At 35.9% G+C, this 72,089-nt stretch overlaps 1 protein-coding gene across 1 annotated transcript; it reads left to right on the top strand.

Moving 5' to 3' along the window:
* Positions 1–35,971: 35,971 nt before the first annotated feature.
* LOC121316096 (protein jagged-1b-like) lies at positions 35,972–61,653 on the top strand. Its single transcript, XM_041250867.1, has 26 exons — positions 35,972–36,291; positions 36,786–37,091; positions 43,039–43,093; positions 45,191–45,448; positions 45,879–45,939; positions 48,275–48,405; positions 48,547–48,666; positions 49,528–49,641; positions 49,768–49,881; positions 50,565–50,678; positions 51,109–51,155; positions 51,443–51,616; positions 53,071–53,221; positions 54,503–54,667; positions 55,197–55,310; positions 55,549–55,662; positions 55,756–55,869; positions 55,967–56,083; positions 56,621–56,648; positions 56,852–56,937; positions 57,549–57,662; positions 58,075–58,184; positions 58,294–58,533; positions 58,720–58,851; positions 59,106–59,256; positions 59,684–61,653. The coding sequence occupies exons 1-26, from the start codon at positions 36,220–36,222 to the stop codon at positions 60,133–60,135; spliced, it is 3,654 nt and encodes a 1,217-aa protein (XP_041106801.1). The 5' UTR covers positions 35,972–36,219; the 3' UTR covers positions 60,136–61,653.
* Positions 61,654–72,089: the final 10,436 nt, after the last annotated feature.

The following is a 72,089-nucleotide window of genomic DNA, read 5'->3' as shown; positions in this document are numbered from 1 at the left end:
CAGCAGTTAAGAAGCTTCCTTTCTGTCGACATAGCCAAAGTTTTCTCACACTGTTCTTGACACATGATGCACACCTTCTAAATCAACATCTATTTCTTGACATAGCTTAACTTTTTTTTTTTTTAGATTCAGGTAACTGGATATTGTGAAGGACAGCATTTGTATTTTGACAACAGATTCAATGTGGCTGTTTTAGAAACTATTGTTAAAGCAGGCAGTTATTGTATAATAGAACTATAAATAAACAATTCATGTTACATTTGTGTTCGAGGATCAAGGCTGACAACATCTGTGCTGTATTACCAAACAATGTTAAAGAGTATTCGATTAGCTGTACTGATTTCAGGGGGTTGTATGAACTCACAAAAAGACTATAAAAATGTGCTATAAATCTTAATCAGATTATGAGATACAACATTGTGACCACAGCAATGAGGCTATACCAAACATGGGACTTGGGGTTGGGAGGGGGGTGTTGTTGTGTTCCTTGAAATGGCTCAGCAAAGGAACCACCTGAAAGTCCCAGATGACCAATATATGTATGGACACATTAGCACAATAATAGATACATTTTTAATGAGATGTTAAATTCATGGGCCGCACTTGAAGCAGCTAGCATAAGGATATCATGGTTGTCGCTTGAAATTTATACAAAAAAATAACCTTTGGGTAATTCTATACAGCTATTCATTGGATAAGGACATTAAGAGCATGTGGCCAGCTGCAAACACTCACTCACTCACACACGCAACATTTACTAAGACTTTTTCCTGTTTTATTTCCAAATACACTGATGCAGGATGATCTTAGTTTCAAGCCGAGAAGCTTTGAGTTCTTAAGGGGTACACATGAAAGAGCTACTGCTTGTAAAAAGTGCCCAAGGATATACACAGCTCTCAATGTGAGGACAATTTAGCTCTGATGGGAAAACCTGGATCAAAGGACTGTATTCAGTAATGTACATTCCCCAGCAAACGCTTAACTATTTAATGAACGAGCCAGACAGTTGGTCTGAGATAACGTAAGAGTAACTGGTCTTTCTGACATTTCAGTTATATCTAAAAGGTACATGTAAAAAATAAAAAGACTACATTGATAGCCCTTGCTTTTGCACTATTGATTTTAAGCAGTACAATTTACTTTATTACTATGCATGAACTTTTATGTATGGATATAGTGCTTATAATAATGAAGCACACCATAACAGTATATTGTAAATTGCAATCTCTCTCTCTCTCTCTCTCTCTCTCTCTCTCTCTCTCTCTCTCTCTCTCTCTCTCTCCATTATTGTCTCTGCTCCACAGCAAATCATGTGGAAAATAATCTTTAAAATAAACAAAAATAATGATTTGAATGGGTCAGGGATGTCACCATAGAGATCTTACCTTACTCAATTGTTGCTGTGATTTACCTGAACTGAATAATACAAGGTCTTGATGTTAACAAATAAAAAATAAGAAAGAAAAACATGTAAATATGAAGTAGCTATAAATATGACCTATGCAATAACTTCCAAGCTAAAAACTACAATCTGAATCCAGGATTCATGTAAAAAAAGAATTGTATATTCTTTTTTAACACAGCGATACAAGGTCACCTTCTACTAATCTGGGTGCTCATTTTTGTCTGGTTCTGATGAATTTAGTTTATGTTTTTCCTAGAGCTTACTGAAAGCAATTTACACGGTTTTATGTTGCGTCTAGACTTTAATAAGTGGTTATGCTTTCCTGAGCAAAACCCCCTGCCAGTCCAAAACTAACTGTAAGTAATCAAATAAATCCACTGACTGGGCTGAGTCTAACTACTTAAAATTCACTTTTACATAATGAGCAAAAGTGAGGAATACGGGGGTGAAAACGACTGTCAAAAAAACACGAGAGAGAGCATGACAAAGATCATGTGAACTCAATGAATATGAGGGTGTTATCTGTGTCTGCTAATTCCTAACTAGTATGCTCTTATATATACGATGTACAAGGGTTCAGCTTTTTTCTTTTTGAGGATCCGATTAACATTAAATCACAATGTGTTTAACCAAACAATGAGCCACGTTTATGATGAAACAAACATTAATACATTCATTCATTCATATATGTATGAAGATTGTAAAAATCCAGTTTATGCTGTAGTTCAGGCCCCTTATACATAATTAACCACAAGTCTTTCGACATGTTCAATAGGCTGTGGTGCTATATACCTTAACATGGACTGGCAATGTTTAAATATGGTAAATGATGGCCAGCTCAATATAGTCAATACAAAAATAGCTTTAAATAGTATTTTCTTAAACTTCTTCATGGGATCTTGGCATTTCAAGGAGCACTTCAAAACTTCAGTTGAAAGGTTATCAGATTAAATGTTCTCCTTGGCAAGCATTCCAACCTTGACACAAAGAGGCCCACTCCTCAAATACGGATGATTTCCATTGGTTTTCTTGCTGGGTTTAAAACTGTATTACTCTATTAAACTAATTAACAGCTCTAGGAACACTCATTAATTCAAGGGCCAAACCATGATTTGGACAAAGAGAAACATTATTTAGTAGAGAAACAAAGGTTTACAGAACAAACATTTTTTCTTCACCACTTTGAAGAGATGTGAAATACACAAACCAACCTGAACTAAACAAGATGTATTACATTTACAACAGCTTCTGTTGGTATACAGTCTAATGTTTGTTTGTTTTTTGTTTTGTTTTCTGCAGTAAACCAAATCTCACAATCTTGGTCATTTTTCAAATTATGTTATCTTTTATTGGGAAAGGCTAGTGTACTACAAAAATGATTAGATCAGTATAATGAAAGGTATTTTACAGTTTGCCATTATTTCATAAAATGAATGTGAGGATTAACAACTTACTTTTAGAGATGCTGGGCTTATACAAAGCATCCAGTCAAAATGTGTGTGTGGGGTTATGAACAAAACTGATCCTGAAACTCACCATGAGGTGAAAATCTATTTTCTTCTGCTTCAATAGACCAATTGTAAACGGGCCAAAAATTTGTTGCCAAGGAAGTATTTGCAACCAGTTGGTCTAAATAAACATGGACTGAGATTATGGTCATGAAACAGTTTTACACTTTCAACACTGTTTCAGCTTTGCTTAAAATAGTGTATTCTGATTTTCTGTTTATAAAAATAAAGAAACACAAAACAAGGACAATGCACTTTGGGCTCCACCACAGTATCTACAGCTATGGCCAAAAGTTTTTCATCCCTTAGAATTTTAGGATTGAGACATCATTTAAAATAAAAAATACTATATGAACATAACTTAGATATTTTCTTTAATATTGTGTAATCAGAGAAACTACTAAATGAAATTGCAAAAGTCTACCGGAAACCATAATAGTAGTACAGTATGGTGTTGAGAGTGCAAAACAAATTCAGAGAGTGAAGGAACGAAATTAAAAGACAAGACCAAAACTGTGTTATTTTCTGGGATACTGCCGACACCTTGCAAAGGACCATACGGACAGCTGGAAATAAATAATCAAAATGCATGCCCCACATGTTGACCTGTTCCTAACCAGATTTAAATAACTAGCATAACAGAGGCAGAAATGTTAAAGGGACTAGTAACTCTTAACATAAACAAATCCCCTGGGCCAGATGAGATCCTCCCAATAGTACTCAAAGAAATGAAATAAGTTATTTACAAACTGCTAACCAAGATCTATGCAACAGTCTCTTGACACAGGGGTTCTACCGACAGACTGGAGAATTGCAGACGTAATACCGATCCACAAAAAGGGAGACAAAACCAAACCAGGTAACTACAGACCAATAAGCCTGACTTCTAGTATATGTAAACTTATGGAAACTATAATAAGATCCAAAATGGAAAATGACCTATATAGTAACAGTACCCTGGGAGACAGTCAGCATGGTTTTATGAAAGTAAGATTGTGTCTAACCTGCTTGATTTCTTTGAGGATGTAACATCGACAATGGATAATTGCAAAGCATATGATATGGTTTATTTAGATTTACAGAAAGCTTTTGAACCGCATAACAGATAAATTCTCAAACTGAACTCTGTAGAGATTCAAGGAAATGGAGATACTGAAATTGAAAAGGGAGTTTATGTTGACTCCAAAATACAAAAACAAAGCTATAAAAAAGGCCAACAAGATGCTCGGATATATAGTGAAAAGTGTTGAATTTAAATCAAGGGAAGTAATTTAAAAACTTTGCAATGCAATAGTAAGACCTCATCTAGAATATTGTGTTCTGGTCACCTCGCTACAAAAAAGATATTGCTGCTCTAGAAGAGTGCAAAGAAGAGCAACCAGAATTATTCCTGGTTTAAAGGGCATGTCATATGCAGGCAGGCTAAAAACTATTCAGTTGAACAAAGAAGACTACACGGTGATCTGATTCAAGCATTCAAAATTCTAACAATTCTGACAATGTCAACATAAGGGACTTTTTCAACCCGAAAAAAGAAACAAGGACCAGGGCTTACAAATCAAGATTAGATAAAGGGGCATTCAGAACAAAAAATAGGAGGCACCTTTTTACACAGAGAATTTTTGGAGTCTGGAACCAGCTCCCTAATAATGGATCCCACAAGAAGCTGCTTGATGAGATTCTGGGTAAAATAAGCTACTAACAACCAAACAAGCAAGATGGGCCGAATGGCCTCCTTTTGTTTGTAAACTTTCTTATGTTAGATTTCGAAACATTTTTCAATTTGTGTCAGTTTTTCGTCAAGTGTATGGAAAGTTACAATGCGGTATGTAATTCAATACATTAACATTACAGTATTCATCAGGTCTCATTAGACTTAATGAAGCAAAAATAGTTAATTATATAGGGTGGGCCAAAACTTTTGTCCAGAGCTGTAGATGGAATTCTCCATTAATGAATGATTACCCAACAATGTCAACGAATTTATTAACACTTATTCAGATCAAACTGTCAAGAAACTAATGTAGTGACTTAAAAGGGTAATTTGGTTTGAGAGTGTTAATCATCACAATTTCAGATCAACTAGCCTAGCCTGAAAATGTAACAAACAAACCTCCACAAAGTGAAATGTGCACTTCCAAAATACAGCTAGAGTTTCAGGGTTACCCTTTCAACTTGTTTACCCTTTCAACGCAAAGACTGTTTGCTAATGCCCCTGAAAACCATCCTTTCTGTTTGTAAACAGCTTTTTTAAAGACAGCTATCAGCTCATGTTCATTTCAAACCGCCAGTAAGCACACGTTTGGATGATTCTGTGCAGAAAAGTGTCAAATCTGTTTAAGATTGTTAGTTCATTTCAGATTAGACAGGAAAACAGGAAACAAGAGATTAACACAACTAATTTTTTGAAATAGACAGCCATGCTTGTTGACAAAACTCTTTTTTAAATCAGACTGATGAACAATGATAACACTATGTAACACAATTTTCCTCAAAAGTATAGAAAATGGCTATTATTCCCCACAAACTTATTAGTAAATTTACAGTATAATTGTAAATCTCGAAAAACTACTCACTTCTAAATCTTTTGTAGTCATTTTTGTATTACTTTAGTATAAAAGCATGTTAATTTGGATTCATATGTTGTTGTTTTTTTTACTTTATGTGAACAAAAAGACACACATTTGCCCGTTCTCCCATTGGAAATAGTGATATTTTGAAATATCACTGTCCTGGTCACAAAAGCAAAGTCTGTGGGGAATAATAGCCATTTTCTATACTTTTGAGGCATAAGCAATTAGGAAATAACACTTACTACCCAGGAACAAAAAAAAAAAAAAAAATTTGTTACACGGTGTAATCTTGCACTAAAAGATGTATCTCCTTTTTTTTTTTTTCCTTTTCGCCCCACCTCTGTTGCAAGATTTTTAAATTTATTTTAAATATACCTATCTTTTTTTTTTTTTTGCTGGTACATTCATTTTAAATATTTAGATGTGTATGCAATCATGTATCTTTTACAAAGAAAAAAGAACAAAGGATTTATTTGAACTCTTGTTAGAGTTTGTAATATTAGATTGAAGAGTTTATATACTGTACTTAATATATAGTTGTGTGGTTGAGCGTCAGCAATGTCATCAGTGCCGATTAAGAAACTAATATAACATCTGAAAATTCTAATTATAAACAGAACAGAGATTTCCATAAATGGAGAGATTTAGGTGATTTTTAACTAAATTTCAGAATAAAAACTTTATTAACCTGGATACAACTGTTAAAAAAATAAATAAAAATCTTCAATGAAAAAACTAGCTTACTATACCTGGGTAAATGATCATGCATGCTATACTGGAGGAAAAAATATAAAAACAAAAACAGGTGTAATTGAAACACAAAAGGCTACAGCTATGGCCAAAAGTTTTGCATCACCATATAGAATTAATTCATTTTGCTTCATAGTCTAATGAAACGTGCTGAAGAATGTCATGTTAACATATTGAATTACATACCGCTTTGTAGTTTTCAATATACTTACCGAAAAACTGACAGAAATTGAAAAATGTGACATTTTGAAATCTAACATGAAATGCGTTACTACTATTATGGCTTCTGGTAAACAATTGTTTTGTAGTTTCTTTTATTACATGATATTAAATAAAAGATCTAAATTATGTTCATGTAGTTGTTTTTGTTTTTTATAATGATGTCTCAATACCAAAATTCTAGGTGCTGCACAATTTTTGGCGATAGCTGTATTTAGCCACAAATCATTACAGAATAATTAAAACTAAGTTGGTCTGTAGCAATTATGTGAGTTATCATGTTGATGCATTATTCTTTAATAGGTCCTTATTTGTCCTTATAAGCTACAGTACAATGGTGTTTGTGTGAAAATGCAGTTTTCATACACATGTCATTTTCATCCAGTTATTTAAATTTTCATTTATTAGAGTTTCAATTTATATGCAGAACTTACCCAAAGCAGTCACCTAAGCCCATTATTTCCAAAGAAAGGACTGGGGAAGGCAGCTGTTTCTAGAAACGAGTGGCACACTTAAAAAAAAAAAAAAATTCTGTCTTTTATAAATCCTTCAAGCTACCTTGTGACAGGCCTGTGCCAGCCCTACTGCTAGAGCAAACAGTCTGTCTCAGCCTCTATTCAGCCCGCTGCCAGGGGAGTAGGGACAGCACTGAGGAAACTGTGGTCACTGGCCTGCACCCCTGTAATTCAATTAGAAAAGCAAGCATGAAGTAAATCTACAAATGGGGCAGGCGGCAGCTTCCACATTCTAATGAAATTATCATAATCATGTTCACAATGGCTCAATGATATGTTTTTGAAGAGGTACAACAATGTGTGCACCGCTGGCAAACACACACACACACGATGTTCAAGGGGGTCCAGGCAATGGGATTTGGCCTTAGCTCCTCGCCATATGCACTCTGCACAGACGGTTGGCTGTGAGACTGAGGGAATCTCATGATACGGTCTTGTGTCTCAGTCCACCCCAAATCGCTTTGGAATTCTTTTTTTCTTTTTTTGGAAGACAATTGGTTATTGTATATCTTCACTGCTTAAGATGGGCAGATGTTTCACAGAAATCAAGTACTGGAAAAAAAAAAACACCAGATTCTTGTCTGTAATTATTCTTCAAACAATTTAAGCACTTTGTTCACAAATCTGCACAATTTTCTTTTTTTATATGCTCTTGCAGGGGGAAGTGACACCAAGCAGCGGTGATTTAGCTATACAGACTACACATAGAAACAAAAAACGAACCCTAGAAAAGTTACTGAATACATATAACTTTAATGTTAATGAGTATATATTCAACTAAAATAAAAATATTGATAATAATGAAGCATTATGTCAAGCAACCGGAGTGATGATTGGTGACCGTCATCAGTCTGGATAGCTAATTTTCTGGATAATTGAATTATTAAACCTGGGTATGAACTTTCATTTTGGTAATTATTTTTAAATTACAGTAATCTGTCACATATCCACCCTAACCATTTATTTGCCATGGGGTCAATCTCTTCAATAATGTTAGTTTATTATTGAAAACAAAGATTAGTTCAGAGAGTGTAGATCCTACAAAAGTATTCGTACACTGTGTTGTATGTGCTCTGTGCTGGTAGTGTCATGTGAGCTGTTCAGTGTGTTGATATGTAAATAAATCCTGTTTGCCTGCAGGGCATATCAACTTCAATCTCCGTCTCGATCTCCTGCCTCACTCAACAGTGAATGCATGCACCCACACGACAGAAGGCTATTCTGTCACAAGCATTAATCTTGCTAAACAAGGGATTTAGGGGAGCTCCCTAATAAAATCTCAAAACAATAATTGTGTGAATATAGTAATTGTTACAGCTGTGTATAATGACATTTAAAACAGGATTCATTTATTCACCCTTTTTACATATCAGCCCTTACTCTGGTCCCACCACAGTCGCATACGCGATAGATTACTGTAGATGTATAACAAAGGTTCGTCAGGAAGAAGTGTATACTGCATGCTCAACCCCACCCTTCAGTGACGTCTTCCACAAGCAATATCCACATTAGAAAATGAATCATATCAATGTTTTAAGTTGAAGTTTTTAAAAAAATGTAAAAGCATTTATGTGTTGAAAATACTAAAGCAGTATTTGAAGTAACAGTTGAGCAATACTAATGAAGCTCAGTATGACAATCTCCAGGTCAGGCACAAGTCAGACAGTGACAACGTATGATACGGTATCTCCTCTTTCTCAACTCCACTCTCCAGGCATCCTTTAATGTATCAGCTCTAAAACACCCTCTGTGTTCTTTGCCTTTGCAATTTCCAAATTAACTTTCAGTGCCTGCTGTGGTGAACATTTAGTTGTAGACCTCATCCATCGAAAAGATTATCGAAACCCAGACAGATAATCTGACAGCCTACACTAGTGTTGGTGGTGCAAAGTCAATAAACCTATAAACCTTTGCTGTGGTATGAAGTTTCTCAATCATTTTACATTGAATATGCTATATGGGAAGGGTGAATGCCTACACAACCTGTTTTTTATACCTCTGGGAGGTTGTATCCCCTAGGACAAGACATGCCTCTCTCCCAATTAACCTGTAAATTACACCGTGTAACAATTTATTTATTTATTTTTTTTGTTCCTGGGTAGTAAGTGTTATTTCCTAATTACTTATGCCTCAAAAGTATAGAAAATGGCTATTATTCCCCACAAACTTTGCTTTTGTGACCAGGACAGTGATATTTCAAAATATCACTATTTTCAATGGGAAAACGGGCAACTGTGTGTCTTTTCGTTCACATAAAGTCAGAAAAAAACAACATATGAATCCAAATTAACATGCTTTTATACTAAAGTAATACAAAAATGACTACAAAAGATTTAGAAGTGAGTAGTTTTTCGAGATTTACAATTAAACTGTAAATTTACTTAAATAATAATTTGGATTCATATGTTTTTTTTTTTTTCTGACTTTATGTGACCGAAAAGACACAAAAGCACCCGTTTTCTCATTGGAAATAGTGATATTTTGAAATTTACCTGTCCTGGTCACAAAAGCAAAGTTTGTGGGGAATAATAGCCATTTTCTATACTTTTGAGGCATAAGCAATTAGGAAATAACACTTACTACCCAGGAACAAAAATTGTGTTACATAGTGTCATAAACTAAGTTTCCCGCCTCTCCCTTCTTTATGTTAATTTGCAACAAACAGCCATAGCCTTCTGCTACCCCAAATTCTCCAATGGACAACCAATGACCTCTCAGCCAAGCTGGTTTGAGGCCAAGTTTAAATGTAACAGTCTCTCAAGTCTCTCAAGCTTTGGGTATTGTTCTGAACTACTGAAAACCAAGTACTGTATCAGGTTTCACAGTCAGAAATTATAAAAAATATGACAGCTATACCAGTTGTTAAAACAAGTGAAGAAGTATTTTTTTTTGTAAGGTCAAAATCATCAAAAGGCAGCAAAGATCTGGCAATGCCAAGATGTTTTCCCAAAGAAAGGTTTACAATTTCTTTCTCCAGGGTCCAGGGTCTTCTTAGAAGACCCCACAGAAAACTATGTGAAAACTTTTTTTTATCTCTCTGGAAAATTTTTAAATCTTACTGTCAAACACTGCTCATCAAAAAAGTGTAATTCTATACTGAACTTTAGCCTGTTGTTTGAGGTTTTTACATATTGTAATTAAACTGTCCAATAGATCAATGTGCAGGAGCGAGATTTGTCAAAGAATTAACACCAGTCTGACAAACAGGTCACACAACTGGAGGAAACAGGGTGTTAAGTGTTAAAATCTTTACAGTCCAAATGTTACAATCAAGAGCTCCCAATTTTCAACACTGATATCTCAAATTGGTACATTATTTGAACCCACAGTAATAGAAACTCAGAGATTTCAATGTTATTTACAATAATTATGTATTTTCATGTATTGGTTGTTATTTTTCATCAAATTCACCTGTGACCTAAAATTTTAAATGTAAATTATACAGTCATTTTCAGAAATAACAAGTGTAACAATGTATTGATGCACACCACACAACCCCCTCTGTCAACCATAAAAATGTGAGTATGCATTATACTCCAAAAAAGATCCCCTCTGAAGAAAACTGTCATTAAACTGTTTTTTTTTTCAAAGAACATGAAGAATGTATTGATTATTTTTGTACATTTCTAAAGGTGTCTGTGGTACTACATTCATAAAAATATATTTCAACATTGTAACTACCAGAGACTGCTTGATTAGGGTTTTAAAAAGCAAGCTGATTGAATGGCAAACTGGTTACAAGAATAGACTACTATACATAGTATTTAATAAAGGCAGAATGTGTATTTTGTTTGTAAGACCTAAAAACTTGACCTAAAAACTAGGCCTAAAAACTTGAAATAAAGTAGATAAACCCACTAGACCAACTAGTCCTGTTTTTTTCTTAAGTGACTTACATACATGTTATAAATCACGAGTAAAAATAAATAAATAAACATTTGCACATTCAGTTGATCCAAAACAACTGAATCATGATGTCATCTCAGCATAGCTCAATGTTCATTTTATTGCCAAATATTAGTTGTACACAATGATCCATGAAATGGAAAAAAAAAAGGAAAATCAGATTGCAACTTGTTTTAAGTTTGAAGTAATGATAAAGCTGATATAAGAATTACATCATATCAAAACAGACTTTTGGTTAGCAAACTTATTCATGGCTTGAAACAAAACATGAGGGTGAGACTTACAATACAGTTTTTTGTTTTTTTTTTATAGTAGATAACTGTAGGGATAGATTGGCTATTTTTTTGTTGGTTTGTTTTATCTTGTTTTTTGTTTTGTTTTTGTTTTTTGCTGTACAGCGTGTATTATGCATTTAAAGTCTTACAGATTTTTTTGTTGTTCTTTTGATTGATTGATCTTGCGCTTTTCAACCAATTTAAGAAACATTTGGTTTTATTTAATTGTTTCCCCCACATGGAAACCAGAAAGGGTTTTCTTGATGTTACTAATATTTGACACATTATTTTGTGATTTGAAAGTCTTTTTTGTTAGGCCAGTTGGTTTGCCTGTCAGTAATTTATTAAATTATTCGACAGTCAGATTTCTGTTTCTGTTTCCAACATTGCACTGATGTAGATGTTTTCCCAAACACAAAATAAATGGCATTGGAAATGTGATTTAAAAAAGATGTGTGTGTGTGTGTGTGTGTGTGTGTGTGTGTGTATCTATATATATATATATATATATATATATATATAGGTTCAAGTTAAGGATTGCTTTGCAAGCATCTTGACAAAAAAGTCTTTAGAAAATACTCCAAGCACTTGCGATAGTCGCAGTTGTTGTGTGGTACTGTATGGTTCTGAGGGGTTTTGTAGGGCACAGCCACTGGTCTGTTTGCCCATCTTGGGGTTGCTCATTCTGGAAGTGTATACAAATTTGCTTTGGCTCAGCACTTGCATTTTTGCCTTAATAAAATAAATCTCAAACTAAGCCAAAACAATAGCGCTATCTCTAAAAACAAATAATATCAGTATTACTGTTCACTAAACAGGACTCAGCTGTACAAATAGCTCTCTACCTCAAAAGGCACTTTAAAAGGAAAATAATCAGTAAAGCCTTGCAAACAAACTCATGCATTCCACATTTCATCTCGCCCCTGTATCTTTTTGATAGGCCGTCAAATGGCTTTTAAAATCACCCACTTAGCCCCTTCCTTGGCTATCATTCAGTTCTCAGCATTACAATCCTTTTTCTGCTGTGTCTTTGGCGATTCCCTGTTCAGCATCATAATAAGCTTCCCAGTCTGTAAGGCCACCAAGGTCAAAGCACTATCAAGACTAGGATTTCTTAAGTGCAATGTGTGAGAAGCCATCTGACAAGATATGGGTTACAGATATAGTTAGCCCCTTAATAACCACAGAGTGGAAGTAAAAAGCATGGCTTACTGAAATGCTATGCATTACTGTCTTAGGTGCTGCTTGAAATGTGCAAGGCATTTGAGATTTAAAAGCAAAGTTTACAAACATTTTAGAAAAAATTGCTTTGTACACTGTTGATGAAGATATTTGCTGTTTGATCATCTGCATATATTCAAAGCCTAGTTCAGTGAATTTTGTTAACATCCATGAAGTAGCACATACATGAAAGAATATCTGTATACCAACAGTATATGGTACTGTAATAATTACAAAACTATGCATGGATATATACACTGAGATATAATAAAGCTTTTGGCAAGAGTATTTCCCATTCTTGCAGGTTTTACAGACATTAGACATTTTTTTATGTTCTGTTTCATGGAAGACTACATATTTCAGAAGAAAATATAAATTTGGGGCAATCTCATTTTTCTATACTGGGTAAGATCACTTTGATTGTTTTGTACAACTATAGTTTCTGCGGGTAGAAAAGAACATGTCTGATCCTTCTTCATTTGGTGGAAAAAACTGTAAATCTACCCATGTCACATCCAGCTTCAGTGCATGCAAGAACAGTCCATCGAGTGCATTGGCTTCCAAGAATACAATAGAGACAGTCCCACACCATCTGTGTAATGCAGGACTCTATCCACAAGTTGGACTCAGCCTTTTTCAGACACAGGTGGCAGAGCTTGTATGGACATAAATACATCTGGACTCATCAGCAATGGCAATCTGTGTTGTTTTTTAATGAGTACATTCCATCTGAGCCACACAAACTGCTGTCTTGAAGAGCACCATGCTGGCCATTGTGTCCTACAGGCTTATTGATGGGGAGGAGGTTCTACTGGCTGATTCTATTATCCTGTTCTATGATGACATTCCATTAATTTAATGTCCATCTGCACACATATCAGAATGCCATGGGCATTGTCCAGAAACATGGAGCCTTCCTTGGTCATCACTAATCAGCAGACCTCAACGAAAACACCTCTGGGATCAGTTTGGAAGTCATGCCATGATGGGTAACTAGGCTGGCAAGTTGAGGCAGCCTTTAATGAGAGTAGCTCAACGTCTCTCATCAGATTGTTATACAACCAGAGCACTCAATGATAAGACAATGGCTTTCTTGCATCCTGTCTAAAGGTCTAACATATCTTTATCCCATCCCCAAGCTACATCTACTGTATTTAAATAACAGCCACAGGATACATTTGGTAATAAAAATATGATTATCCTATCAGTATAATGTTTTTGCCTCAAAAAGCCCTATAGTTATACACAGCATACCACACAGTTACTGCAATCCACCAGCAAGCTTTATTTTTTTTAGATTTAGTTCTTGCTATTGTCAGGTTAACATAATTTAACAAAACACAGTAATTTGACAGGTGAAAATGCAGCCACTAATAATATTAGCTGGTGTCTATTTACCGTTAGTTGTTTTTACTATTGGCAGCCTGCTGTTAGCCGATGAAAGCTTTAATGGTTGAGTTGGTCCTGCACTCTGAATAGTCCACAGGAAAGAAATGCACCGCCTGTTTGAACCAGTGACCCATTAAGATACTGCTTTTGGTATTTATTCTCCTCTTAGTTTCAGCACCAACACCAAAGTTTGTTGAATTCTCTGGGTCTCATTTCACTCATCAAAGCTATAGAATGTATAGTCCTCATTCTCACACCGTACTGCCTCCAACAATTACCTGGAAACACAATCTGTCTTTGCTTCAGCCGCTGCATGGTTAAATAAATACCCACTTCTTGGTAGCCCTCAACCTTGCTATTGAAGATAATTTAAAATGCCTCCATTACACAAAAGAATCTTTCAGGTAGTCACTATCATTAGCTTTAGATTATTAGACCAGAATGATTGGTGTTGAATATGTACTGATTTAGAATTAATTGAACCAGTCACATATAGTGAACATAACTATTTAGCAACACCCCCCCACCCCCAAATGAAAATCTTTTCAAACCAAGATTTCTAAGACCATTGCAATTTTTACATCTGCCACAAGTGTTTTTTTTTCAGTCCTGTCTATAACCTAGCATGTCGTTTTATAATTCTTTACACTGTGCCATGCCTCATATAGTAACGATACTGTTTTACAGCAATCAGAATTTTTTATCAATCCTTTCTTATATAACTTATTTTTCCAGATAATACTTTCTTTTCCCAACCCAGTAAGCTGAATGCCATTAATTAAATTGTAGCCAGTATTTATTTACTAACTGAAATCTACCAGGAAACCTCATAAGTTGTACTATCATGTTTACGAGAGAGTCCGTGTGAAACAGTCTGAAAACTGTCCAAAACACCCTGAAATATAATTTTTTCCCATTTTACATGCAATGCTTTTTTGGCTACCCAACTTCTTCATGTTTCATATATCATCCAGTTAATTTATTGGCATATTATCAAAAAACAGGATAGATCAAAAATAACCGTATAATAGTTTTTTGTCCTATGATCTATATATATATATATATATAGATATATAGATATTATATATAGATATCACCATATATATAGATATATTATTACTATAATACGTGGTAATCGAGGGTATTAGCTCCCAAAATAACAAACTCAAAATATAACCTAGATCGCTATCTGGACCAAAAAACACCTTCAAAGTTACCTGAGAATTTACCTAATGATTGTATCAGTTCCGAGAGTCATTTCAGGGTGGTACCTAAACCCACACAATTACTCACAAGAAACTCAGGATTGTGTTCTCAGTAGGACTGTCCATTACTTTAATATTCTTTAGCAACGGTGCTATGGATACATAGAGACCACAAACCTTCACGAAATCCCGCCTGCAAATGAAGATCTCATTTAATTGCAGGACCAAAGCTATTTCTAATTTCCATTCAGCAAGCCCCCCGCCCCGCCACAGAAATTATGGATCATGCCATTACAACTGTGCTGTGTAGCTTACCCCAGGTAAAATTCCCCACACATTTTATTTTATTTTGTATTGTGCATAATTTCACAGCGTACTATTAATGATGTGCAAATAACATACAGTACATCAGTCAACAACATCTTACAACCTTAAAGCAGATTACCATAATATTTTGCCATATGATAGATACAATACCTTATATCCGAATTTAAAAAAATTAACTACCAAATATTTTGATTGTGTTGCGCAATAAACATCTTATTACCCGATACTAAGGCACATATTAGAAAAAAAAAAAAAAAAACAGCATTGGTTCAACAAGTCAAGGCTAATGAACATTACCTGTGAAGGTATAGTAAATATTTGCTAAACTGCAACTACTGTACATGACATACAAAAGACAGCCCCATTCGTATACAAACACTACATTTAGAATTTAAAATGATTATAGCAGGCCAACGTCAAAATTAACATTTTGTTCAGAAGACAGCAACAAGATACAAGAAGCCTTTCTTTACCATTCCTGATGAAACAGATCGATTCCCAAGCATCACTGTTAATGCTGAAGAGAGCATCTGGTTGCAGCAAACATGTTCAAAGGGACAACAATCAACCTTTTTCTAACCATGCAAATATCTTTTTTTTATGTTTTTCAAATTCCTTCCAAATCTACAACACTTCCCAGTGTATCCACTTTAAGCAATTATGTAAACTGGTGTAAAAAAAATGCATTTTACTTTTATCAGAGGGGTAAATGTTCAAAAGACTTATTTCGTTTGCTTTTGCTGCCAAAGCTGTTTTCACTGGTGAGGGCAATTTCATGTGTGCAAAGTAACGATTATCTCTTCAGAATATAACCCATTTAGAGGTGTTCAGTAGTAAAACATATAGTTTATGAATAATCTTGTTGTTAGCATGCAACTAACAATCTCTATCACACATTCGCTAGAAGAGTAATACACAAACAGATTTAACAAAAGTATTATTTCATCTTTGTCCTACTACCCATTGCTAAAGTATTCAGGATGATTTAAACATTATTATTATTATTATTATTATTATTATTATTATTATTATTATTATTATTATTATTATTATTTTTATTTTATTTGGCAGATGCCTTTATCCAAGGTGACATTACAGGGCAGTACACGGTTACAGTGCAAGTTTGATATTAAATACAGTATAGTTTAAAGTAAGTGCAAAAGGATGCAACCATTCAGGATTATAACAAGTTATATCTGCAATGATACAGTTATGCAATAATACATTAGCTGAGGAACAGTAACATAGTGCTTAGGTCAGGCAAGTCCAGTGCATAGTGTAGACTTGAGGAGACAGCGGAAGGCAGTGAGAGAATGAGCAGTCCTGAAGGCCTCCGGTAAGTAGTTCCACCACAGAGGGGCTAGGGAAGAGAAGAAGTGGGCATGGGAGGATGGAGAGTGATATACCTCAGTTTTTGGGTCAAAAAGAAAACAGCAGCACATATTTAGTTCCATTGTCAACCTTTGGCCTTGAATACATAAATAGCCTATTTTGAATATGCTTTGTGTTGGTCTTCACGTCACTCTGAACCTGTTTACACTAGTTTTGAACTTACACTCCTTATTGAATGTCTCATGTGACTAGATGTAAATGGGTGTTTTATGGTCTTACAGACCTGGTGTTGGAAATGCTAGGTGCTTGAAGGCATGGTGTGAGCTGAAGCAGAAAAACATGCTCATTTGTTGATCATTAAGAACTAGTTTATTTGTTACATCTGAGTGGATTCAGTTCCTGTTGAAACGTTTAACTTTAATGTAATGCTACAAAGATAACATCTTTGCACATAATTAACCCTTCAGGTCCTGTGAACAAGACCCAATTAGAAGTCCATAACAGAGAATCTTCTGTCACATGTGCTGTTTTTGTGTTGCTGTTCTTCTTCTTAAATCTGTTACAACAATAATAAGCAATAACGAATTAAAAAAGATTTTCCAACTGGTCCTTAATTAAGGGTATATTTAATTTTCAGTGGTGTTTCAATAGGAAAGATGTTGATACAATTTCTTGCAGTGATTTACAATTTAAGTTAAAAAATTCAGTGGCTTAAACATAACACTTGACTATTGTTTCTGATTAAATACATAAACAGATTGTCAGAATTACTAATCCTCTCCCAGATCAAATCTTCAGTTGGTAACTTCCAACTCTAATAAAAAAAAGACATGTAGTTAACCTTGAAAAAGAATCTAATAGATATATATATATATATATACTCTATATATAATATATATATATATATATATATCTATTTATATATATATCATATATGCTATAATTATCACACACACACACACACTGATTTTCAGTAATCTGCATTAAAGAAACGAGAAGATCCATGAATATCTATTGTGGTTCAGGTGGGGGAAGGGAGTCAGACTGGAATGGAGAGAACAAAGCACACACAGAAGATGTACTGTAAAGGTATTTTTAGGAAACAACAATTGGATTTTTTTTTCATTTGCTCTGCTCCGCCAATAGTATGATGTCAAACCTACAAACAGCAACAATTCACAGTTTAATCAATGTCTTTTTTGGAACAGCTGTAAAGTTGAGAACCATGAAAATATGGATAAAACGGTGTATTAAAAATAAATGTACTGTGCATGTTTGAATAAAGCTACCCAATTGCTGGACCTTCAGATTTTTCATACTGACTAAACATTTGGAAACCACCAGCAAAATGTCATGGAAAAACAGTTATGTCAGAAGATTTATCTACAGCCAGTATCAATATTTTCATTTAAAACTTGCAATATCTTTTACATGACAACATATTTAAGTCCTTTAGTAATCTACATAAACATTCCTTTGGTGCTGATTAAAATGAACGCACAAAAGTTTTTGCTTAAAGGAAACCCATTCATTTGACATTTCACAAAACAGTTCTCACGTTTTTTTTTTAGTTTTTTTTTTAGATGCATTATGAAGGATGTAGTGACAACATAAATAGCACCTGCCCCGGGGTGAAAAAGTCTTAAATATTTCCCTTGGCAACGATTTTTAATACAAAGCTTTCTAATCATCAGATCTTAATATACTTGCTATTTATTCCTTAAGTCTTTACCACTTCACAATTAAAATCCAATTTACTGCAGCTTCTTTGCAACTAAGCCTCCATTTTCACTCTTTCCCTAGCACAAACTTGAGAGAAATTACAGATTCCGCCAAGACAAGCATTACAGAAATGTGATCACTCTCTGCTGGACTGATTTTCATGCTAGTAGTAATAAGTGAAAAATTATGGGGGTCCCTATCTTACTTGAGGGAACTATTGAAGCAGAGAACAGTACATTTCTCAGCTAATAAATCAAAGTTTTCTGATGATGTGATGGCATCTCTCGCTGTGTCCTGCTGAGATGCACTGCCCTCATTCAAAGGCATCAGGACTCCACCCTGCAGGATATTCTTTGTACAAATCCCTGACTAAAATCTGAAAGATCAAGAGATATTACTGCCTATGAAGGAACTGCAAACACTCTAGGCAAGCCTGCTTCCAGCTGGGAGGAGGACACGTTTCCACTTCACTGACATCTGCCACACATAACAAACAAAAAGTAGTGAAATCAGAAAGAGTTACAGAGTTCCCATCAGCAAGGCCGATGAGGTCTTTATTGTTTTATGAGGAGTTCCAGCACTGGCATGTTAAAATCCAGCAAAAAAATTGAAGTCATACAGATACATAGTACAGAATTTGTGAGTTAACATAAAACATTTGAGTTATAGCATTTTATGTTTTTTATTATTCTTTATTAGTTTACAAAGCCATGTCCTTTCTATCCTGATGAAGTGAACACATTCATCAGTGTGGATGCTTATTAATGGGGAAACTGTATGCCAATTGATTTGTTATTGAGATAATATTTTTTCAGTCACCACTGTCAGGGTCTTTTGCCAACTAACCATGGGAAAGTAGCACTGTGACTGCAGAACCTTAAAAACCTAGTTGTATGTGTCTAAGCAAGTACTGACACAACCACTGCAACAACATGAAATTTGCTTGACACCCACTTTGTTTTGTTTTTTTTTACATTCTATAGGTACCGTTACAACTTATAGGTTGAGTGAACATCCTGAATAAGCAGTTACTAGATTCATTTTCAACTAGTCTTCATTTGCAGTTATGAATGATTTTGTTATGCATTGATATGTATTTTTGTTATGCTATGTATTTTTGTTGAAATGTTCCATGTTTATACCTGCCTATAATATATATGAAAAATATTTATAAAATGTCTATGCAAAGCAGATACCCCCGTCATAGGTGAGCAAGCAGAACATACATAAAATGGTGGATTTTCTACATATTGACTATTTAATTTATTAATGGCCTGCAGTTATGAGTAGAGTTAACTGTCCTAGACAGGCTTTTAGTGTTGAAAAAGATAACTTAAAAGGGCCTGTTGCCCATTTGTCTGTATCCTCTGTCCAGAACAACATGATGTACTAAAATAAAATGAGTACTTGTTCTCTTGCTTTCAGTAAACTTTACATTTTTAACTTTAGCAGCAGCAGCAAATAAATAGTGGAATGATTCAAGGGAACAGAGGCACTTTCTACCTGGAGGGATTGACAACTTAATAAGCACTTGAAACACATAACAGCATTTAGCAAAACACCAAGCCAAGTCTTTTCAAATCCTATGAACAGAAGATATCTAATCTTCTGACAGCTTTAACACAGATGGGATTAAGAGGTGTACAAGGACAGAGATGCGACCAGTAAAGGATACCTGGGAGAATGGAAAAGGAACTTGAGCAAAAGAGGGCTAGTCTCTTCCGTTTCCACACTTTTAATATTAAAACCATTGATCGGATTTATGGCTTGAAGCTGCAAGCCCTATGTCCTGACATAGATGTGTTCCGAGTACTAACTGCAGCAGACAGAGGTTATCATAAACTACATTTACAATGAAAGTAGAGGTTAAACTAGAGGTTTTATTTACAATGAAAATAGAGCAGTAACCTGCACCCAATGGACTTTTATGGTAATTAATGAGGGGCTATGCTAATATTTCATGAGAACGTACCAATAATTAAACGTGCATTGCATTAAAACGGTGTTTACAATGATTGTAAGATTACAGAAGCGTTCCAATTGTCCTTACCTAAATCGCAGCCATCCGGGTTTTCAGCAGATGCAACTGGACTGTTCTACTGATCATCTCTGTTTTGTTGTATCTCCAAAAATAGTTAAATGCAATTATTTGCTAAATGTCTCTCCTAGCACAAAAGGAATTCCTTAATGTGTTGTGCGAAAGTATACATTTTATAACTACGTAAGTATATGTGCTTTGTTTTTTAGGTTATTCAGAATTGCAACAATCATAAATCGCAACACTGGCCCAAAGGGAGTGCAATAAACAAATAGACAACACACACACCAACCTAATGTAAAGTATTTTTTTTTATGATTAGTTACCAAATCAGCTGCAAATTACCGGTTGCATTTACTTGCATAAATACATAAATAAACAAATTACCTGTAAGGGAACTATCACAAAAAAATTCACACTGCAATATGAGTTCGCCCTCGAAATGTGCAGACTAGAAGATGTCACATACTGTGAGAAAAGGTGAACCTACAAAGGGAGTTGATAATGGGGGGGGTAATACTGGTACTACCAGTATTGTTAATGGTGATGCAGAGCAGTCACCAAAATGACATCAAGATACTGTGTGAGGGATTCCCAAAGCAGCTTTTTGGTCCTGTGCAGCACTGCTGAGCCCAGCAGCTGCTCTCACTACACGTGTGCCGTAGCACGCATTGCAGACAAGTCTGTGAAGAATTGATGCTGTTTTGAAGGCAAAGGGTGGTCACACCTAATATGGACTTGATTTAGCACTTGATTTGCACAATACAGGCAAAGAAAATCACAATAAAATACATTTGCATAAAAGATCCCAAGGCGTATCGCACACAAAGCTACCTAACATTAAATAAAAAAAATCTAATAAAGAATATTTTGAAAACAGCCCTTAAGAGATTAAAATTGTTAAAAACAAATACATTTTAAAAAATGGTAGCTATAAAAAAAGTTAAATTTTTTAAAATAAAATTCGAATTTAAAAAAGGACAAGAAAAACGCAGTTTTGATAGAAAATCTATTTTATAAAAATAAGTTTTCAATCTTGACTTAAAAACAGTATGCAAGAGTCCCAGCTTCCCTGACAGAAGGCAGCAGAGCATCCCATAATTTAGGAGCTTTACAAGAAAAGGCCATTCCTCCTGTGTTATTTTTACTCACCCTAGGAATAACCAGCAGCCCTGCAGCATGTGATCTAAGAGTGGGGTTAGGAGTATACAGGGTCAGTAATTCCTGTATGTAACTGGGTGCTAATCCATTCGGGGTCTTATAAGTTAAAAATAAATGTATTCTAAACTGTACAGGAAGCCAATTGTTCTGGTTTTAGTCAAAATTCTAGAGGCAGTGTTCTGAATGAGCTGTAAGCAAGACACCCACATTTTGGATGCCAGAGAAAAGTGCATTACAATAAGAAAAGGGCTTTGCAATAAAGAAACGTGCATTACAATAAGGAGGCCTAGGAGAAGGAGGGAACACATTTTCAGACCACAGCAAACTCTCCTCGGCCACACTGAGGAGGTGGTGGGAAGGTATTGATTGAGCAGAGATCATATTGCATTGTATGATCAGCGTCAAGCTGATCTCAAGGCAATAACAGGCAGAAGTAATGCTGTGCCTGGTCTAGTGAAGCTGCTGTGTTCATTCTATTATTTAGCCTCTGGCTCTTTTCAATCTACAGTGGGTGCCGTTACTGTGCTTTTTTTCAAACCCACCTTTTCAAGGTGATTCCAGCAGGCACTGCTAACTCTTACAGGGCATTATATTAAATTTCCCACACAGAGTACAGTACAAGAAGTGAAAGTGGGCTTGTACCAGGTGGCTGGCTTCCCCAGTGCGATGGGTGCTATTGATAGTACTCACATGACTGTCACCACAAGTGAAGGGGAGAATAATGTTTATTGGAATAGAAAGCATTTTTCTTCCCCAAATGTACAACTGGAGTGTGACCCTCAAATGAGAATCCTCAGTGTGGTTGCTGAGTATCCTGGTAGTGCCCATGACAATTACATATTGACAGTGGTCTGTTTGAGATTGGAAAATATGGGGAAGGGTGGCTGTTGTGTAGGTGTTGTTACATTCCAGTAACTTTGCAAGAACAATCTTGTTTACTTGCTTATTAAGTGATGTAGACTATGGGCTAAGGCCATGGCTTTTAACCTCTGTGGCTGATCCAAGCAGTGCAGCAGAGCTCGCGCTATGGCATGTATAGCACACACACACAGATTAGTGCCATTTCTGTTAGTAAATCAGGCAGTAAATTCAGATTTTGCGTGCACGTTAGGCGAACTAATAAATGAGGCCCTTAATTTCTGATATCAACAAGTGTATTACTAATACCAGTAATGTTTTATTGATATCAGGAATAACATTTTTTGATATTAAAAATTCCAAATCTTATTTTCAATTTTCAGAAACAGATTGTTTTTATATCAAAAACATAATGTCATTTTCAGCCATTTTGCAAAAGTATTATGTGGTACATAGTACAAGAGAGAAAACATTTTTTACATCACAAATTAAATTTTGTTTCTGTTTTTGATAACTCTATTTTTGATATGAAAAAACGTGACAAAAATAGAATTCTTGATAACAAACTGATACCATTTATGGATGATTTAATGTTAAAAATGGTTTTCAACAGTGCTGCACCAGTGGGTTTCATTGTATGGGAATTAAAGTGGGGCTATGCTATGCTAATATTAAAAGATATCAAGAAGGAAATGCATATTGCATTAAAAAAGGGTGTTTGCAAAGACTTTGTAGGATTTTACAATGATATTACAGACGCTTTCCCATTTTACTTCCCTAATTGTGGCCCTGGCTGACAGCAAATGTAACTGGAGCATTCTACTGGTCATCTCTGTTTTTTTGTATCGCCAAGGATGGTTAAATGTAATTATTTGTTAAATGTTTCTATTAAGATTCCTTCATAATACACAAGGGATTCCTTAATGTGCTATGCTAACGTTATACCAGCATGCCAACATTACTACTAATGAATTTGTTTATGTATGTATGTATTTATTTATTTATTTAACAATGCAAGACTATAACAAGACTATAACTCCTTTAAGAGAAGTATTTTGTATTAAAATATTTTTCAGCAACTGGTATTTGATGTTATGATCTTAGGATCATAAGATTAGGATTTATTGCATGATCTAAACCAAAAGCTCAGCTTGTTGATGAGATTTCAGCGATTTATCAGCCAGTCTGGAGGTGTGTATACTAATTTGTATATTGCATTTGTAATTTATATGTATAAAGATGTACAGTATAAACAGAATAACCTGTTTTGACATTATTCAGAAATGTATGTCTTAAAATTCTTGAGAATGTACTTCTGGCAATCATGGGGAAGCAGTGATGTGGCTTTGTTCCCTGTCCCTGGTTTAATTTTTTTTATTTTATTTTTTGTTATGCCGTGTGTTATTGGCCCTTGGGTTACGTTTTGATGTAGTGCAATAAGCATTTCTTAACACCCATTTGCAAAATCTAGAAAAATATAGTACAATGACGGTATGATGACATCATGAATCTAGAGAAAAAAAAAAGTTCCACATAGCCACTTAATCTCATCAATGAGCTAAGCTCGGTTTAGATCAATTAATAAACCCTGAGTTTACAATTCTTAAGGTCATAGTATCAAATCCCACTGTTGAAAATATTTTAATACAAAATACTTCTCTTATAGTAACCTTTCTTTGAAAATTAATTCATTTGAAGTTCAGAATTGTACAACTTTTACCAGAAACATTTTTTATGAAGTTCTTGTATTCATTGTATTCATTTTGGCTTGTAGTTCGGAAGTAACAGTTGCTAATAAAAAAAAAAACAATAAAAAATAAAAAATAAAAAACAAAAAAACAGAAACAAGTGTAGCTTTCAGTATAGTGTGGCACTTTGATTAGTGTGGCACAATAATTTGTGCTGTGTGGGCTTTTCAGTGTCACACAGTAATAGTATGTATGTATTTATTTATTTATTTGTGGTCATAGTGAAGTGTAACACGTAATAGTGGTGAATGAGAGTTATTTTTACGGGGGGGGGTGAGTTGCCCACTGGTTTTCAATATTGTGCCCCCCCCCCCCCCCCCCCCCCCCCCCCCCCCACTACAGTCTGCCACCGGGCCTGTTTCATTTGTATATTCCCTTCTCTCATATTTGCTGCGTTATTATTTCCTGAAGATATTTTTAACTTGAAATTCCCCTTTTAAATTTGGCTTTTTATACTGTAGCCAACATTTCCTGGATCCTGTGTTTTTACATCCTTCGGTACAGCTGCCTCTGTATTCGATGTCATTGATGTACCAACTTATACTTTCTAGCGTTCAGTAACAATAATGCAGGCCAGCAGAGACATCAAATTGGAACAATGAACAATATGTTAAGATCACTTCATCTCTATAATAGAATAACTTTAATTAAAGTAATCCTTAATTTGCCTTTTTGCCAAAAATAAAAGCTATTTTTAAGTTATGATTTCTCACAAGTCTACCATATATAAAGGAAATATCATTTTATGGTAATACATGGGTAAATGGGGCTTTTAATAATATATTTGAATTTTTACAATTTTTTTTGTGTTACACTGTAATTAAGAATATAAATGTTTAATCAAATAGCCACTTGGTATTGATGCATTTTTCAAATTCCAAAAAGATCTAAGCATGCATCTTCTTTAATAATAAGGTTTTGCAGATCATTCAGATTTGACTTGCTATTTTCTGCTATCAATAAGAACAAAGTTAGAATCAAATGTATGAAAAAATTGCTTACAAAAGGAAGTGAATCCCCATTTTTATATACAGTACAAGACCTGAAAGATAATGTTTGTAGTTTGTTTTAGTTTGGTTTTCTTGTAATTTCCCCACAATCCCAACTAGGAAGTGTGCCATAAACCACCTCTTACAACTCATGTGATAAGAGGATAGGCCTGGAGAAGGTGATGTAGGCCATCCCCCTGGTTCCTCAGGATGTCCCAAAGCTAAGCTTCAGCTGTACCAAAGTAAAAAGCAAGTTAATGGGGGAGGGGTGGGGACAATAGACCCAGACTATCATCAAGGTAAACAGCTGTCTGCAAATTGTAATGAGAATCCTGAAATCAATTGCATCACTACGGTGAGTTTGTATCCTAACTCGCATGTAAGCACCCTGTTCCTTATTTTACTGAGCCCAGGAATACAAATCTAAAAAACAGATATAACAGGAGAGAACAGTATTATGAAAAGGAAGGATATTTTTCTGGTTTGTGCTATCAGTCTCTTTGCTTGTTTTGTTGAGTCGTCGTTGTTTCTGTATCCTACAGCCAGGAGATGTATCACAAGGAAAAGCTGGTCAGCAAAGCTAAAACCGCCTTTGTTTCTCCATTAACTACAAAAATGTAACGCCTTTTGTTGCTGCCTATCATCCTTTTATAATTAAGTGACACATGCCAAATTACCAATAAACAGTGCACATAAATGCCTGATGGTTCTCTCATTAGGTCACTTAAGTAAAAGAATAGATATGCCAAATGTGTGCAGGCCATTCATCCATTGCAATACTCTGGGACAACAAGCCTTGAACTTCATTAAAAGTTCAAAAGCAATATCAGACATACGCCTCACAGTGTGAATGCCAATAAACCACTTCCTGTCTCAATTCTTCAACAGCATCCACAGGGTTCTCATCAGATTTCAAACAGTAGATACTCTTGCCAAAAAATATTTCTTATAACCCGCAAAAAGAGTCCTCATGTGGTTGTGTGCATTCTACGCTTCTTTCTTTGATCAGCCTTTGCAACAATGGCTCATGCCCCTTGGATAGGTATGACTTCTATTTGGCGATATGTTTTTTTCTGTTGTTGTTTGTTTTTTAAAGTTCCAACCTTTGTGGGAATATTCTCATTAAAGCCCTAATCTGTTCCACTGCAATCTTGTGAAAGAGAATGATCCAGCAGTAGAACATGCCTCAGTAGTGAACGGTAATGAGACTGATAGAAACAGCTTAAGCAATTAGATTGGTATATGGTATTGAATGTCTGACAACAAAAGATATCAATCTCTATTCCACCATTGAATCTTTGTTCCAAGCATGAATTTATTTAGTCATGCATATGAAGGTCTGTGGTCCCTGCTGGAGAAATGACAGACTGGGGACACAAAAGCAGGGCCATTTGATGAGCACAGAGAAAGCGACTGTGCCATTCAAAGAAGTTAATTACAGTCAACAAAAGCAGCAGACTATGACTTGTTGATCATTACCATAATCACATTACAGAACCGTTCTCCCATTCCCACAAGCGGAGGGACTCTGCGCCTTTCTAATCCATGCTCGGGTAGCATATCCTGCCACCTCGGTCTTCCTAAAAATAAACATGAAACACAAGCTCTTATGCGTCCGGACATTATAATCCTAAATGATCGGGTTTATCAGGAAACCATTCAGACATCTGGATACAGGAAAGTTAGCACTTTTAACCATCAGTGCTTACTTACAGGCACTAGCATGAACTTATTTTATCAAAGGTATTGTTTTAGCTTTTTTTTGTAGTGACATTACAATAGACATCATCACTGCAGCAGCTAAACAAGACAAGAAAGGAAATCGGGAATAATTGGCTTCCTTTAATTTGTAGCTAATTACCAAACAATAGAAAATGGGTCTTCGGTTTTCATTTAAATTCAACAGGTGTCACCTGTTAATGAGCACTGAAAAAGTGATGACAGCACCAACAATCTAACCTCCGAAGTGGAATATCTGTAAGCACAGTATTTCTCTTTCAATTTACTGTAATTTGTATTTACTTGTATTTTTATCTTTTTGCGATCCAAATCTACTCAATCCTGATCTTGAAAGATCAACTCCCCAACATTATGGACACTAAAAGCACTTGGATTTGCTTTGAAAATGAGATAATACACATGTTCTAATTTAGCTCCTGATCCATGTGAAGACGAGGTTAAAAAATACTGTGTATGCTGTTGTTCTTCATACCATATATGTAGTTTACAAGAAGGATTTAAACATTTTGCAAGATGCTGAACACTACCAGGTACAATTAGAATAATGATGTTCTGACTGAAGGCAGAGACAGACACCAAAATAAAAACAAACACATATCTGTTAAGGGTTTTATAATGCTTTCCAAATGAAAAATTTGTCCATAAATGAGTCTAAAATTATATAATGGGAGTTGTGATAGACAGAATCTGGAGAACAGAGCAGTTGATTTCTGATAAGTTGAGTACAGTACTTCATATCTAATACGCTAATTAAAATGTTTAATGGTTTCTTTACATTTCGGTTATTTTTGTATAAATCTTAGTTGCGTCTCTTTTCTGTATTTTCTGGCTACCTCTTTAACCATCTATTTCTCTCTTTTTTATTTTACTGCAGTGATGCCTCAGAACAGAAGATTGTTTTGTCTGCTGGGGGTGTTTCTGTTCCTTTTTCCCTCAAACTCAATTTATTTCAAATGAACCATTCTTAAACAAGGCCATCAGTCAGGCCAGTGTTAGAGGAACTGTATTTAAAGTAGGCGAGTACTGAGCATCCCTACAATGCATTTCTGAGATTAGTCGACTGGAAGATGCGGTTACCCAAGGAAACAATCAAAACCCACTGCAGTGTCATCTCTAATAAGCAATTGTAGTGTCGAGCAGTTTCAGCCCTTGCAGTCAAACTTGTGTGCCACAATCCGAGTGGTAATATATCAATCCAAACTATGTTCTTCCAGTTACTGAACCAGCTAGACAAATGCCAATTAATAACTTAAGTCGTTAACTGTATAATTACAGAAATATTCAATGGCATCTGCAGAATACCTATACTACAAACATTTAGCTGTAAGTGACTGTCACTATTAACTAATTTTGTATGATCTTTTAACATAAATTTGTTTTAAATTATACTCTAACAGTGGGGTGTTATGTTCTTCTTGTTCTTTTTAGGCAGGTGATGTGTTTTTGCATGTTATTATTTATATATTTGGCAGATGCCTGTATCCACAGCAACTTACAGGTGTAACAGGGCAATACAGGGTAGAGGGTTTAGTTGACAGAAAAAAAGGAAGAGAGAAAACGATTAATGCAGCTGTGAAAATGTATAATACATTATATGAATATATATATATTATATATATATATAATATATATATATATATATATATATATATATATATACACACACACACACACACACACACACACACACACACACACACACACACACACACAGAGTAATCCGTCGCGTATCTGCCCTAACCGTTTACCCACCATGAGCAACCTCTTCAGCACAGTTAGTTGATTTTTGAACAGAGAAAATTAGTTCAGAGCTTTAGATCCCACCAAAGTCTTCATGCACTGTATTGTATGTGCTCCATGGACTGCCATTTCTGGTAGTGTCACGTGAGCTGTTCAGTGTGTTGATATGTAAATAAATCCTGTTCGCCTGCGGGAAATATCAACTTCACCCTCATTCTCGATCTTCTGGTGAGGCGGTAAGTAAGTGCAAGGTATTTGTGCCATTTCTAGTGAACACGAACATCTGATTTTTGTATCCGACTACGTTCGATTATTTGTCCCGGCACTACATATATTATATGCAACCATTTAAAATGCTCTGTTGTACTGTACTGTGTAAATAGATTCAAACTGCATTGTTTTAACAAGTTTAAATTATCATAATAAAACTATTTTGCTATATTAACCAACCTAGAATTTCTCTTTGTTAAATATGATATCAAGTTTCAGAGTTTAACACAGTTTACCTGCCATGAATTCAATACACTTGAAACCATACCTTTCAGGTAAACATGCCCAAACCTTTTCGCTTTTAAATAAGGTCTGTTTGGTATGTTTCAACAATATTTGATTGACAAGCATTCCAAATATCCCTCTGTGTGAACTATTCGATTGCACTGTTAAACTTGTTTTGCTTTTAGCTGCATGCCAATGCTTGAGAAATACTTCAGAGCAGCAGAAAATAGTCTTCTAGCACTGAAGATGTCAGTGCTCAAAGCTAAGACATTAGAAATGTATCTGATGAATCTGAAAGATGAAACAGATAACCTACCTTCTTAAAATACTTTTTTTTTTTTTTTAAAAAAAAGATTTTAACTTAAGATTTTAAGCAGATTAAAACACTCTAATTTCACCTGACATTCTTGGTGTATTAAGATTAACGAATACTTCACAATATAATTTATTGCCAAAGCCATTCCTATTAACCTAATGGGCAATATATCTCATCCAATGCACACTACCAGTACAAATACACTAGTGTAAGAGGTCACCTAACCCACTGCTACGTATCCTAAATTACTTTGTGAACAGGGCTGGAAGACTTTTACATCTCTGGCAATAACTAAAACGCACCTCCAGCCTCACCGAAAAACAACCCTCAAGATACTTAGCCAATCTAACAAACCTATTTTCATTTCTAGTTGCAAATGATCTTGCTTTTGCACAAATGCCCTCTCATTGCCAGGCATGCCTGCCATTCAGTAGCAGAAGATGGGGTATCCAACCAGGTATGTGTACGTGGCAGATGTTGAGGCACTGGAGTGTAATAAAAGCCTTCGATTGAGTTTGATAGACTGAAAAATTATATGTACGCACAGTTCAGTTCTTTGATGGAGAATCGAATGATCCCAAAGGGGATTAAAAATTAACCCTAATTAACCCATAATTACGCAGAGAATTGTAACACTGTAACTTGAGCTGCTCTTTAGGTTAGCACTGCTTTTTTGCAGTCCAATGGAGGGCAAAAACCATCCTTTATAGATTTTACATGAGACTCAGACTTGCCATCTGCTTTCAGAAATTGATTCTTGACCCAATGCAGCCAGAACAGCTTTCAACTTGTTGAACAATGCCATACTCATACACAAAGGGTCATCATTTATTGTGTTGCCAACTGCAGCTGTATACAAATAACTAATGGATAAATAGCATTCTAAGACTATAGAAAAGAAATCTTTACATTTTTCATTAATTTTTACACTGATACTATTGTACATATTGTTGTTTTCATGTGATTTTGAGTTGACCACAGAATATTATTCATATATCAAAACTTTTGGGAATGTACAGCAATTGTTGCCGCAGTTTTCATTTACAACATCAAGATAGGATTAAAATACTTTAGAATTTAAATACAAACGAACACTGAAAGGACATGAGTGTTAGAACTGTCAATGAATAAAAGCATGTTTCATGTACAGTATTAATTATCTTGCATTGCTGATGTCTTGGTTACATGTTGTTGAGTGGTGACTAAACACTGAATTTTAAAAAAATAAACAAAGAGCTATTTTTCTTATATTGTTCTATATAAAAACAATCAATCAGAGGGGATACAGTATCAGCAAACATTAGGTGCTACATATGAAAACGTGTATACTGCTTGTACAATACAGATCAGACACATTGTACAACTAAATAAAATGTTAATGTCAAAGAGCAGTTCAATAGTTTTCTACTTGCAGGCTTCTTGCCATGGAGTTAACCACTTAAAACTCAAGTCTATGTATTTTTGTATTAGTGAAATGTGCCAAAACATTTTAAATACTGCAAATGTTATTGACTTTTACTTTATTTGTATTAAATGAAACACCTTTTACTTCGGTCTCAAAACTAGTATTTTTTTTTTATTCAACCTACTGATCATAATACTTTTCTGTAGCCACTTGCTTATATTATATTGTGATTTTAGTAAATATTTCAGATATTATTTTGTCATTAGAAGTTGTGGAAAGGTTTCTACATTTCTTAAATGATAAACACAAAATGCAGCACAGTAGAATTGCAATGCTGCAATTCTTTTGATATAATTAAATTCTGCAAATTGTCCCCAATGGCAGTCAGTTTAAATGCACAACCCTATCTTTGATGACATTTTTATGTAAATAAGACTGCAAGCTGAAAACAATCAGTGAATAGTGATCAGTGAATAAATGCATGTCATTCATTTTTGAAGTGTAAAGATAAAGCGAAACTAAAGTTCACTGTAGGAATTGTGGATATTTCACTTGGTTTACTTTTGAAACTCTTCGTATGTATCCTGGTGGGGGGTTCCTGTGGGTACAACACGAAAATCTAAATTTGAATTGATTCATTCATTAGTGATTGATTCATTAATTGATGTGTTTAATACTACATATAGTAGCAATCTCGGTTAACGCGTGCAGGCGCATCATGCAGAGCGAGGGCGGGCCCGAACCCGGGACCTCTCACCCTAAAGCATACCGCTGTACAAAAGAGCCGGCTGATGTCTTACTGTGTTATTACGTCATCTTCCAGCCCTGCTGCTGCCTTCCCCCGTGCACGCTACAATATATTAATAGATACCTTTTTGTAGAATGTAATGGTGCAGAAAGTTTGCGAACACATTTGTCCCACATCTCAAGAAGTTATAAATAACTAATAACTAATGATATAATACTGATAACAGCTTAACCACATAACTTAATTTACAAACTGTCTGCAACTTAGGACAATTTGGACATTGCAGAACACGACCCTTGATCTTATGTTCAGGTCACCAGTAAAAAAAATAACATTTATATTTTTGGTCATTTGTTTTTATTCAAGACTTTCTTGCCAGAAGTTTCAGTGACTAACTGACATCATAAATCATTATTGTTCACATTATTTAATACCATATTCCAAAATCTACTTCAGCAGCTGCAGGACTGTTTGTTATATTATTTAGGAACAGGATGTATTTTTCAGATACTTTGGGGAAATCCTGGTTAAGTATACATTTTACCTTCTACCTAAAATATAAATTCATTGTTTAGCTATACACTTAAGCCATATTACCAATACTAATGTAAAGTATGCACTTTATTTTTCTAAAGTAAAAAAAAAAAAAAAAAAAAAAAATCAAGAAACAATAATTCAGACGCTTTCAAATTAACATACTTGACTTTCCATGCAGTGCATTTCTCTCAGTGTAACTAGGCCTGTGCTGCTTATTGTTCCCCTTTATCATTAAAAGTGATAAGGGTACTTGTACAGAAAAACTATAATATTTTAATTCAAGCACTGGACAAGTCAAGATGATATATCTTGTGAAGTCAATTCTGTGTAATTTGAAGACAGACTATCCACTCACAACAGCTTTGCCTGGCTTCATACTAGTTTTGTTTGTTGTTTTGTTCTTTTCTGCCTGGCTTGCAAAGCCGTCTTTGATCAACATGATTCCTGGATGCCTGGTTTCCTTTTGTCAAGTTGCTTTAAAAAGTTTTTTTTTTTTTTTTTTTTTTTTTTTTTTTTTTAAACCATTTCTTTCTGAAAGCCTATCTGGTATCTTATGAAGATTACTTACCTGTCTGGTCTGCATCTGAAGTAAAAACAAACAAACAAAAAAAAGTCAGGGCTTTTCACCCTATCAAGATATTACAAAAAATAACTTGGTCAGGAAGCATAGATTTACAACGTTTTAGTGCTAGTATTGACTTAATCTTTACGAATTAAAGCCCCACTTTTTCCCCATTAAACCCCCTTGTGTTGTTAAAAGCAAATGTCGAACAATTATTGCAGTAACACTTTTTCAAACGCCTATATCTCTTTCAAAAGCTGATAGCTTTGCATGGAGTCCTATAGTATTGGAAGGCTGCAGCTGCTCTGATTTGAGAATAAAGACGGGTGCTTTTGTTACGGGGGGGGGGGGGGGGGGGGGTAATAATGGTTTATGGGAACCCCACTGCACCTTTCTTGATTCTTTTCAAACTCACATTAGAGACCTCTGAGGACTTGCACAACGATAGAGAGGACCTTTAAGCTCCGAGTCCTTCTGCTGCTTTTCAATTGCAATTTGTTGCGTTGATTTAGCGCGAGCCGTACAACAGATGGGTATCGAGACCAGGGCAGGGTTATTAATTGTGGGCTCTTTACCTGGGCTGGCTCGTCGTCATTATCATACAGAACACAGTATTTGGAACGCGTGCTTCCAATATATATGTTAGACAAAAAACATGAATTTTAAATCGGATTTTGGGCAGTTATAGTGGGACTGTTCCCCTAAAGAGATCTAAGGTAGCTAAACCATGGGCTTTCTGATAAAAACAAACAAACAAACAAAAACCACTAGCTAAACGTATTGCATAGTGGTTGTTATGTTTACTGTCTGTTAACAGGCTTTTAAAAGCGTGTTTAATTGATCTGCCGGATTGCCTCTATACTTATTTTGGATGCTAGTCAAATCAACAAGCACCCTACACAGAAATCGATAGGCCCTACGTTTTCTGAATCTGTCTTTATTTTTAGCAACAACTGAGTGATTACACAGTGCTTTTACTTTTTAAGCATTACAAAGCTATGTTGGTGTGTTTTGATTGTAATACTAATTCTCTAATGAATAAAAAGAGAATAGCTACATATTAAAACTGTGTCATAATTTAATAGCTCAAAGTAACTCGTTTTAATAATGTTTTAATGTTTAATTTGAAGCATGATGGTCAAATGCGTTTTCATTTATATTCCCAAACATAGTGGCATGGGTTATAATTAATGTTACAACATTAATGCGATATTGTACCTTATTATCTGTCAAATGCTGATGTAAAGAATATCACATCTTAATATTAGAGCTAAACATTCAGGTCAACATTGGTTGTACATGTTAGACAGTTTTATCTTACTAGTACAGGTGACTTATCCATTAGGATACCAGCAAAGAAAACACAAACTTAAACACACAGATGAACACAGATAAATAAACCAAATGAATCTATAAAAAAAAAAAAAAAAAAAAAAAAAAACTACTTTTCTATTGGTGTTCTTTTATTATTATTTTGCATTTAGACTTTTTTTTATTTGTATTTGTGTGTTTAATTTGCAGTTGTGTTTTTGCAATTCAAGGTTCATGGAATACTTCTGTTCTAATTCGTGCTTAATCCGTGCGAATACATCTTCGTGGTGTTTAATTTTTTAAAAAATTTTTAAAATGGAAAGCAGGAACCCTTTCGCAAATATTGAAGTAGTCAAAAAACTATAAATACCTCCAATGTTTTGATTCAAACACATACTCCCTTGAGAAAGATATGTACAACATATCGAAATGTTGGGCAGTTGGATCTGAGTGTGTATATATATATATATAGAGAGAGAGAGAGAGAGAGAGAGAGAGAGAGAGAGAGAGAGAGAGAGAGAGAGAGAGGTTTTTTTTTCGTTTTTTTTTCTTGAGGATACATATAATTTAAAAACACCTCCTCCAGAAATTGTATTACATTATTTATTATGCTTCGCCATTGCTTTTTCACTATACACAGGTACCTTAGCTTTTGTTTTCTTCTTGTTAGAGAAGGTTACTGAGATACAATTGAACGTGATCAGCTCAAGGGGGCGCCTACAGGAAGATATTTATATTAGCGTAACTGCACAGAACAGGTTCATAAAGCAAATGTAATTAATTCCAAGTGTCTTTGACAATTACAATAATTGTATCAATTGAACACTCAATTCATGAAAAAAAAAATTGAATAAAAAAACACAGAACACCACTGTTAGTGATATTAAAGTTAAATATATCGTATGCTTTGATAGTTTCGCAAGGCACATTGAGGATTCTTTCTATAAATTACCTTGATTTTGGTATTACACGTTATGAAAGTATGTAATAATGACCCTTTAGAACTGTTATTGCGCCTTCAGGATATGTGTTACAGTGTTTGGGTGCATCTTGTATGTTCCGTTTTCCCGTTTAATATTGATCTGCAAAAAATGGAGTTAATAAACAATGGTAGGCTATAGGTTCTGTATCACACTGATAAACCACTTCGGTTTCCTCCATTGATCTAAAATTAGGTTGTAATAAGATATTACCAGTACACAAATCCACTTGTTGGTTTGTGACAACAACACCCACTTAGTTAAAGTGATATATGATGTGTATTCTTTAGGACCATTAACGTAAAGGAAACCTTGAAGATTTTACAATTGTTTCATATGCAACATACAATCATTGTTAAGTAAACAGTACAATAGACACACAAGTCAAGAGCACATCAAGCACTAGGCTTATGGTAATATAGTGTACGGCCATCTTAAATATATGCAATATGGTTTTGTGCAAAACATTACAATTTAACATACATGATAACACGTACCGGTATATGCACTGAACGAAGTAAGTACAAATCTGTGCAAAATAGTTGTTTTTTTTTATGCATAGAAATATGTATAATAATAGACCAATGTATAGTCTATTATTGTTGTATTGAATTAGAAATAAAAATGCAACATACAAACGAGAGTTTCCAAAATAGCCCTGTACGATATATCTGTTTTAACAGCAGGTGCAAGGTAAAGAAGTCACCTCACTGAAGGAGCTTAGTTGCTCATTTCTGCTGGATTTACAATTAAACCTAGCGCGACATAAATCTGTGTTTATTAATGTATGTGTTTATGTATTTAATTTACCTTTTTCTCATCTAGATAATGATTGTATCTTTTACGTTTTACCTCAACAAGATACAACAGAATTTAAGAAAAGGGTGTGGTCTTCATCGTCCGACCTCCTAATCTCCTGAATATTAAAGACACGCATGCGTTTCCCCCACCCCCTTCTACTTGCTGTATAGATGAAGCGAGTTTGTCACTCACAGACGAATCAGTACTTAGAGCGTGTGTTTTATTGTTGTGTAGCAGCTGAGTGGAAGAACAAGACAATACGAATATTAATAAAAGCTGCAGAAGAATAAAGCAGTAAAAGAAGGCAGGCTGTTTTGCATTTGAAATCGACGCTCTATTGAAAAACTGTTGTTCTCCACTCGTGCATGTTCAAATCGGAGGAGTATATTAGAGCCCCGAGTCGGCCAGAGTTTTTAGTTTCTAAGTGAACAGCAGACGGCGGCATGCTTTTAAGACGGAGTTCAGTTCTCGCTGTTCTTTCTTTAAATGTCTTTTTACTATGCTTGCGAACCAAGGTACGTGCGGACCTTCGTGAAAACTTGTGTATATGGGAATGCGCTGTTGTAATTTACCAGCTGTTTTGCAGAAAGTGGACAGTTAAGATTTTGCAACAAGCTTAGATCTCGCTGCATTCTGACAGTGATTTTGTAAGCTAGCGTTTTCATCTGAAGGAACTGCTCGCTATTTCAGGATCTGTAAACGCAACATTTAGTCATGTTTGGATGTTTTTACTTGGGGGGGGGGGATGATAGCATTTTAAATAATGTTTGTTTGCTGTCTACGCAGATGTAAGATGGAAATTGTAGAGTGCAATCGATGAACGATAAGGAATAATGGCTTGAAATTGCCTGTTTTGGACATTATGAATTAAGTCAATTGTTCCTTCTGTCTTAATCCTTAGTGGCGCTTGTGCACGCTCGTGCTTTGTGATATCCTTGTATTACCGAAATGATCTTTTAAGATGCATTTTTAATTGGTTTATAATTTTAACCATTTTGTTTTTAAACAGGTGTCTTTAGCATCCGGACATTTCGAGTTACAAATCTTGTCGATGCAGAATGTGAATGGTGAATTACAGAGCGGGTTGTGCTGCGATGGCTCTCGGAATGTTGGGGATAGAAGATGTATGAGGGATGAATGTGATACTTATTTCAAAGTCTGCTTGAAGGAATACCAGTCCAGAGTTTCTGCAGCAGGGCCTTGCAGCTTTGGATCAGGATCTACTCCTGTCATTGGGGGAAATACATTTTCTTTGAAGCACATCAAGAATAAAGAAAAAGCCAGGATTGTATTGCCTTTCAGCTTTGCTTGGCCGGTGAGTGGATGGTACTCCCTACTTTATTTGCGATAAAGGCATTCTTTATTCAGGACACAGATAAAATACCATCTGGGTGTTTATTATTATTATTATTATTATTATTATTATTATTATTATTATTATTATTATTAGTTACATTTGCCGCTTAACATTTTGTAATGCAAGTTCATTTTATGAAGTTAAAATGTACCATTAGGCAAAATAGGAGGGCCCACGTGGGGAGCCGAACTGCCTGGCCCGAACATGATTTACATATTGACCAATCAACGGGTTGCAAAGTAAATCGTTCTGAGAAACAACAGTTTATTTCTCCATGCAGCTGTCAAACATTTATGGATTTGATAACGGTTTGTGTGCCAATGAAACGGGGGGAAGGGAAGGGGGGCACGTCTTTGACAATAAGTACACATGTTTTGACTGTGGCGTCTACAACATTCCTTAATTATACATTACATTTCAAACCATGTTGCAGTGTATTGATCCTCATCCAATGAACAAAATGAATGTTACTTTGCAGTTACAGGGCAAGGTTCAAATGTTTTTTTTTTTTAATCATATATGAATTAAGATTAACCTCTGAAAAGGGGACACTGGTTTTGAATGTGTGTTTTTTTTTTTTTTTTTGGTCACTGTGGAGGTCAGTTTCCCGCTTAATTAGGAATTTCATAGCAATGTGAGGTGTTCAGACCATGTGAATTAGTTTACTGCACCATTGAGGTGAAGGTCTAGTGTGCACTGTTATGCCACCTCGAAGTTACTTAGAGTGGGAATTTACGAATATATATATATATATATATATATATAATTATATCTATATATATATATATATATATATATATATATATATATATATTTACCGGTATCTATTTACCATTCAGTAGTTATTTTGTGTTTTGAAATAGGCTGTAGCGACTGTTTTTACAAAAAGTGTCATATCGTAAACTTGTCGGGTATGTTGAAATTCATCTGGTAAAACACGTATTTTGTTTTAGAAATGTAAATAGGGGGAGATGTTTTTAAAAAAACTGTGCTTTTGATTAACTTATTTTTTTAAAGTGTCAGATTTAAGCATCAAAGGTTTCATTTAAATTTGAAGATCTTTTGGCTGTACTGTTGAGACATTGGCTTACATTTGTGAAGGATATGGGAATCAAGGGTGTTTTCACAACCTTACTTGGGAAAATAATATAGTTCCTCAAACAGTGGTTAAAGGTGTTGAATCATCGTATTGTGATAGGCTGAACACCCGTGTTACCTACTTTTAAGGTGTAATAGAATACAGCAGAAGGAAGTGTGACCCCTTACATGTTTAAAAACAAATGAACAACTATTTCAGTGCTATGGCACACAGTGCTCTGATGGAAACATATAATCTTAAAATATGTTAAGCAAATTATTCTGCAGACATTTTTTTTTTTTACTGTTGGTTTAGGTTTGAGCCTGGGGAGGATTAGATGTTGAAAGGGGCATTCCTGGCAATTGGATCATATTGTTAAGAAAAAGGCCTGTTGCCCTGGCAACTTTTTTTTTTAATTGATGATTTTTTTTCTCACTTCCTGCTCCAATATTTCTGTACTGGGAGCTGTAATTAGACATTGTCTGTTGCATGCTTCCTTTTCCAGTGACCCTCTACCTGTCCATTTGGATTGTAATTCACAACACAAGGTCAGTTATTTTGGTTTGGTTGAGTGTTTTGAATTTGAAATGTTATTTGGGGATGCAGGAAAGTATAGTCATGATTCAGCTAAGTAACGGAAGAATTATTTACAAATTCATTGTGTATTCTACCTTTCTGTTGAGCATGGTTTTACATACCCTTGTGAGTGAAGGGTGTGGAGATGGTGGGCTATAAATTCATTTAAATAATTGGAGGTTAGAATAAGTTGCTAGGAAACAGGGTAACAGACTCAGAAAAGAAACTGCTTGTACCAAGAATACTGCACCTGTGGTGGCTGGATCAGTATCAGTAAAGTCAAGTATCTTTTCATTTAGAAGCCTTCTCTCTCTCTCTCTCTATATATATATATATATATATATATATATATATATATATATATATATATATATATATATATATATATATATATATATAAAACACAACATTAATTATTTTGGAAATTAAAAGAAAGAAAAAAAAACAGGCACATAGGTTCATGAACTGCTTTCCATAATACTATTAATATCATTTTATTTTAAAGAGGTTTACATGCATGCAATTGGTCAGGCTACGGATTCCAAGCCAGTCAAAGCTGGCAGCTCTGTTTCCCTGATTTGCGTGTCTCCTGGTTTCATTTAGTTTATTTATTTTGAAAACTGAGAAGAATTCCATGCCTGGGTTAAATTATTCTGCTGACTAAAAATCTGATTGGATAGTTCTGCAGAAAGAAAAATAGTAAAGTTGAGGCCCATGTTGGCATCCTGTCTACTAGTTATTTAGAAAACTTTTTATATTATTATTAAAAAGCACCCCAAAATCCTGAAAAAATTGCATATTTCACTAGATGTGATATAGGGGCCTGTGTTGAAATGCTTACATCTTAGTTTTAGAAATTAAAGCATATTTTGTTTATAGAGTAATTGAGAAAATTAGTGAGATGCTGTGGCTTTGAGTGGATGGATCTTAATTTTTCAGGGTAAGTCAATAAATCTGTTTTTATTCTCCTTTGTTCTAAAGTTGAATACGGTCTTATCTGCTAAACTCAGATCCCAGAGTATATCTAAAACCACCAAACCTAAAATTCAACCATGTGTACACCTGACAGCTACGCTTTCATACAGCCTACTTTTTTGTATGGCCAGTAACAGTTCTCCAGTGGTGCTGTTTTATCAGTGTGGTACCAGTTTGTCATTGGTAGAAACATAATATTACTGTTCTTTGATATGTGCTGTAGGCCAGGCTGGTATCTGTTCTATGTAGGACAGGGGTGATGCATGTGGTTTGTTAATATTGGTCATAAATGTTCAGAGTCCTTTACCAGCTCAGCCCTGGTTTATGTACTTAAGGTAAGTAAGTAGAGAGGCCTCTCGTTTAGGCTTACTCTTTGTGAACCTGACTGTTGTGCTTGGCTGGCTACTAGGTATTCCTTCAATTAACCTTGCCTCCCCTGCATTTACTGAGTTTATCAATGGATTCTTTAGCGGGTAGGTGTAGTGCTAGAATAGTGGATTGATAGGCAATTCCTTGTAGTGATTTAATAAAAAGCAAAGTTTTACTTGTAAATACAGCAAGTTATCTTCATATAAAGTCTTTGCAAAGCTACAGAGGATGATTGTGGAGGGTGGAGAATCAAATAAATCCTGTTACTGTGTAGATTTTTAGTTTTGTGCTCTGTTGGTTTATTCTCCGTACTTTCCGAGTTTAAAACACATTACGGTCTGGCCACCCAGACAGGAGCAGTCACAACTAATATTAACCAAGAACAACAGCATGCCCAAACTGACTGCAGCGAGGATTACAGAACATAATGGGCCCCATCCAGAAATAATGCTAATACAGGACAAGCAACAGGAAGCAGCAGTAGACTCAGCAGAACTCGGCTCCCAGACAAACTATGGCCTTACTTCATATAATGGCAACTTCAGCGTAATACATATCCACAGAATACTCGTTATTCCCAAAGGCTTGCCAGGCCAGACATCGGCCCAGTTTAATGAATGTTACACACTTCTAGTTTGTATGCTGGTATTTTTGTGCCCTTCATCATTTAGCAACAGCAAGACAGCTGTAACATTTAGGGGGGGAGCAGAGGCTTTTGTGACTGGCTTGGCTGAAAAATCTTTGAGGAAAAGTTTTCTGGCAGCTGTGCCAGTAATGATATGTTTGTTTTACATCCCATCTCTAATGTGGCAATAAAGTGTTAACTGCTTTACTAAATGCAAAAACTGATTCTCCTGACTTTTGTTTCAAGAATTTCAATTGCAGTTGTTGCTGTAAATATTTACCTAATTAAAGTGTGGAAACATACAAAAAAAACCTAATGCTTCATTATGGCATTAGTTTAATATGGTCCGTTATGAATATATATAAAAAAAAAAAAAAAAAAAAAAAAAAAACCTATTCAGATGAAGTGGCAAAATTCTGAACTCTCAAACAATATCAGTAGACTTTTAATCTTTCAGATGTTAAGAATAATACATATTAGTACATGTTTAAAAACAAATGAAAAACTTTCAGGGCTAACCATTATAGTATATTGTATAGATACTTTTTTACATTTTTTTTCACAGCTCATTAATAAATATATGAAAGTGTTACAAACTTCTTAAACTAATTTTAAATAGTTAAATGCACTTTCTTGTAATGTTTTCAGCTACCGCCTCTGCATTTAATCTCTTAATTTACAATGTTGGCTTCTGCTATCTGGGACGGGTGTGATGCGTTCTTAAACTTGCTCTGAATAATAACATGGTTAAACTATAAGAATATTATAAAGATCTTGTCTCATTATATTGAAATCTGATATTCTCAAATTAGGTGCGATTTAAATAGTTATTAATATATTGCTTTCTGGTTAATAGCCCTCTGACAGAAGGCACTAGGTACTTGTCCAGGCTTGCCCAAATTTGCTTGTGTTTTGAAGTATTTTCCCACAGTTATCAGCAAGTGAAACTATAGGCGTCATTACAACACAATATCTATTCAAAAAATAGTTGTGCCATGATTGCATTCTGTGCGGAGGCATGAGAAAGCTTGCACTGATTTATGGGCACGGTGTTATGCATACACCTGGCAGCTGTTACCTTTCTATGTTGGCTGTTTAAGAAGTGCTCAGTGCAGCATTGATAAAAAGGTTAATTTGCAGAAAGGCATTACAAGTACAGTTACTATGTAGAACAAAGGCGTTAAATACGCCGAATGGTAAACATGCATGACTCCTAATTTGTAACATTATAAGTAGCTTACAAAATGCTGAGGCCATGCAGCTTGGATTAGTAGTAATCAGTGAAATAATATAGTGTTTATAAATACAGTTCCATGGCAAATGGATCCTACACAACAAATAGGCTTGCCAGGGATGAGATCTGTTTATCTAGATGGAAAGAGATACACATAAATAGCAGGATAATTTCCAAGAACAGTAGTAGGAGTCTGATTAAAACACAATTGTTCTGTATCATTATTGGGAAGTCCATTGTTCCCATTGGGGGACTAGTTTGCTTGCAAATGTGACAAGTATGTGTCTAGTGGGGCCTTGGTGGTTAGAAAATCCCCCTTTCCCTTGCTGAGGTTTGTAACTTTTGACTGTTACCTGATACTTGTGAGAGCAGTGATGGCCTCAAGATAGACAAAGCATTTCAATGAGGTGATGAAATAAAGAAAACCACCTGAGATTCCATTACTGAGGTGTGCTTCAGCTATCTTCAAGTAGTCCTCGATATATGCCTTCCAATTCAAGCCACAGATAACGCATAGTTCGTTTATTGAAAGAGTCAATGTTTGGGATTGCATTTTTCTATCATCAGCAAACAAGCACAGTCTGTATTTCAAAAAACCACCACACTTAATTTGAAGTTTTCGGATTATTTATCTATCTGTATGAATAACGCCCAACCCACTGTTTATGTTTTGTGGTGTAGAACTGTACTCGGGTATTTAATCTCGAAGTATCAGTGACTTCTTAGAGACTTCTTAGAGTTGCTGTAATTGAGATGTCTGTTTAGTCAGACTGGATAAGGAGACATGAGATGAAGAGGATCACATCTGTCTAAACCATAATCTGTTCTCTGATAATGCATGTAGACTTACATGGTGAATAATCATATAATCAGTCTTTGCAGAAGATTTACAGCCCCTGCTAATACATTAGTGTGGAAAAAAAAAAAAAAAATATATATATATATATATATATATATATATATATATATATATATATATATATATATATATATATATATATATATATATATATTTTTGTTGACAATTTTGTTTTATTTTATTCCACAGAGGTCCTACACTTTGATGGTCGAAGCCCTTGATTTCAACAATGACACTAACAATGGTAAGCAATGTGTTGATTTAGTTTTTATATTTGAATGAAAGTTCAAGAATTCTATTAAAAAAAAAAAAAAATGTTTTTTTTCTTTGTAATCAAGGATCTTTCACTTTCTCCACAGAGTTGGAAATCTTTCTTAGATCAGTTACAATTTTCTCGGTTCCAACAGAACATGTTACACACTCTGGAATTGCCCATTATTAGCCTGGGAGCAACTCTGGTTAAGACAAGGCTGGAAGTTTTATTTTTTTCTTTCTTCCCCCAACTGTAGCTTATTCCCTGAGTTGAAGAGTTTGTGCTGACAGGTGGGGCTCTGAGAAGAAGGAAAGAGAGTGTGTGTGTTGGGGTTGTTGGGTTGTGGAGGCACGCTTTACTTGGTTATGAAAATGTTTTTATATTCTTGATGGCTAATGGCAGGTGCTAGCTCGGGTCATAATCGTACATGGCCTCTGCCAGAAGTTACAAGCACAGCTGTATATTACGACCTGTGTACACATAATATTTGCAGTGGACCCCAAAAAACACAAACAATTATGAAGTTATATAATCTATGAAATGACACCTTGCTGAGGGGAGGGGGAGGGGGGATCCGTGGCATCCCATTTTCATTGTGTGGATTATTTATTTAATCATTTTTTAAAATTACCCTATTTTAACTGAGTAGCAAATCCTTTTAAATATGTATGTTTTTGTATCTTGAATCTCTTGCAGATCCATACAGTATTATGTGTGAAAAGCTGAGCATACCAAAAGTACACAGTATAATGCTGATTATGCCAAAAGTACAAAATAAAACAAATGTTATGTTTGTCATACCAGCCACTTTGTGGTTTATTTATGTAGCTAAAGTAGAAAAATTAATGTTAAAAACAATGTTGGTTTATGGAAAAAGCCCAGACACTTTGCAATTAACAGAAAACCCCAGAACAGAAAACAATTTTTTCATAATAAAAATACAGGTATCTGCTGAACAGGGACACTTGAATTCATCTGAAGCATTAAGCCCTGCTGACAAAGCGCCTCTACAGTTGAGATCCAGGCTGAGATCCAAGAAATTTAAGATATGACCGTTTCTCAGGGGTGATTATAAAGTAACAGTTTGCTCTCAGGTTCGTCCTTTTTCTAGAAGTGCTGGGATATTTTGGATGGCTTTTTATGTATCTTCACCCTACAGTCAAGTGCTGCTGGCAGCAGGTCATAAGGTAGCGTCAGTTCATTGCAGTCACACCGTCCAGACACAGAGTGAAATACCACAGATGTGTATAGTATTCCAGACTAATGTGAAATATTATTTCAGACTATAATTTTAACATTCTGCTTTTAAGAAACCAGAAAACAGCAGCTATTAATAGATTTATTTAAAAAAAAAAAGTGTGCTTGACCGAGGTGAGATGTACAAATTCTGAACGCTCTGTGAAAACACTTGAGCTAGGGAATCTGCTTTGAAGAACTAAAGCCATTTAGTGATTTGCTCAAATCCCACTGTTTACTTCCGTTGAGGAACCATTAAGGGTTGTAATTCAAGATCTAAATTGATGTTAGTTCACACAGTGTTTCTTGGCCAAATTCAAAATTAGATTTTGTGTCAAATGTCTACATCTTTGCCATCTAGGAGGACATTTTAGTATTAACACCTCAACCTTGGGAGCAGCAAGCACTTGACATTTCAGGTCTATCCTATAAAGTTTGTCTCGGTACCAGAATATAGCAATGAGCGGCAGTCTGCACAGCAGCCTGGTGTTGCTACTCTGTAATTTATGGTAACTGTGGTTCTGTCTTGAATTTAGGAAATGAAAGGCATGGCCTTTTGAAGATAGTAATATTAGACTAGGAAATAGCATTCACTGATTAAACATGTGTGATTGAAGAGAACTAAAGCTTATTAAATCGGTTTGTCTTACAGCCACCTGTAATTGCATCTATTTGATAACCTAGCTAGAAGAGAAGTGTGTGTGTTTTAAAATTTGAAATTTCGATAACCGTTACCTCACAGAGAGGGCAGTACATTCCTTTTCAGAACAGTCCTAAATAAAAGCAGTTTTGGGGCATCATTTTTTATCGTTCCTGCAGTCCTTTCAAATTGTTTTTTTGTTTGCGGAACAGATGCTGGAGTAGATGTGATTGAGAAGGATGTCCACTCGGGTATGATCAACCCGAATCGTCAGTGGCAAACTCTAAAACACAACGGCCCTGTTGGCCAGTTTGAGTACCAGATTCGAGTAACTTGTGATGAGCACTATTACGGCTTTGGTTGCAACAAGTTTTGTCGGCCAAGGGATGCATTCTTTGGACATTATACCTGTGATCACAATGGCAACAAAACCTGCTTGGAGGGCTGGTCAGGACCGGATTGCAATACAGGTACAGTAATTGCGCGTATTCACAATTATGATGAATATTGACTGCAAAACTCCAGCTGTAAAAATCTGTGTTTTAGAATAATTGTAATCTGTGAAGTGGGGGCGGGGAAGGAATAGTTTCGTGCAGAACGTTTTTTTGCAATAGCAGTATAAAAATATTGCTAATCTACCTTCCATCTTAGATCAGCATATTGTATGCATGTTGTCTATTTATAGTTGGGAGTTCTATTGTTAGAAAATGAATTGGTGGATTTGCAGTCGCAAGGCACCACCTACCCCAGTCTGTTTCCAGCAGAACGATAGCAGAGCTGAGATAAGTCTTGGATTTGGTAGGATTACTGCACTGGTTAGAGATTAAAACATTCCCACGAGTTAGGAGATGTGGGGAGCTGACAACATGCTGACTTGTGTTGTTTCTCTCTAATTTCTAGCTATCTGCCGTCAGGGCTGCAGCAACGAACACGGCATCTGTAAGCTTCCCGGAGAGTGCAGGTAAACAGCTTAGTAACATTTTAACATACATTAACACATTTATCAAAGGATTAACCCCAGACAACAATTTGTATTTAACCCTTTCAAAGTTAAGAGTGACATTTGTTCTTGCTTGGTAATTTGCACATCATTGCATTATAATAGGGCATATGATCATGGTGAATGTTCTGTGGCTGTAACATCACAACCCTCCCTCCCTCCCCGCCTTACATATTCAATAAATGGGCAGAAGTCAAACATTTTTCAAAATGGGATTAGTAAGATCTCTCGGTCCCTTTGCTGTTGTGAGCCAGGCTGTGAGTGCTGAGAGGTTAATAGCTGGGATGGAATCTTGTCAGCAGACACTGATGATTGCAAAGTTTTTCTGCCACGCTTTGAAGTTGTTTCCATTCTGGCCAAGAAACAATGGAAAACAGAACTCCTAGATGTACCCAAAGCAATTTAACAATTAGCATGGTGGAACCTAGTATTAATACTCAAACAATAGTTTTCTGCTGTCATCTATAGATTGTCGGCTACCTAAAAAGGGACGTCAAATTACAGACCAATGAAGAGGAATTGATTTAATATCAAGTTTCTGCCGAATTTGCAGCAGAGTTAGTGTTTGTGCAGTTGAACATGTTTACATGTGAACACTTTGTGTTTTGTGACTTTTGGGTTGTTCATTTATTCTTTATTTTCGAAAGTGCAGAAACACTTCTAATTTCAAACTGTGATTGAAAAAAAATCCTCTTATGATGAGCAATTGCTAACTGGTTATAACATTATTCAGCTTTAGCTTTGTCTCCTGAAGTAATTAGTCCAGCTGAGTGAATCGGTGAGCCCAACAACATTGATTTGTGTGGTTGACATCAGAATAAACATGACCTTCAGAGGTAGCTGCATCCTAATCAGAAAAACAGGCTTTGTTACTAGGTTTTAGGCGCACCTCCTACTTGCTGTTCAGGCACGCATGGGTTCTCATATTTACTTAAGGTGCAACTTTCCCACACGTCATTTGCATGGTTTCATGGTGGCTGAGTGTTGTCTGCAATAGCTTTGTCCAACTTGTGGTTTTATTTTTTTTCTTCAAAAAAATGAATTGCATACAGCATTCATTAGCTTTTAATAGACAACTTAAATGTATATATGTTATCTAGTTGTATACAAAGAGTAAGCAGTGCAATAATCATGTCATTTTATATTAATAAAATGTTTTGTTTATCTTAATCTGTAAGGAAACTTAAGTCCCACACGACCCAACATTTCTGCCATATCCTTTTTTGGCTTTAGTGCAAAAAAATTCTTTGTGTACTTTAAAGCTGGGTTATGCGACAAGACCAGAGATGCTTATGATTCATCACCTCAGCGCACTAGTCAAATTTCTTATGAGAACTTTATTGTAAATGTTTAAAAAAACAACAACTAGACTGGCTTTCCTGAGATTACTGCTTTGAATTACTATGTTATTCAGGGTTGTTTTTTTTAATGAACTTGTGCTTCCTTTTCTGGCTTGTTTTGTAGGGCAGAGGGACTGATCTCTTTTTTTTTTTGTTGTAAAAGAACTAAACATGTATAAAATTCATTGGTTCTTGGGTTTTGCAGGGAGCGGTGATAGATCTTTTTACAAAGGATGTTGATGTTTCCAAAAAAAAAAGTTAATCTTAGTTTTCTTCCTGCATTCCAAAATGGGCATGTTGGCTGTGCCTGTGGTCGGAAACAATGTGATTGTGTAGTGTTAACATTATTCTGCCACATTTTAAATGTTAATATAAAAAAGGACTGGTAGAAATAGAGAACATAGGAGTATCTTTAAAGGCACCTACCAACATAAAAATGACTGCAGTTGTAACCTTCACACAATGGCACAAAAGCTGTTTGTTTTTCTCGGTTACACAAAATAGTTTCTTGGCTAAATCTATTTATTTTTGCATAATGTGGCCTATTGGCTTTTGATTCATAATAATCTCATTTATTAGAATTACAATTGCAGCTTGGTTAATAATTTTATTTATTTTTTCTGTTGGTTGTCTGGCTATTGTCTATAGTGGACTTTCCAATTTAAAGTCCAATCTGACCTAGTCTTTACAATGATTTGTTGTGGACATCCTCCCTTTCGGTCTCAGTTGTTAGTGTTAGAATAGTGTAGTATTGTGCTTAATTACACCATGCTGAGTCTCCAAGAACAGTCAGTCTTTTGTGCAAAATTGGCTTGAGACCCTGGCAGAGCAGTTTTTTTTTTTTTACATTTTTTTGTTTTTATAGAAAACCGCAAACTATCAGGATTCACATTAAAAAGGCAAGTGTTTTAGGATGTTACAGGAACCAAAAATACTCAGTTTCTTCTTAATTTCAGGTGCCTGTATGGTTGGCAAGGGCAGTATTGTGATAAGTGCATTCCGCATCCCGGATGTGTCCATGGCACTTGCGTTGAACCATGGCAATGTCTCTGTGAAACCAACTGGGGTGGTCAGCTTTGTGACAGAGGTACTAATCTCCTAAAATCTTTCTGTAGAATTAAAGGTAGAGGAAGCTAACCGTATAATAGTTGCATGATTTAGTTTTGAAATGCTTTTTATTTTTGTTTTAATCAGCTATGTATCAATCATCACGATTTTGTTTTCTCAGACCTTAACTACTGTGGAACTCATCAACCTTGTTTGAATGGCGGCACCTGTAGCAATACAGGACCTGACAAATATCAGTGTTCCTGTCCTGAAGGCTATTCGGGAATCACCTGCGAAAAGGGTATGGCCTTTTAAAATATAAAAGGGTCCCAACAAGTGGGATTGGAATGAATTTTTCCGATCGTAGATAGATACCAGAATATATGCAGATATAAAAACAGTGTTCTGTACAGTGTAAGGTGTAGTTTACATAGGTTAATGTGAACATATATTGCAGAACGAATGAAACATTATTTAAGATAATAACTTAACTTGCCTGTGGAGTAGGAGCATGTGAAAGCTGATGCTTTCCTTTTCAGTGTACATTTCAATTTTTGTTTTTGCTGACTCTGCATGCATTTTTTATTTGTTTTGGTTGGCTTGTTTACAGTTCAGCTTGGTGAAAATACTTTAGTCCAATTTTTATTAACAAAAAAAAAAAAAGATTTCCTTCAGTGCTGACAGCTTTATTGCCTTCGTGTTATACACATGGTTTCCTTTTGTGTAATGCTCGGGAGACATCCACTTTCTGAAAGATTTAACATTGACACATATCTGGAATTCCCTGATTTTAAATAAACCATTAGTGATTGTTTGTAAATCCCTAATTGATTTCTGTAGGAATCCATACCAGGCTATAGTGTTGAAATGTGTTTAGGATGAAACCCTAAGACCCCAGCACAGTCTGGAGTAAGTCATGGTGCATTGATCAGGTCAACTTAGCATGAAAGATGATTTCCTGCCTGTGCGAAATCACGGACAGCTAATGAGAATATGATAGGATTTGAACCTGATTCTTCCCTGGTTATATTATATGAAGCTTAGGTGGTCCAAAATGGGCAAGGCAGGGCACTGTTACTGGGAGAAACTTAGCAAGCTGGTAAAGAAAATAAGGGAGGTGAACTTTTGCACTTGTGAAACTTATTTGTTTTTACGTTTCCAGCGGAGCATGCTTGTCTCTCAGATCCCTGCTCTAATGGAGGAAGTTGTGTAGAAACAAGTTTTGGATATGAATGTCAGTGTGCCCCTGGCTGGGTTGGGCCATCTTGCATGACCAGTAAGTGTTTTTATTTGGCAACACATTTAGTCAAAGATAGACTAATTCATTCATTCATTCATTTTACACAAGCTTATGATTTTAAACACAACCTTTTTTTTTTTTTTTTTTTTTTTTTTAACGCAGATATTGACGACTGTGCCTTTAATCCTTGTAATCATGGTGGAACCTGCCAAGATCTGCTTAACGGATTTAAATGTGTTTGCCCACCACAGTGGACTGGAAAAACATGTCTGATAGGTATGCTATCTATCTTGCGTTTTTTTTTTTTTTTTTTTTTTTCTGTTTACACTGAATGACTGCTAGCTATGTATCTTCTGTTTGTTTTCTTTTTAATAAATCATAGCATAATTGTTAACAAATGTTGAGAAATGTTGGAAATGTGCTGTAACATTACACAGTGCCAGCCAGCAAAAGTAGAACAACAAACACAGCTAGGAATGTAATAAGCCTTTTTCTACTCTGGGTTCCTGTGGGAAAGACCCTGCACCTTCACAGTCATGTCAACTCCCCCAGAACAAGGAGGGTACAGCTGGGTTTCAGAACTCGGACGATATTATAAGGAATGAGCTGTCTGCATTCTCAGTGTGTCCCTTTTGACTAAGTGCAGTTAAGGGCATCCAGAGTCACAGCGCTCATTGGAGATGTTTGAACAACTCTCTTTGCAATTTAATCCTATAATTCTTATTTTTCCTAATGAAAGCCTTATTTTACTAGTTAAACTCATAATTAACTGAATTAATTTACTAACTTAAGATATGTTTTCCCACCATGGTCAACTTTGGATACTGTCTCACTAATTACTTTTGACAACAAGTAAAGTCTGCATACCGTTACAAATTAAATAAGGAATGACTGACATATGATAATCACATATGTTTTAAAGATTTATTTATTTATTTATTTACTTTTTGGAAACATAGATGCCAATGAATGTGATGGCAAACCTTGTGTGAATGCTAACTCCTGCCGGAACCTAATTGGTGGATACTTTTGTGAATGTATGCCAGGATGGAATGGCCAAAACTGTGATACCAGTGAGTGAACTGTATATTAATATGCATAACCATGTTGTCCAAACTGAATGCAAATTTTAATGTTTCTACAGTGTTCAATGCCTCTCCAGTAAGTTAATCTGCAACTAAAGTATCAAGCTAAGGAACTGATTATAGAAAGGGAGTAGTCGGTCTGGAATGAAAATATACAATTTTATCAAACTCATTAGTCCACAGCAAGCTAGATTCTGATAACCTGGCTATAACAATCATGTGAAGTTTCACTAACTGCACTGAGAGAATTGCTCATGTTTCCCTCCCATTATAATAAGCTTATCTAAAGGAAAGCATGCAGGAAATCTGACAACAGCTTTATCTAGGCAGAGCTAGGGAGTCTTTTGAATTCTTTCTCTGTAATTGAAAAGTGTATTGCCGTTTTACGATCAGATATGTGAATTGTTTCTTGTTACAGATATTAATGACTGTCATGGGCAGTGCCAGAATGGTGGAACCTGCAGGGTAGGTTTTTTTGGCTGTGGCCTTTTTGTTTTCTCTTTTGTCCTTTTTGATTTGCAGCTGTTTAAAAATAGCAACTGTTAACACATGGCTGTGTCACTTTTACTTTCAAACACTGATAACTTGCATAATTAAGTTGTTATGCTATTTAGCAATGGTGGAAAAATCTTGCACTTCAGAAGATTTGGATTTAATATAAACATTCCTTCCCCGTTTGATTGCCAGGAGAATCTTAATTTTGGACCCTTTTATGGTGATCTTTTTATAATGTTTCTTTTTTTTTCTTTCAGGATTTAGTTGATGGCTATCGTTGTGTCTGTCCACCCGGCTATGCAGGAGAGCTGTGTGAGAAAGACGTCAATGAATGTGCAAGCAACCCTTGTCTGAATGGAGGTCGCTGCCAGGACGAAGTCAATGGATTCCAGTGTCTATGTCTTGCTGGTTTCTCTGGAAACCTCTGTCAGGTGAGCATTGGTGAAATTCATACTGTAGATATTGGAACCTCTTACCAGGGAATTTTCTTTTTAACTGTACACTAAATACCAGGTACTCAGTCAGCTGTAGTTTAACCTCTTTGCTGCCAAGGGTAGTTGCCACCTCCCTGGCCACAGGAATTCGACAATTTTTGGAATACATTCCTTTAATCACGATTATATCCAACTTCATACATTGTCATCTCTGGTTTTGTTCCAGATTGTGTGTTTTTTCACAAGGCAATGTTGAAAGCTATATATTGTTGAATTTGTCTTTCAGCATGCTTCGATAGGTTTCTAATTTACAAAAAGCACGTCGGTAACCACAATATACAACAAACAAACCGACAGTTTAAAAAAAGGGAAAAACCGCAGGTCACAAAGATACACTAAAATACAATAAATCTCCTAACTAGCTCCAAGTAATTACAAAAAAAAAAGACACAGGTAAGGAAGATTTCTATTAAATGATAAATGGTTACTAATAAAATGTCAATTGCAGTAACCGGATAGCATGTTTTTCTGTAACTGCAGGAAATGCAACAAACGAATAGATATATGTTGGTAGTTATAAAAAAAAAAAAAAAAAAGTCATGAAAAAAATATAACAGGTTGGGATAAATGAGAAAATGAGAGAAAAAAAAAAAAAAACCTGAGGTAAAACACTGGCAAAGTACTAAAACACAAATCTCCTCAACAATCAAGAGCTTCCCAAAATTATTTCTCAAAAATAGCTTTGTTATCTAAATTTATATCTCACTGTTCAGCCAAATGTGTGGTGTAATGAACTTGGCAATCGAAAGTAAAATAAATAAAGAACGAGTTGAATTTGTGGTTTGTCAAACTCCTGAGGGGGAAAAAAACTTGCAAAAGTATAAAATACAGGGAATATGTACATGTCAATTGTGGGGGAAAAAATTGATATAACGTATTGATAAATAATATACAGAAGGCCTTTTTAAAAGTTAAGCAACGAACAGAAGTCTTAAGCACTCCTCCTTGTCTCCCTACAGAAACTACAACACAGCGTTCTAGTCATGCCTCCCAAACTTTTTTTTTTTCCCCCACTCTTTTTCATCATGCATTTTGAACCAATATAATTGTGACAATGTCTCAGTACCCATCCCATGCTTCATTTGTTGCAGGAAAGGGTCCTAATCACAGCAAGTTTTTTTTTAAATGGTGAAAAAGACAGTAGCTTTTCAGGGCACCTCAGAGTTGGAGGTGCCAGGGATGTCCTAAGAGCACATTAACAGCACATTTTTAGGAATAGAGGTTCTTATGGAAAAGTAATTTCCATTCAGCATGCCACAAGCAGTGCTGGTTGCAAAATGACTACACTCAGAAATGCAGCTATAATGTTTGTTTACTCCTAACTGTCAGTTTATATGGAGAAAGTGCATTTGTAATTGTGCCATTTAGAGTTTTCATGTTGTTGTTTTCAGTTGGATATAGATTACTGTGAACCAAACCCTTGTCAGAATGGAGCACAATGTTACAACCTTGCAACAGACTACTTCTGTAGCTGCCCTGAAGACTACGAAGGAAAAAACTGTTCACACTTAAAAGACCATTGCCGCACTACACCATGCGAAGGTATTTATTTAAATTTTGGCTCTAACAAATTATCTGAAACAGTTTCTATTTAAAAAGCTAAAAAATCCTATTCTGTTACTTGAAAACATTCAACATTTTTGTTGCATACCATGGTGTGAGATTGAGTAATGGAGTAGCTCATTGTTGGATCAATTTAAATAAATATCTCAAAGGGCTTGTTACAGTTTGAAAGGTGCATATATAATTTTGGTTTAATTTGCACTTCCATTGCCTCTGCATAGAGCCTCTAGAGAAATACCTATGGGGGGGGGGGGGGGGGTAATTTTCCCAAGTCCTTGAAATCTGGCAATATGTTAGCAATTCTGTGTGTTCTTCTTTATTACTTGGTGGGCTTCCCTTTCTGTGTTATGTGAATGACAGACTGGAGGTCAGACCAACCACAGAGGTGGATAGTATCTGTGTTGCTTTAAACTAAGTGAAGTGTTTCCTTTCCAAGCGAATAGAGATATATATATATAATATATATAAGAACATAAGAAAGTTTACAAACGAGAGGAGGCCATTCGGCCCATCTTGCTCGTTTGGTTGTTAGTAACTTATTGATCCCAAAATCTCATCAAGCAGCTTCTTGAAGGATCCCAGGGTGTCAGCTTCAACAACATTACTGGGGAGTTGATTCCAGACCCTCACAATTCTCTGTGTAAAAAAGTGTCTCCTATTTTCTGTTCTGAATGCCCCTTTTTCTAAACTCCATTTGTGACCCCTGGTCCTTGTTTCTTTTTTCAGGCTGAAAAAGTCCCTTGGTTCGACACTGTCAATACCTTTTAGAATTTTGAATGCTTGAATTATGTCGCCACGTAGTCTTCTTTGTTCAAGACTGAACAGATTCAATTCTTTTAGCCTGTCTGCATATGACATGCCTTTTAAGCCCGGAATAATTCTGGTCGCTCTTCTTTGCACTCTTTCTAGAGCAGCAATATCTTTTTTATAGCGAGGTGACCAGAACTGAACACAATATTCAAGATGAGGTCTTACTAGTGCATTGTACAGTTTTAACATTACTTCCCTTGATTTAAATTCAACACTTTTCACAATGTATCCGAGCATCTTGTTAGCCTTTTTTATAGCTTCCCCACTTTGTCTAGATGAAGACATTTCTGAGTCAACAAAAACTCCTAGGTCTTTTTCATAGATTCCTTCTCCAATTTCAATATCTCCCATATGATATTTATAATGTACATTTTTATTTCCTGCGTGCAGTACCTTACATAATATGTATATGAGAGAGAGCTTAATGTTTTAACACTTTTGTTTTTGCAGTAATTGATAGCTGCACTGTTGCAGTCGCCTCTAACAACACACCGGAAGGAGTCCGTTACATCTCCTCAAATGTATGTGGGCCACATGGAAGATGCAAAAGTCAGGCAGGAGGCAAATTTACCTGTGAATGCAAAGAAGGCTTTACTGGAACATACTGCCATGAAAGTAAGATTCATGTAGTATTTTATTATTGTTTGGAGAATACAACCTGATGAGGTTGCTAGTGACCTCCTTCGTTATACTTGAAACGTCACGTTTGCTGTAGGTTTTTAAATATGTCCTTGAAAGATGCAGATTGGTGTTCCCTTGGCCTTGAGGAGGTTTGGTCTAATCTTCAGGCTGTCCCTGGAAAAACACCACCCACTTAGATGGGTAATGTGGGCATTGTAGTGTGTGCAGATAAAGCTTGCTTAAAGCAAGGTGAATGTTTCGGCATTAAGATTAATAACTTCCCAGCCAGTCAGTGTGGAAGTTGTTTAATGGCCTTCCACTGCACCAAGAAGTCTGCCTTTCCACTTGTGGATGGGGAACTATTTATTGTTCAAGATCTAAAAGTACTGTAATTGGAAATTCATACATACAATTTTTAAGGCCGTATCATTTTTTGATAATTGTACAAACGGTCTGAACCTTTGCATCTCTGCAACCTCTGCATTAACTTTGCATCTAAAAATGTTTTCTAAATCCTTTGTAGACATCAATGATTGTGAAAGTAATCCCTGCAAAAATGGTGGCACATGCATTGACAAAGTGAGCATTTACCAGTGCATCTGTGGTGATGGCTGGGAAGGAGTTCACTGCGAGAACAGTAAGTTGTTTGTTCTGCTTCCTTTTTAATGCATACAGGTTCAGATTTTTGTGTGTTTTTAGGATGGGATAGAATCCACCCATATTCCAATGAAATTGAAAGTCACTGTTAATGACGCTGCAGTTAACTTGATAACACTGCAATGTTGTGTGATTGTTTTTCTAAAGATTGATCTTTGTGTGCATGTGGTGCAAAACCGGTTTTAAAATATTTAGCTAAGCACGTTTCTTAATTTCAGACATCAATGACTGCAGCGTGAAACCTTGCCACAATGGAGGCACATGTCGAGACTTGGTTAACGATTTTTTCTGCGAGTGCAAGAATGAGTGGAAGGGGAAAACATGCCACTCCAGTAAGTGCTGATATTAGATTTTGCATTTCTTCCTTTATTTTGTTTCCACTGAATATGTTCTGATAGTGCTAACAGCAGTTACTTTTATTTCAGGTGAAAGCCAGTGCGATGAAGCTACATGTAACAATGGTGGAACGTGCTATGATGAGGGAGACACCTTTAAGTGTATGTGTCCACCGGGATTGGATGGTGCTACCTGCAACATAGGTACGCTATAGTTCATTCAGAAATACTTGTTAATGTTTCTCTTGTAAGTCTATGATGTTTTGAGCAAGAACTTTTAAAAAATAAACTTCCATTGCAGCAAAAAACAGCAGCTGCCTGCCAAACCCCTGTGAGAATGGAGGCACCTGTGTAGTGAGCGGAGATTCCTTCACTTGTGTATGCAAAGAAGGCTGGGAAGGAGCTACTTGCACACAGAGTAAGTACATTTTTCAAACCTGCCTGCCCCCCGCCCCCCACCCCCCTTCCACTAACAGATAGCTCATCCTGTTGCTCTGTTATGAAATTGGAATCAGAAGTTGAACTGGTTTTTTTAGACGTTAACCATCACATGAGCCCATTTTTTTAAAGCAGTGTGTGATAGTATGGACCTGGGTGTGAGAAAGTTGCCAAGTAGATAAATGAAGACAGATGTTATCTTGCTTTCTGTACATTCTTGGCCTAACAGCAACATGTCTGCTTCCACTCATATCCTCTTGTTACTTGCTTTACAAGGGTTTCTTCCTGTGCACATACATTTAAAAATGTATTTTTCAATGTTTAATGATAACCTGGAAGCAATTTAAGAAGGTAATGCAGTATATTTTGCAAACTGTATAGAGTAATAAGTATCTACATCTTTGGCATCATAAAATTGGCCATGGTTCACACCATTACATTCACCCCAAACCTTGTTGTAACCTGGTTTTATGATTCTTGTTCTGTGTTTTTTAAATTATAACTTTCTGTTCCACAGATACCAACGACTGCAACCCACATCCCTGGTAAGTAAATTCAACATACATATTTTTACACAGTAATTTGTTAAGTTTGTATCGCTTTTGGACGTATAAGCACAGCAATTACTTACTGCAATATGGTAAACATATCACAGCATTTATAGAGTAGCTTAATGCAGTGACTTTAGAAATTATAGTAGAACACAAAGACTGAACCTTTGAAACTCACATTATTTTCCTATTTACAGCTACAACAGTGGAACTTGCGTGGATGGAGACAACTGGTACCGATGTGAATGTGCCCCAGGCTTTGCTGGCCCAGACTGCCGGATAAGTAAGTATTAAAATTTAGCATCACTTGATTCTTAATGCTGTGTCAATTTAAGAAGTAAGAGTTAAGAATTACAAGAACAAAGATGCTGTCAGTTATTTCCAGTTTTGTTAGTCAGGAAGGTTTTTATAAGAAGTTAAATCATAATGCTCTTCAGCCTGAACTGACGATCCACCTATAAACGTGTAATCCACCCTGAGAACCTGAGGTGGTTTGTGCTCATTCCCATTTAATTGGTGTTCCACAAGCAGTTGCATCCATAAAATGTTAGTATTGATCCAGAAGTATTTGAAAGCTAAAATAAAACACAAAACAACTTTCACACATGAATAAATAACCTGTTGAATGTTAACAAATCTGTTGTCTGAATAAATAATGTTCAACTGCACAACAAAATGTAAGTGAAGTAAAGTTTTAGCTTTTTTATTCCCTTGATCTGTAATTTGAAACATTTAAACACGGTCAGCATTATTAATCTGATAGTGACTGAAGAGATAGTGTAGGTCTGTATCTGATTACACTGGGGAAGAATACTGGTTAAACTTGTTTTGGCTAAAAATAAACAAGAGTAAGCTTATCCTGAAATTATCTTTTCTCTTTTTTTTTTTGTCCAGATATCAATGAATGCCAGTCTTCTCCATGTGCGTTTGGATCTACTTGTGTGGATGAAATTAATAGTTACCGCTGCATCTGCCCCACTGGTCGAAGTGGCCCAAGATGTCAAGAAGGTACTGCATTGTGGATACACTCTCGTCTCCTTGTCATATTCCGTGTCCTGTGCCTTAGGGGAGTGCGCGAATAGTGTGTAGACTCTTGATGTGTTTGAGATCTGTTAATGGGGTATTTCTTCCAGTGCCATCAGTTAGTTATCCCTTAAGCAGTTGCACACCTTTTACACAGAGCTATTGGGGGAAGCTGATATACCCATTCAGGTTTAAAAAAAACAATGCAAAAAAACGTTCTTGCTTTTTTCCTGAGTTAAGATGTGATCTCTGGATTTTTTTTTTTTTTAAGACGTGCTTTTGGATTCTTCCTTAATAAAGGAAGCTTTAAAAAAAAAAAATAGTACTGGTGTTAAGGACATTTTGAACCTGACCATGTTTTTAATTAAAACCTTTTTGTTTTTCTTTTTCTTGTTAGTTACTGGAAGGCCTTGTATTGCCGAAGGTCGTGTCACATCAGACGGCTCCAGATGGGAGGAAGACTGTAATACATGCCAATGTCTAAATGGAAAAGTCACATGTACAAAGGTACATAAAGCTTATAGTTATTAATGTACTCATAAAATTATATCCAGTTTTATAATGTACATTTCTTTTACATGCAGATCTTTTACAATGTTACTTTGCCTTCTTTCAGGTGTGGTGTGGTCATAAGTCTTGTCGAGTGCACAGTAAGGGTCGCAACGAGTGCCCTGCTGGACAAACCTGCATTGCGATAAAGGATAACCACTGCTTTGTGCCTCCGTGTGCTGGACTGGGTGACTGCTGGCCTTCCAGTCAGCCACCAGTTAAAACCAAATGCCACGCCACGTCCAATTTCCTGGACGACAGCTGTGCAAATATCACTTTCACCTTTAATAAGGAGATGATGCCACCAGTAAGTAACTCTTAAAGGCATTAAGAGTTCTTAAAAGTTGAGTGCAGTTTGTTTTATTAGTGAAGCTGTTAGCTTGATACAGTATTACACACATTGTTGTAATCTGCTAAGAAAGCCTATTCAAATACTGACAGTTAAAAATATTATTGTAAAACTGTTCTGATGATCTTGTATGTTTCTTTCTAGGGGCTTACCACAGAACATATTTGCAATGAGCTGAGGCACCTTTATGTTGTGAAGAACCTTTCCGTGGAATATTCTGTCTACATGGACTGTGAACCCTCGCCTGCTGCCAATAATGAAATCCATGTGGCAATAGTACGTATATAATTTATTTTTTCTTTTGATTTCACCATCTGAATTCAAATATTTTTATCCTGGTTTGTATTTATTGTACAGTGGCGTGACTGAAAACCTTCAATAGTGTGTATGTGTGCGCATAATATATATATATATATATATATATATATATATATTATGTACATGTATATATATATATATATATATATATATATATATATATATATATATATATATATATATAATTTGTGGGGGTGGGGGGTTTTTTTCAGTCCACAGATGTCCACAGACAGGACAGGAATCCCATTAAAGACATCACTGATCGAATTATTGACATCGTCAGTAAACGTGACCTAAACAACACTATTATTGGAGGTATTGCTGAAGTTCGTGTACAGAGGCGAGACTCTGAGAACAAAACTGGTAAGAAGCTTTTATTGGTAGTAGTAGTAGTTTTTCACTTTACATCTGGGGGGTGGTTCCAAACACATTTTATTTATTCATTATAGCCACATAATTTGTAATTTTAAAGTTGATTTTAGCTGAAGAATATTCCATTTGATTTTGATTAAACAATTACACAGATTATATACAACATAATTCAGGAGGAAATTCTCAAAATGTATCCGTAACTTGTATGCAAGTGAAAATATTGGTCCTTTTTTTATAAAAGAACAAGTAGGTAGTTAGTAGATTTTGAAATGTCAGGTGAAATATAAATAGGGTATAAATAAGTTTCTTAAAAGCTGGATTTATTTTAAGCTCTTATCTGAGTTACATCAGAGTTTGACAAAATATTAAGTGAAATGTTAATTATTGCTTGCTTTTTTTTTTTTTTTTTTAAAAACAGATTATTTGGTGCCATTGCTGAGTTCTGTTTTCATTGTCATTTGGATCCTTGCTTTGGTCACAGTCTTCTTGTGGTGCATGCGTAGACGAAGAAAGCAGAGCAATCACATGCACTCAGCAACCGAGGACAACACTACAAACAATGTACGCGAACAACTCAACCAAATCAAAAACCCCATCGAGAAGCACGCGGCGAGCAGTGTCCCCGTTAAAGATTATGAAAACAAAAACTCAATAATTGCCAAAATTAGGACGCATAATTCAGAAGTCGAAGAAGACATAGATAAACACCAGAAGACAAGATTTACCAAACAGCCAGCTTACACACTGGTCGACAGAGAAGAGAAAACTCCGCACACCACTCCCACAAAAAATCCAAACTGGACAAATAAACAAGATAACAGAGACTTAGAAACGGCACAGAGCTTAAATCGAATGGAATATATTGTATAGCAGACAGCAGAGCTGCCGTGCATAGCGATTCACTATCAGTGAGGGCTGAGTTTGTAGTTCTTAAACTGTTGTGTAATAGTTGTCCTAACGTTATTATTTACATAGAATCCCTGTGTTAATTTAAGTTTTGACAAGCTGGCTTACACTGGCAATGATAGTTGCTGTGGTTGGCTGGCATACCAAGTGCTGCATTTCACATCTATGCAAAACTAGTTTAAAGTGCCCTCTTGTAAATCCAGTTGCAGCTGTATATGATTGATATGTTTTAAAAGTATTTATGAGCTGAATAGACATTCCCCTAGTGTAAACGTTTTGCAAAGTGTTTGCAAGTAGTCTGGGTTTTTTTTTTTTTTTTTTAGTGGAACTTCAGTATTTATATATGGGCTTTTTTTTAATTTTTATTGTGGATGTACAACTAGTTCTGTATTTGAAAGTGCCTTTGCAGCTCCAAACCACAGCAGCCATCAAGAAAAAGTTTATTTATTTTTATTATATTTTGTTTTTTTGTTGGGAGGGTAAAAAAATGTCAGCAGTTGCTGCCAAAATGAAGAATTGAAAGTATCAAACTAGAACTTTGTATAGATATGTAAATATTTCCTTTTTTATTATTATTAGTCACTGTGTATATTTTTGATTTTATTAACTTAATAATCAAGAGCCTTAAAATACCATTCTTTTTTATTTATATGTATTGTTTAGATTTGAAGGTCTTGATAGCTTTGTAAGCTTACAGCTTCTTTATTTTTGATGGAAATTGTGTTTCATGTTGCCTAAATGCCAAAATTTGAAGTGTTCTAGAAAGAATAGTTTATTTAAGAAATAGAATGGGCATTTATGCCTGAACTGTTTTTGTACAATGTCAGATGTTTGGAATAATTTCTATAGTATCCTTTTTGCCAGGACACTTTGGTGTAAGTACTTAAGGCATGTGGAAAAAAAAAGTATAATTTTGCTGCTTTGGGTTTTAGGAAAACTGAGCGACAGACATGTCTGCTAAAAAAGAAAAAAAAAAAAAACTAAGGGAACAAAATATTGTGTAGCTAAATGGTTAATGGTTTCATGTAAAATAAGTGCAGAGTTTAGAAATAAGCACAGCAATTTTTGTTTTTAAATGTTGCCCCCCACTAGCTAATATAATAAACCAGTTGCAGATAAAACTTTTTTTTTTCTTTTCAGTTTTTGAATCTACTGGTTTAAAATGACAAAATGTAATAAGCTAGACACTGAATACTTGAACAGTTGAATCCCTGTTAGGATCACTGTAGTAGAATCACCACAAGTTACACTGCTTGCCTAACTGAGGAATCAGTGCTTTTGCAGTGCATATTTTTTTTTATTTTATTTTTTTTGTTTTAAATACTCTAATATGTTAATCTCATTCGTTAGCCCTTGAGATCATGGAGATCCCTTGTGTATTCTGACTTTAGTGTTACAAACTTGAGAATAAATTTGACGTATTGTTTCTGGCAATATTTTTTGGAAAGTAATATTTATTAAATATTTTGTATAAAAAGAGGATCCAGTTTTTGTTCTGAAGTGGATTTATTTACTGTTTGCTGTTCAGTATAATGGACAATCAATTATAAATTTGATGCCTAGTTTTGAAAGGAGAAATTCTGTGTCACAATTGGATATCCAATTTCTTTTTTTTTTTGGCATGTGTGTATCCAGTCAATTTATCTGGTTTCACAGACCCTGATTAGCACCAATCTACCATACCGTAGTAGGTAAAACCCAGCCAACCCTATATATATATATATATATATATATATATATATATATATATATATATATATATATATATATATATATATGTATATATATATATATGCATGAACTGTCAAACCCCTGCAGAATTTATGTTGGCTAGTCATGTACCTAGTGGCTCATACGACAATATAGAATGTCAAACAATTTAGCCATTCAAACATCACTACATTAACACTTTGTGGTCCTATGTCGCACCAGGTCCGACATTACAATTTTCCCTTTCCAGTCTGATGTCGGGGGGGGGGGGGGGGGGGGGGGGGGGACTAAAGCACAGGTCTCTAGTCATTTTTTCTCCGGAAAAAGCCAAGAAAACCTTTCAATGGCTATGTGAGACCGATAGGAGCCGAATTAAGCCGAAAGAAAAGGGTGTATCTGATAGCCTCATGCACCACAGAGATGACACGGACACAAACAAAGGAGATAGCTGCTTCCGCATCCAGCGCTCAAAGTATATCATGGACATTTGCAGAGCTTTTTGAGATGTTATAGTAATAAAATAATGACTTGGATTGCATTATTGAGGAGTTTGGTGTTAAAAACGTGCGATCAGGAGAGGATTTATCAGTATGCATGTCTATGAAGAGGTATGTGAAAAATACAGCGAACAAGTGGTGGGGCTTGGTTGGAGATACAGTACTGAGTGTCCTTTTGCGATGCAGTGCCTTTTAAATCCCATTTTACTCTGGGGGGGGGGGGGGGGGGGATTTTAAACAGCACTTGTAAAATAAACAGAGCGTGTGAAAATAAATTGGACCTGACAAGCATTGAATAAATTGACTGCTAAGGGTTAAGCAGAACTGGTAATGCAAATCCTTCCTAACGTAATTATCAATAAGACCAAGCTCCCTTAAATATGCCATATACTTAAAATGACACACATGGCATTGTTTAACCACAGCGGTAATGTTTAATTTAATAAAATCCACATATTTGTACTTCTATCATAAATATCAAACTATGGCTACAGTTTACACAATACTTTATATTGAAAAAGGGTGTTGTCTTTATTTTGAAAAGTGAAGCAACATTTAAATTGAATACAAAATGTATTTTTTGTTTATTGTTGGAAATCTAATATAAACTGAATGGAAGGTTTTTATGTGCCCAGTCTAAATCGGTATTTGGCAATATGTGTCTCTAAACACACATGACTAGAATGGATTTAAAAGGGGTGGGGCTGGATAGTGAACTTTCTAGCATGTGTGAGTATCACTTGATGTGCAGATGAAATAAGACAGATAATTCCAATAATATGTTTTGAAAAGGCAAGAACAAATTTAGTGTGCTGTTTAGCTTCTACAAGCTTGGATTTGAGAAAAATCTACACATTTTACAATTCTTGGCACCATGTTTAAATTCCTCTGGAGTTTGATTATAAATATTTATTTTGTTGCTTTACAACCAGATTATAAAATGCAGAACTTCTGGAAAGGTTAACTAGATATGGAAATGAAACACACACACACACACACACAAAAAAATAGTCTCAAAACTTGTTTGCAAAAGATAGTCTAAGTTTAATACTACCTGTCATTTTCACCAAGCTTTTACACCAGTGACGTAGAAGAAATTAAAGAAACGCAAGAAACTGCTCCTACATCTTCTTTTGTTTCTTGCTGGTTATGTAACATCAGAAGCTTGTTTTTACTTTTACAAATGTGTAGTAAATGAAACCTTACATGTGCAGTAAGGACTAGAAGAGATCATGGTCCTGTTGTAAAATGTGCTATTAAAAACAATTGTTTTCTAGGGTAAACTGCTTAAATCTGGTACACTTGTTTTCTTTCGATCATGGCTTCCCTTAGACATTATGTGTAATGTCAGCCAGAATCTACAAATACTGCACTAAGTCCATGGAATAAAAACTTTTCTGAAGGCTTTTAAATCATCTCTGACTCATGCTATTGAAGTAGTTGTCACTCTTTGAACTTGGAACCTGTTACATTTAACATTTTATTATCCTGTTTGTGTAATGAAAAATCAAGTTTAAACATGCATTGCGATTTGATTTAAATCCACAAGTTTCTTGTGGTGGTGACGTTTTTACAAACTGGGCGGTAACATGAACTCGGGATAAAACAATTGGTCCAATCAAGATATTAAGAAATGCTTTCAGGTATGTGCAATCACAGGAAGAGCTGATGTCATACACAGGGAAGAGCATTGTTTAGTGCACACTCAAACACACAGTGTACAAAGTGTACATTGCATGGCAAGCAAAGCTGCTGTTACTGAAGTGACGGTGATGGGGTTGCTTTCTGGAAAAGTTGGTTGGTACCCTTTAAGGCAGCAATATAGCATCTTTTGGCCAGGTCAAATGCCCGCTTACCAGTACAGACAACAGTCCTTTTTTTTTTTCCTACATTCTGAAAAACCTGTTGTAGGCATCGTAATTGTTTAATAAAAAATATGAAAGTGCTTTTGTTGTCCTGTAGTGTTAGTCATGATGCATATGAATAAGCTACTGGTATATCCCAGTATTCTTGCAGTTATTCCCACACTGAACTGCTATGGACATGTTCCTAGCCTAAATAAATAACTGCAAACTTTTAAAATGCAATTGCACCACAACTTATGTATTACAAATCTTATTATATTTCTCTAGGGTGAAGTTAAATCTCCTGTAAATCCAGAATAACAGTCATAAATTACATTTTATAACGTGCAGTAACAGGGTTAACTGCACCCAGTGTAAAAATGCAGGCATTGTCACATTGGCTTTAGTAGATTACTATAGATATATATTATAAAATATATATTATTTTTCTTTTTAAATTGTACTTTACCTAATCTCCAGTTAGTGTCCCCTTATATTATTGTATTAATACTGCTAGTAACACACTCAGTTAAATGCAAACAATAAGTAATGTCTCTATAACTTGTGGTTCTTGAATTTACAGGAAAAACATATCACGAGGAGTGATAAAAGGCTATTGGAAGTCAGCTAGCAGTGGCATTTTCATTCCAAAACTGGCCTACAGTATATTTGGCCTTTTATCTAGAAAAGGTATTAAAATGACCACTTATTCTTTTTTATTACAAACATTTTCAGGAAAACAACACGTTAAAGCTCTAAGGCCTAAGAAAGTATCATAATATAAAAAAAAAATATGTTCCAACATCAGTTCTGTAGTTCTGGCCAAGAAAGGCTTTCGTTTTCCTATAGCATTCCTTGATAAAATTACATCCCAAATCAAGCCTTGCTTAGTATGGCTTGGTTGTAGCAACAAAAGAAAGTTGAACTATTTGTGCTTTTATGGAAATTAACAGTGTTAACGAAATGCAAAACAAACAGCAAAAGATAGAATAAAATCTCAGGGCGGACTGGAAGCAAATATTTGTAAGGATCTACATTTTTACAGCAAGTCTTCATCTGAAAAAAAATATCAGGATACATGAAGATATAAAAAGTGAAATACAGTATTAATCAGCATTTTATTCTAAATAGCACTTGTACAGTATTACTAATTATCCACATTGGTGTATGGGATATGTTCATATTTCAGATAAAAAGCACGTCGAGTAATGTTGGTGTTCCTTTACAAACCAACTAGAAAATGACTAACATCAGAGATGTGTAATTTTTCTAAAGAAATGATCTAAGGGTGCACACAAAGAGCTGTGTTTATTTTTTGTTTGTTTGTTTTTATTCCTTTTTGAAATTCTCTTCAACCAATTTCACAAACCTTGTGGTCTATTTCCCATTTGGTCAGCCTGGGAGTTTAAAGAACACCCCGCTTTTGGCATCCAGTGTTTTGTAGACATTTCTGGGTGGTCCATACTCCAAGCTGACTTGTATGATTACCTCTAGTCAAATTTATTAAATGGGAATTACCCAATTTCCATTACCAATGGCCTAACCTGACCTTAAAAACCCTTTAAATTTATGCCTGCATAATTTGCCTGAACACTTTTTAAAGTAGTATTGCAAACAGATGTTTTAATATTTTGTTAATGGTCCAATATCATAGCGGGAACTGTTCCTTTAGCTTTAGTGCTGCAATGATTACTCAAAAATGTGCATTTTTTAAATTTAATTAATCTAAACCAGGGTACCAAGGTCAAAAATGTGCTCCACATGTCAAAAATTTCACAAAAACTATAAGTTTTTCAACTAAGAGCCTTATTGGCTGCTATTATTCAACATGTATTAACAGCTCTGCCTAAATGATCACTCTCGAAGCAATAAATCAAAAGAATAAAATAACATATTTTTTTATTGTACATTAATTAACATGACAACTTACTTCTCTTGTCATGTTTTTTTTTTTTTTTTTTGTTACCTTAGACTTTATTTTCACATTGTTTCGAAGTAGCCCAGGTATACTACCACAACAGGGCAAATCTGATGTAAACGCTTATTTTCATTTCCTCTTTACTTCCTGTGCAGCAGATATTCGTACCCCATCTGAACATCAATATACGTATATGTGTAGCAGATGAAGACAATTTGGACAGTGATGTGGCATATGGGTTTTGTTCACATCAGCGGTGAAAAATAATGTCTGGAAAACAAAAAAGATTGATCAATGTGATAAAGTTAATGTGCTATTGAGATAATTTAAAAAAAAATTACATCTTTAAGATCTTGCTGCAATTACATGTGTCCTGTGCAATTTTAAAGGATCTGCAGATATGCATGCAGATTTTATTTTCCTTATTTAGATTTTTGCACTTTAAATATTGCTGCCATTAAGTATGGCTATTTTCAAAAACACAATGTCTAAGTAGATTGTCTTAAGGATAATATACAACACAGTACTGACAAAGTATTTACAATGGAAAAACAGTTAATTTGCTAAGGCAACATGGGGTAAAATATATGATAATGAAGTTACAGGCCTAAGCTGAACAAAACAATTGTTTCCTCTGTGAGAACAAACTACAGCGCTGAACGTCATCACCACTGTGCCCCTCAGGATTTCTTCAGTCATCGTAATCTTTACTTTGTGGGCACAATTTCTACCCCCTCCTTTCTGCCTGAGGGTCTGGAGCTGATATTTGGATGAGAGGATGCAGGCTTGACAGATAATTCCTGTATGTTTGTGGTCTGCTTGTTTTGGTTTGTCTGCTCTGTGTTATTTTTTTCAAGGGGTGGTTCCAGTGTAGATTTTCCCAAAGTAAGCAAGTCCTCATCCAGTGTGGTTTCTGCTAAGTCTTATTTGGAGCATGACTTGGACCCTGATGGAGACTTCTTCATGGATGTTTGTGTTAAGGACTCAGCAGAATCTGTTTTCATTATTACCTCCCTGGGGGTTGCTGGAACCATTGCAAGAAATACTTTCTTGGCATTATCTCCCTCTTCCTGTGAGTAGTGCCTTCTGCGCTTGTTCTGTATTCTGCTCTTCCCCAGACTCTGTTTTGGTTGTGGCAATGCTGACTCACAACTCAAAGAAGAGAGTGCAGTGGCGTGCAGGAAGCACCCTATAGCCTGGATGTCGCCAGTTGGAGTCCAGGCTATTCTACTGCCAACTGTGGACTGGAACTCCCAGGGGGCTGTGCACAATTGGCAGAGCACCACCTGGGGGGGGGGGGGGGGGGGGCTTAGGTCGTCCAGGGTGTCCTCGGCTCACCGCGCACCAGTGACCACTCTAGACTGGCCAGACGGCTGCGAGCTTGCCAGTAAGCTGCCCTGAGATGCGTTGTCCTCCGACGCTGTAGCTCAGATCTGGCTACATGGCAGGTCTGCAGAGTGAAAAGAAGCAGTCAGCCGACAGCACATTCTCTTTCAGCCAACCTTAGGAATCAAATAATAGAAGGGAAATATGGTCTCCATACTTATTGCTACTCTCAGTTACCCTCAAATCCCGAAACCCACGCCTGCTGAAGAATCTGACCCTGGGGGAATTCACCATTTCCTTTTCCATTTACCGTGAAGTCCTTTGCTCAGTTTATCCATACCGGCACAATAAGCTAGATCAGTATCTGTTCTACCGTGTGGAACTCTCTGTAAGATATGGGGGAACCATGCTTTTCAAGTACCGCAAAGCCTTTTTAGCTAAAGCCGCATCTATTTTAAGTTCAGACAACCACATCATCAACTGGTCTTCCCCAGACTTAGATCTCTTCAATTGGATATTCAGCAGGCTCCGAGACAATGCATGCAGTGTCTGTGCTTCTACTGCACATCCCACTTCCCTCTGCCCAAAAGCAGTGGCCGCCTCATTCAAACCCAGCCAACACTCCCCCCGCTTCTATACAAGATCATCAGCTCAAGGAACTAGCACCAGCAGTATAAATTCTCTCATTCCACATGATCAATTTTCATTACATTACGTCAAGAGATCGGACGCCATAAAATTAATTAAAATAGCAGAGTATGGCTCCTGGTTGGCTGACATTGCAGACGCATTCAAAGTTATGCCCATCCATCCCTCCCTTCGCCACCTTTTCGGCATCTGCTGGGAAGGTGAATACTACTTTGCTACACAGCTTACATTCGGCTGCCACAGCATCACAAAAATATTAAAAACGCTCTCAGAAGCACTTTGCTGGATCCTTCTCATCTCATACCATATCCTGTTTCTTCTGCACTTAACGGACAATTTCCTCCTCATATCCCCTCCATCAGACCTTCCACCTCAAGCAATCACCAATTAAAAAAAAATCTCTTCTCCGCTGTCGGTGACCCCTCTCCAAAGCCAAAATCAGCCCAGTCAAGTCACTAGAATTCCTAGGAATTACTCTCGATACTGAAAACTTCAAAGCCAGACTTCCCAAACTGGAACACATTCGTTGTCTCATTAATAGCTTCCAAATCTCCTCATCCATTAACACTAGAAGAACAGGTGATATACTCATACCTAGAAGCCCCTTAGCATCTTTCTGACGGCTGTATTCAAAACACTGTAAATAGCATAATGAAAGGAGAAACAATCAGATGTAATTATTTTTTATTATTGAGTATGTTACATAAACATCGAAAAACCGAAGCATTATACAGTGCTGTGAAAAAGTATTTGCCTCCTGTCTGACTTTCTGCATTTTTGCATATTTTTGACACTGAATGTTATCAGATCTTCAATCAAAATCTAATATTAGATAAAAGGGACCCTGAGTGAACAAATAACACAAAATGTTCATACTTATTTCATTTATTTATTAAAGAAAGTTATGCAACACCCAATGCACCATGTGAAAAAGTAATCACTCCCTTAGACTCAATAACTGGTTATGCCACCTTTAGCAGCAATAACTGCAACCAAATGCTTCCTGTAGTTATTGATCAGTCTCTCACAATGCCCTGGAGGAATCTTGGCCCACTCTATGCAGAACTGCTTCAGCTCAGTGGCATTTGTGGGTTTTCAAGCATAAGCTGCTCGTTTCAGGTCCTGTCACAACATCTCAGTGGGGTTTAGGTCTGGACTTTGAGGCCGTTCCAAAACTTAAAATTTCTTTTTCTTCAACCATTCTGATGTAGATTTGTGTGTTTCAGATCATTGTCTTGCTGAATGATCCAGTTGCGCTTCAGCTTCAGCTCATGGACGGATGGTGTCTTTGAAAAGGTTGATTGAAAAACAATAGACTGTTTCTCGGGGCTTTTAGATATAAATCATAAATTTTAGATATAATGTAATATATCTCCTTTATTTCTGCACTCCCACATTTCATGCTTTGTGAGAATATTTAATCATATGGACAGAAAGGCACATGAATGTGCAGCCCTATATGTGTCACACGACTTTAAAACCAAAAACCGCCAAAATGACTGCTGCAGGGCTTCTAGTGTTAAAAAAAGGGAGTTACTATCTCTCCCCGGTCACTTCAGCTTCGCATTACGCATCTTTCCCCAGGGTAGAACATTCATCTCTTGCCTCCTGGCACTCTCTACAACAGCAAAAAATTTAAACTCATTCATCGATTTAACACCCAAAGCCAGGAAAGACATACAGATATGGGCTAGATTAATTACACTCTGGAACAGCTTGTCTTTCTTTTACGAAGATCTCATATCCACTTTCCACGATCTCTCTCTATTCACAGATGCTTAAAGAATAGGATTTGGTAGCTTTCTCGGATCACAATGGTTCTCCAGCAAGTGGCCCCCAGAAATTCAAAACCTAACCCCACCCAGCAGAAGGCTACAGCTGTCCTGGAACTGTACCCCATCGTCATGGCAGCGCACCTACGGGGTCATCAATGGCCACGAAAATCCATTCTTTTTACAGCGACAATAAGCCAACAGTTCAAATCATCAATAAAGGACACTCGTCCTCCGCTCTTATAATACAAATGCTACGAGGCCTTGTCTGGATCTCAGTCTCTCATAATTTTATAATACAAGTCTGTCACCTTCCCGGTGTTCACAATAATGCAGCTGATGCTCTTTCTCATTTACAGGTGTCCCGGTTTCATCAGCAGGTCCCAGCAGCATCCTCTTCTCCTCTTCAAACTCCTCAACACTGACATCTGCTGTTCAATTAAATACTACACTCTCCAACCTTCTGCTTGCTGCTTATCACTACATGGCTACAGTCTTATCTCCAGCGAACAAATCATTGTACACTACCGGATGGAAAACATTTACAACTTTCTGCACCCAAAACCAAATACACCCCGCCCTGTTTAATGAGCAATGGATTCTAGCCTTTATCGCCCATGCAAAGGAGTCTCTTCATTTAGCCCCTATTACCATTAAAGCTTACATCTCTGGAATTCAGTATTTCTACCGCCTCAACTCCATCCCTTCTCAAACACTCCTATCCATTCCATCAGTCTACTTAACACTCAGAAGGATCCTCAAGAGCTCCCCCCCACTCCTCCCTTCCAGCTCCCTATATCAATAATATCCTTCACTCCTTAATCTCTACCCTCAGAAAAGGCTGCTTCTGTCCATTCGATGAGCTGACCATGGAAGTACTGTGTCTAGCGGCTTTCTTCAGATTCCTCCGATGCTCCGAGTTCATCGCCCCATCAGCTTCCACCTTCCCAGCATTCCCACTGTCCTGCAATTAGCATTGACAAAAAATGTTTAAAAAAAAAACAAACAATCATCTTCTTTAAGGAGAGCATCTGTGTTATTTTGGGGATTGATTTTCACTTTCACAGAGATCAACAAAATATTGTGATGTGTTTTTGAAGGGGTGTCTTTCTACAGCTGCAGCTACATTATAAAACCTTTTGCATATCAGGTTAAGCTAGGTGCCATGTTTCCTACAGTGAGTGTCCACGCTTGGAAACACAGTACTTAATTAACATCTGAAGCTGATGACAAGAACACTTTGAAGTTTTGGGTTTCAATTATGGTCCCAGGTGGGGACACTCCCAACTCTAAGAAGGCAGGTTATTCTACCTCACAATTTGGGCTTTCGACGACTGATAATGAAGCTTAGTTGGTTGAGCAAGAACAGAGCATGTTTTTGTGACTGGATTTCAGGGGCCGTGTGGCAGAGCAAAGCTCTGCCCTTTAAATTGGCAGGGATGGGGTTAACTTCCCCTACCTGCCTGGGTTTATTATGTTCAGGTGGCTGGGGTTGATTAGTTGATTAGGTTGATTAACGATCAATCAGCGCCCAGCCACCTGATATAAAAGGAGGCCTCTGCTTCTCATTTGGGAGAGGGAGCTGAGGAAGCAGGTTGGTGTTTGTTTTGTGGTTTTTGAATTTTCTAAATCCAGTGAAGGCATTGCCCAGCCTGGAAACTTTATTTTTGTGAGTTTTGTTTTTGCTTTATTTGTGTTTGAGTATCTGTTATTTTGCCCTTGTGCACTTTATTTTTGTTTATTTATAATAAAATAGTTATTTTTTTGAACTCAGAATCCACTCGCCAGCCTGCCAAATTGAGGACATGAAAAAATAAAATAAACATCATGGTTAAAAAGATGATCTTTTGATCTCGAAATAAAAATGTAAATATCGAAATTGTCTAGACATCTAGGCATAACAATTTGAAATGCTGCAATCAAGAGATCATATATCTTGTGATATCAACATAGCACATTTATATATATATATATATATATATATATATATATATATATATATATATATATATATATATATTTTTTTTTTTATCGATTTTTTAGAAAATAGATAAAATCTTTATATCTAATCTATTACAATATAAAGACCACTGCCTGTAAATGGATTTAATTTGGACAAATAAAAAAAGAAGTCTGTATAGCGTGACTGAAAAGATAAGTCAGGATTAGTGTAGTACCCTGGACATTTGCTGGGCTTTGTATG

This window comes from Polyodon spathula, chromosome 5, assembly GCF_017654505.1.
Source record: "Polyodon spathula isolate WHYD16114869_AA chromosome 5, ASM1765450v1, whole genome shotgun sequence".
NCBI classification, from domain to species: domain Eukaryota; kingdom Metazoa; phylum Chordata; class Actinopteri; order Acipenseriformes; family Polyodontidae; genus Polyodon; species Polyodon spathula.
Note: the sequence above shows the minus strand (reverse complement) of the source record. Positions and strands in the feature narration are given on the sequence as shown.

Coding starts and splice junctions, on each gene's coding strand:
- LOC121316096 (XM_041250867.1), top strand. CDS start 36,220: ATGCTTTTAAGACGGAGTTCAGTTCTCGCTGTTCTTTCTTTAAATGTC. Junction 49,642..49,767: donor TGGGCCATCTTGCATGACCA/GTAAGTGTTTTT, acceptor TTTTTAACGCAG/ATATTGACGACTGTGCCTTT. Junction 56,938..57,548: donor TGGCCCAGACTGCCGGATAA/GTAAGTATTAAA, acceptor TTTTTTGTCCAG/ATATCAATGAATGCCAGTCT.